The sequence below is a fragment of the Quercus lobata genome, chromosome 11 (genome assembly GCF_001633185.2).
Source record: "Quercus lobata isolate SW786 chromosome 11, ValleyOak3.0 Primary Assembly, whole genome shotgun sequence".
NCBI lineage: Eukaryota > Viridiplantae > Streptophyta > Magnoliopsida > Fagales > Fagaceae > Quercus > Quercus lobata.
The window spans coordinates 31,602,440-31,674,528 of record NC_044914.1 but is presented as its reverse complement, the minus strand read 5'-3'; the positions used below and the strand labels follow the sequence as shown (position 1 = coordinate 31,674,528).

The 72,089-nt window shown below is 35.2% G+C and overlaps 1 protein-coding gene across 1 annotated transcript; it reads left to right on the top strand.

Moving 5' to 3' along the window:
• Positions 1–35,342: 35,342 nt before the first annotated feature.
• On the top strand, positions 35,343–39,237 carry LOC115967239 (protein TRIGALACTOSYLDIACYLGLYCEROL 2, chloroplastic-like). Its single transcript, XM_031086298.1, has 5 exons — positions 35,343–35,861; positions 36,008–36,337; positions 38,290–38,405; positions 38,638–38,728; positions 38,850–39,237. The coding sequence occupies exons 1-5, from the start codon at positions 35,343–35,345 to the stop codon at positions 38,940–38,942; spliced, it is 1,149 nt and encodes a 382-aa protein (XP_030942158.1). The 3' UTR covers positions 38,943–39,237.
• Positions 39,238–72,089: the final 32,852 nt, after the last annotated feature.

The following is a 72,089-nucleotide window of genomic DNA, read 5'->3' as shown; positions in this document are numbered from 1 at the left end:
TTTGTATATACAATTTTACCTTTTTTAGAATGTAACTAGGAAATAAAGCAATGTAATTTATTTTTCTTAGATTGTACCTAGGACAAAAGGCATTGTAAATTTTTGTTACAAAATTCAATGTAAATTGTCATATACATTAATACAACAGAAGTATTTTTCATTAAAGGTTTTCTTGTTTTTCCTTTTAAATTAAATAAGTGGCGACTCCATGTAAAACCCTCGATCTAGGGGGGAACACATTTTACAGTCTTTTTACACCATGTCAACCTTTTGCTAAAGGTCCTAGATTCATGAACATGGTGATGACTTTTGTTTTGCATCCCCTCTTTCACTATAACTCCATCACAGAGCCTCGTGCTCAGTTTTGTTGTCTCTTCTTAAGCATATTACCATAGAATTCCCTTTTCATTTCATTCTGTCTATTATAGATGTTCATCTAGATTCGGCGACCCATGATAAGCTCATCTTTCCTTCTGCTATCACGAGGATTCTACGCCATTTTTCTATTCCTTTTCCTTCATCTGACCATTTTACCATCATGTGTGCCATAGATTACGCTACCGTTAAACGTAGCGAGGCCCAGCTTCGGTCGTGGCAGTCGGATTCAGCGGCTCCTTCCTCTCATTCCGCTCCATCCCGTTCGACTCCATCCACATAGGCTCCTCCTTCCTCTTTGAGCGATGTGTCTCTAGGAGATATCATGGCGCAGTTGCAGCGCATGGATGCTCGCCTCAATACACTCTCTACGGAGTTGTATCAGGTGAACGTTCATGTCGGTCGTATTGCACGACAATAGGCATCTATGGGTGGCTTTGCTCCTGAGGCTACTCCTTCACTGTCTTCTCCTATGGCTTCTGCTTTTGAGGATGAGGATGATGATGCTTCAAATGATGATGATGGAGATGCTAGCTCTCCGATGAGATGTCTACTTGACACTCTTACCCTTTGTCATTCGTGACAAAAAGGGGGAGTAGTTTTGGTATGAGAGTAGTCTATCTTAGGGGGAGAGTTAGTATAGGATCATTTTGTTAGGGGGAGTGTTGATACATTTTTGAGGAATGTAGTGAGGATAGTATGTATCTTTTCTTTTCTTTCTTTTTAGATACATGACTCTTGTACATGAGGTCTTGTGACCATTTCTAGACATACATTGTACTTATTTCTTTATTTATATTGATGTATGTTTTTCTTTCACCTACCCCTTCATGTGCTATTTCTTTTCGCTTTTTATACACATGTTTCTTATACTTGTATGCAATCTATTATTTCTGTTTCACACAAAGATGCGTTAATGAGTTTTGTTTAAAGTATTTCAGAAATATAGGTTGTCAAAGTCTACTTGCCATAAACTCTCTTCTTGCAAAGTTTTTCAAGAGTTTGTGTTAGGATAGATTTTATTGTATTCAACAAGTGAATATAAGTTGAGTGATTTATGACTTCTCTCATATGTTCATTTGTTTGTTGTGGTTTTGTCACGGATTGCCAAAGGGGGAGATTGTTAGGATATATGTGTTTCACATATTAAGAACATATGTTTTGATTTTATGTAATTGGCTTATCCTTTGACAAAACGCACTTTACTTGTATTTAAGTAGATTTAGGATGTTTTAAATACTTCAAGAAACCTTGTTTCAAGATCTAGTATTGAAACTTTCAAGTCTGTTCAAGAAAACAAGTTCAGAGTGCAAAATCATTAAAGATCGACAGCTAGTCGACAGCTGCATCTATCGAGCTTAAGGAAGCTGTTCTTCATTTGGTGTGCTCGACGCCTGCTCGACACCTGCTCGACACCTGCTATCTGTCGAGGTTTAAGATTTTCAGAATTTCAATCTGATTTTCTTGAGATCCGTGAATATGTCTTTGGACCTTCTTTTCTCCTAAACCTAGACATATAAAAGAATCAGTTTAAGGGTCGTCAAAGTGTTCACAAGTTGCACAAGCTTTGACCGAACTCTGTTCAAGCAAATTGTGATCAGAGACGAAATTCTTGCCCTACTTCATCTCTTTCTCTTGAAGAAGTTATTGTGTATGTGCACCGTAGGGTTTTGTGACCAAGCATCTTCTTGATCTTCATCGTGTGGATGAACTGAAAAACTTTGCAACCAACAACCTTCTTAGTTGGTGATTGAAGTCGCGTACTGGGATCCACGCAATTAGTTAGTCACGTACTAGGAGTCGTGCATCTGAAAGGGGAACTGTCACTACAGAACAAGTCCAATTGGGTATTGGGGTAAGGATTCAACTATAAGTTGGTAAGGTACTTGGATTCCTTTACTTGTAACCGCTTGTTATGATAATAGTGGAGTTTCGGGAGTGGTGACCTAAAAATCACCCAGTGGGGTTTTTGCCGTTAAGTTTTCCCCATTCGTAAACAAATCACCGTGTTATTTATTTTCCACTGCATAATTAGTTTATTGGTGATTTGTTTGTGCTACCACGCTTTGCATGATAAATTGATTAATTAATAACTTGGCTAATTAATTAATTAATTACTATCACAAGGGGTCATTCAGTTTGTGGCCTATCAGCGTAATTTCTAACCTTTGAACATCAGTAAAAATAAGGTAATCTATTTTGTGATTGGAAAATATGACACCCCAAATTGAGATGAATGAAAAATTAAAACACTAAACCAAATAAATAAATAAAGAGAGCCTCATCACACGAGCAAAGCATGTGTGATGATGCTAGTATGTATATATTATTTTGGACATGGCTAAGACACGGTTGTAACATGATCTCCCTATCTCTTTGTTTCTCGATTGTCCAACAACTTAGACATTCTCATCAGTGTTTAGATCAACCTCTAGTCACTTCGTCAGCACTGTTTTGTCGATTGATGCTATTAGCTTGATATTCCGTTTACCACCAATGCCTCTAGCGGAGTTGGAACATTAAAGTACATCATCTCTACTATTTTATCATCTATTATTTATTTGAATTCGAAAAAGAGGAAACCTATACAACGAGTTTACTATTGTAAAAGGGACATGACATAAGTAGATTTGGAAGTTCATACTTCCTAGCAATGTGAATGAATAAGAGAACAATAGCAATGTAATTTGAAAAGGGGATATGTAAGATAAACTGATTAAGAGTAGATAAGAAATTTGAACAATTAGGAGTTTAGGAGTTAACGATAATTAGATTGTTAAGACTTAAGAGTAGCAACATGTACTAAATTTAAGAGATGTTGAAAGTATTAATTTAGTAGTGGGAGTCATAATTCTTGGCAGATTTAAGTCGCTCCTTTGAATAATATATCTTCATTTAAAAAAATTTGATAATGTGGTGGTTTAGTGCTTGAGAACCCAAAAAAAAGGGAAAATAAATGTTAAACTTATGAGTCAACACATCGGTTTGCTTAGAATCAGCATAAAGTGAAGGGAAAAAAATGCTAAGAGTCAGTACTAATGGTTGGCTGGAGTTGACATCAAATCATATGTTAGGCTTGGAAATTTTTTAGGCTCAATTATTAGCAGGCTCCATCTATAAGGTCACAAGTTGAGCCATCTTCCTTTTTTGTGTCTATGCTCATTAGTATGTATAACTTGGGGCCTACATTTTGTGTCTATAGTAGACAGTAGTTAGGGGCCCGTTTAGTTAGAGATTTTTAGTATCGTTGTCTAAGTGTTGTGGAAATACATATGGATTAAAAAGTGTTGCGAAAATACGTGTTTCAATATTTAAATACTAAAAACTGTTATTTAAACACCCCCTACAAAACACCACCTAAATGCTAAATTAGAAAACTTGATTAAAGACAAGCTTTAAAATCAAATTTAGAATTAAAAGGTCAATAGTAACAAAAAGCAATTGAATTTCATAGCAAAACCCTAAAATACATGGAAGCATATTTGGATCCTTGAAAACGATATCATAAGGGAGGTCATTTAGGAAGACATTAGTTTGTTAGCACAAATCAATCCAATATAAGATATTTTCTCAACCAAAAAAAAAAAAAAATTCCAATATAAGATAATATCATTGTATGTTAAGGCTTTTAGATGACTTGACCTTCTAAAGCTTTAGCCTCACTCCTATTGCCCATTATTTATAACTTTGAATCTTGAATCCTAACAAATGAGCAAAGGACTTGATCTCTACATTGATCATATGATTTTGCGATTGAGATTTGAGATGCAACTAAAACAAACCATTATTTTAGAAGGTGTGAGAGTGCTTTTTCTTTAGCACATAGGCCCAAGGATCCTGGGCCAAATGATTATAGTTTGGTGGACTGGGCTTTGATTCACCGCAGCTAAATGGCTGTTTAAGAACCAAGTGGTGCACAGGGCATACTTCCTACAATACACATAAACTAGCAAACGAGAATATTTGTATTGAACAACAATCAAAACAGCAAAAGTAATGCAAAGCAAACAGTAAATGTACAAAGTAATGGTTAAGGTTCCTCAAATTAATAAGGAATGCTTCATTAAATTTTATTTATTATGATTACAGTGTGCTTACTAAGACGTGATACAAGGTTCAAGTAAGCTCTAAAATTACAGACTTAGATGGCTATTCAAGCGTTTAAGACTTGCAAAGTTTAAATCTTTTTGAATCCGAGTATATGCTATAGTGGCTGTTTCTAGGATACCGAGAGATGGTTTACTGATTTCTCTGAGTTTTTTTTCTCGACAGAGCTTTCTCAAATGATTCTTGTTCTCCTTTTTTTTTTTTCTTCACAATCCTTCCCTCCTATTTATAGCGTTATTTTTAGGGTCCTGGGGAACTATTGATTCCCTTGTTTTGCCCCCTGAGTACCAGAGTTCGTTTTGTGCCCATCGCCCAGAAGGTTGAGTTTTCCTTGTTTCTCATTTTTTTCTTCCTTTTGGTGCTGTTTTCTCAAAAGCCCATGGCTGACTATCTATTTCGGAGTGCACTAGTTTCTGATGTCATGTTCCTCATGGTTCAGCTTTTGGCCGTCCTTCCTCTTTATCTTTTTTCTCAAATGGACGAAATCCCACTCTGCCGGTTCGAAAGTCCTTTGCTGCTACTTTTTTTTTTATAGCCCTTCATTCTGATTCCCCGAGGTACCGTCCACTTGCGCTGTGAGAGGGCATTCCAGGTTTTCTTCTTTTTCTTGCTAGATCTTTGGTACCTAAGAAGGACGTATACATCCTTTGTTTCTTGTGTTCTTTTGACTTTTCCTTTGAGCTGTCTTAATCCTCTCTTGGCTATGTTACATGCCTCAGGGATCCCGAGCCTTTGGCAGCCTCTGAGGATCCTGACTCAGCTTTCTTTTTACGCTGGTAATTTTCCAATCTTCTAATCTGGGCTTCTTTTCTTTTTTCTTCTTTCTTTTCTCATAGGGTTCCGGGCTTGTCTTTTTCTTTATGGTTTTTGGGCTTCAAGCCTTTTGGGCTTACCATCTCTTTTCATTTTCCATGGCCCCTTGTGTTTATGGGCCTGGGTGCTATGATTTTTTGGACCTCAACAGAAGGTATGTCTTTCTAAGACAACAATATTTGGCCTTAATGTCTTTTCCACAAATCAATGTATGTTTTATAGATAAAAATTAGGTACAACACTTTAAATGCAGTACACAGTAGGTTCCTAAATTGAATTTAAATACTTGATTGTTTTGATTTTTTTTATTTTTGAAAAAAAATTAAACTATTTATGTTTTATTGGACAATGCAATCAAATATTTGAATTTAATTAGAGAATCTAACATACTGCACATAAAATCTTTTACTTAAATTTTACACTTTTTTTTAATCTATGCGTGTTACATAGAAATATAACAAATTAACTAAAGATAAAAGTTAACCCTCATATTCTATCCTATATCGTCCCAATGAAAACAAATTTTTTTTTTTTTTAATTTATACCTTCAATTTTTGTCTTTTTTTTTTTTTCAGCCTTTTGGGTTTTTGTTAGTGAGATTTTCTTATAAATAAAAACTGATACAAAATATGGTTACACTATTTTTATTTTAGTCAGTATAGTATAAACTAGGTTATCCTAGAGCTCCAAAAAGTATATACTATCATCTAGACAACGTGAGACAGTTAAGATTGAGATTTAGTTTTATCTTTTTTAGCAAAATAGATATCTATTTTAACTCCTAACTAAATGTTTGGTTTTACTTTTAGTCCGCAAGAAACAATTTATGGATGCGAATTGTCAACTTCTGTATAAACAAAAAAAAAGTGTTCCTAATGTTTGATGAGTTTCATAATATTTTGTGGTGCTTTATATTTGTGGTTCAAATTTTATCTTCCTTAAGTATTTTTTGTATAAAAGTGTTAACAAACAGACCCTAATACTAGAATAATTTAATGAGGCCCACTAAATTTATTTATTTATTTATTTTTTTTTTTGTGATTTGTGATTTGAAGTGTGGAAAATGAAAGAATGGGTATTGGTTGGGGTTAGTAGTTATTGTTTTGGGTTTGTTTTTATTGGAAGCTTTATTATGCTGATTTTGAGTTTGAGATTTAGACCCATTAATTTTTCTTTCAATTAAAATAAAAATCATATTGATAAAAAAAAAAAAAAAATTGGATTAAATGTTAAATTTTGGTAGGATTGATATAGATCAGAAGTCAATTTTCAAAGTTCATAAATTTAACAACAAAAATCGTGATTCAAAATTCAGAAATTTTTTAGTTGCTCCAAAAATATCTTTAGGAAAAAAAAGTTAAGTCTAGATATAAGCAAGATAAACTTAACAAATTAAAAGTCTAGAAATTGTTTATGGTAAAATTTTCACTTGGGGTAATCTGAATACCTTGATTGCTTGACAAGAGTGTTTGTGATCAACGGAAATGTGAGGTGTAAAAGTGAAAGCCTCTGTGAAAGCTGTGATTGTCTCGAGGTTGTGAATTAGCTAGCAATCTAGCATTTTTAGGCTGAAATTGTAATTCAATGTGTTCAAGAATGAGCAGAGTTTTATAGGAAAATTTTATAGATGTTTTAAATTTTTTTAGGCAGGCATATGTTGGTGGATACTTACAGATGTATGAACAAGGGTTGGCTTCCTAGGAAAGGGCATTGTCTTTCGTTGTTGGTCAATGGGGCTCTTCTTTTGTGTGGTGTGGTTACAAGCATGAGACAAAGAGGGAAGTGGCACATTGCATGTGTTTTCTCTTGTTGCCTTGTACTTTCTTTTTTTTTGACATATGTTGCCTTGTACTTTCTTTTCATCATCCTTTGACTGATCAATTCTATTTCCCTGTACTGTTTTGTTGGATAGATGTAGATAGGTGCTTGTAATGTAAAAAGAATCTTAATGAGTGACATAGAGAGGTTTTTCTTTCTTATTGTTGAGACTGATGCAAGCACTAAATGGCAAGATGGATTAAACGACAATCAAGACTAGAAGCAAATGACACACTACAAGTCTGATAGAACAGCATGTGTGAAAGAAAGAAGTAAAATCAGTTAGAAGCTCCAGTTGTGATGTTCTTATTAGTGTAGTCATAGTGGCAGTTATGCAGTTAGAATTTTTGTTAGAGTTGTTAGTTTTGGCGCCATTTGCTTCTCTGTTTGTACATGTATATATATTGACTAAGCTTGTAAATTAACTCACTTGATTTTACTGAATTGAATCAATTGAGAAATTTTCTTTTCATTCTCTAGAAACTTCCTTTCTTTACATGGTATCAGAGCAGATTGCTTCTGCTGAAGCTCTGTTTTCCCCTTTTCTGTTTTTCAATCCCTAGATTTTGGATTTCAGGTTTGCCATATGATGTTTTAGAAAATTTGAGTTACTCTCACCTTGGTCCTACCTTCCATTCCTTTGTAATGGCAATCACTACAACCCCATAAGAACCTGCTTCCTTTCATCAAGCAATTCAATTTTCTAAATGGAGGGATGCCATGGACAAGGAAATTACTGCCTTAGAACTTAATAATACTTGGACTTTGACACCATTACCTCCAGGCAAGTCACCTATAGGTTGCAAGTAGGTGTATAGAATTAAGTATCATGCAGATGGCACCATTGAGAGGTATAAGGCTCATTTAGTTGCCAAGGGTTTTACTCAAAAGCATGGCTTTGATTATTTTGAGAAATTTTCCCCTGTTGCTAAAGTTGTTTCAGTCAGAAGTGTTCTTTCTTTGGCTGCTATGAAAGGGTGGTTCTTGCATCAGATGGATGAAAATAATGCATTTCTCCATGGAGATTTGCTTGAGTATGTTTACATGTGTCTTCCACTAGGCTTTCACAGCAAGAGGGAGAATCTGGTTTGCAAGTTGAATAAAAGCCTTTATGGCCTTAAGTAGGCCTCTAGGCAATGGTTTGAGAAGTTTTCTACTACAATTCTGCAAATGGGATTTGTTCAGTCAAGATCTGATTACTCCTTGTTCACTCACACACAAGGTTCTTCTTTTACAGTACTCTTAGTTTATGTGGATGATATCTTGCTTAATGGAAACAATCCCACTTGTGTTGATAATTTGAAGAAGTTACTTGATGCTAAGTTTGGCTTGAAAGATCTTGGATCTTTAAGGTATTTTTTGGGACTTGAGGTGGCTAGAACTGATGCAGGAATCAGTTTAAACCAAAGAAAGTATGCCTTAGAGTTTTTAAAAGACACATGGTTCATTGGTTCTAAACCATTCAAGTTTCCTATGGAGCAAAACTTGAGGTTATCTAAATATGAAGGTAAACCTCTTGCAAACCCTGCACAATTCAGAAGGCTAATTGGAAGATTATTGTATTTGACCTTGACAAGACCTAACATCACCTATGCTATTCATAGGTTAAGTCAATTTGTATCACAGCCAAGGGAACCTCGCTTGCAACTAACAAGGCTCCTTAGTACATTAAAGGTTCACCAGGGAAAGGGATCTTCTTTCCTAGCAATTCAGATTTGCATATCAAATGTTTCTCTGATGCAGATTGGGCTGGATGCCCTGACACTAGGAGGTCACTAACAGGTTATGCAGTCTACTTGGGTGAATCCTTGATATTTTCTTGGAGGTCAAAGAAGCAAAGGGTGGTTTCAAGATCTTTAGCTGAAGCTAAGTACAGGGCAATGGCTAGTGTAGCTTGTGAAATTACTTGGGTCTTGCAGTTGCTTAAGGATTTGAAGATTGATCATCCTAGGCCAGCTATGCTATTCTGTGACAATCAAGCAGCATTGTACATAGTTGCTAATCCAGTCTTCCACGAGAGGACAAAGCATATTGAAGTAGATTGCCATTTGGTGAGAGACAAGATCATGGAAGGCATGATTAAAACTTTCCATATTGCAACAAATTCCCAAGTTGCAGACATATTCACTAGGGCATTGGGTTACTTATCCTTTGCAAGACTGTCAGAAAAGTTAGGCCTGAAGGATATTTTTGCACCAAGACAAATGAAGTCAACTTCCTCAGTTCAAGTCACAAAACTTAAGGTTCATGACTTGAAGGGGAGTGCTGAGACTGATGCAAGCACTAAACGGCAAGATGCATTAAACGACAATCAAGACCATAAGCAAAAGAAGCAAACGACACACTACAAGTCCGATAGATCAACACGTGTGAAAGAAAGAAGTAAAATTAGTTAGAAGCTCTAGCTATCATGTTCTTATTGGTGTAGTCATAGTGGCAGTTATGCAATTAGAATTTTTGTTAGAGCTGTTAGTTTTGGCGCCATTTGCTTCTCTGTTTGTACATGTATATATATTGACTAAGCTTGTAAATTAACTCACTTGATTTTACTGAATTGAATCAATTGAGAAGTTTTCTTTTCATTCTCTAGAAACTTCCTTTCTTTACACTTATATATAACTTCACTTCACACAAATGTATGGTAGAGTCTGCAGATGTAGGGATATCTGAAGTTAAGTTCAAGCACTATCTACTATATCTTTCAAGATATGTCTGCTAGATAGCATTAGCTTTTGTTCCTATTCTGAGGTGTAGACATTGTGAAGCATTCTAATAGGATGAACTTGTGGTTTTTTTATTTAGAAGACATCACCTATCTCTTATTGCTGTGATTTTTATTCTACAATTAAAATTTTCCTTATTTCAGTTGGATTCTAAATTTTGTATTTGAAATTGTTACACTCTTATCAAAATTTCCTTCTTAGGGCTTAGGGTGTTCTCTACACAGAGCCACAGAAGTCATAATTTTAGTCTCAAATTATCCTGAAGTTGAAAGGGAGCTTTGATTTTAAAATTTAAATTATATCTTGATCATGGTGATATTTACCAGTAGATCTTGCTCTAATGAATGCTTGAGAGGCGTACTTATCAACAACAACAAAAAATGCTTGAGAGGTGTAAGATATTGTACCATATCTTTTGTTATCCGATTATCTTTTTTTGATGCAATTCGAAGTGATTTACAATGTTCTTTAGTTGCCAACTCTCCAATTTCTTATTTGATTGCATTGTCATTTGTTTTGCTAAAGTGTTTCTGTTATCTATTCCATTAACCAGCCTAAGCAAATCCATGAGATCAAAGATTTCCTTCTCACTGCAAGAAGAAAAGATGCACACTCTGTGAAAATCAAGAAGGGCAAGGATGTTGTCAAGTTCAAGGTGTTAGGGTTTATGCCCTAAAATCCAATTTATTGGCATGTTGTAAATAATTAAATTATTTAATTATATGAGACTATTTGTAAATGAACTAATTGGACATTATCATAGTCCTTGAGATGTATTGTATGTGATTTATGTGATTTATTTACAGAAGATATAAATCACTAGTTCCTTTGTAAACTCAAAATGTAGTTCGTAGTCGGTAATGAAATTGGGCGTTTCATCTGCGAGAACTATAACACATCAACTAAGATGGCTTGTCCTGATCCCAAGTAGAGACTTCTAATTGATGTGTTGATGTGTCTTAAGTGTATAAGACATATTAAACTGGACCACTGTGAGATTAATTATTCAATTAACAACTGTCGCCTGAATAATTAATTTCATGACTTCTAATTTCATAGACTTTCAATCTTAAGAGGATAGTGAACCCGATCATGAAATCTAGGTTACTTTGATATATGAGTAGTGAGATCTAATTTAAGAGTCAAAACCTCAGTATATTGGGTAACCACACGTAGTATTGAGGGAACACATATTCTTAAGATGAAATCTATAATCTCTTTCATAGAGACACGAAATATTATCTTGAGATAAGTTTAATGGAACTGGTTATTTAAGGCCGACCACTTTAGTAAAAAGTTACTAAAGTTCATATTTTATTAAATTAAATTTCATAAATATGAAAAACTAAAAGATTAAACTGAGGACTCAAGGAATAAAATAGTTGTTTATAAAGTGACAGTTTAATTATGACTTTATTCACTATGGATATTTTATGGAATGGTCAAATGATATTATATTAGTCTTATGATATTATATTAGTCTTGAGATATTATTTATTAATAAGGTCTAGAGTGCAATTATATGTGCAATTATATTTCTATAGTAGTACTTGTTATATAATTAATGGTAATTTTGGGCTTGTCAAGAGTTGACAAATAAGTCTAAAATCCATTAGAACTAGAACATTATTAGTTCCTTTGGTCCCATTCCAAACCACACACTAAAGCTCAATTGGGCTAGCCCAAAAAGCTAACCAATTAGATAATCAGTTTTTATTTAATAAGAGTTATTAAATAAAGTAATTGTTAAGGTAGTTAATATTTATGTATGATTAAAAGAAGAGAAAACACTTTTTCTATGAAGAATCTTTTGAATACACTTTTCCAAAAAAAGAATCAACGTACTTAAAAATTGATTGAGAGACCATTCATCTTGGGTACTATGTGGAATTGGGATGAAGATTGAAGGTATTCTCAAGTCTTGTTTTTGAATTTTACTGCATCAAGGTATGCTTTCTCTTCTTTATTCTAGAATTCAAGGTTACATATTATCTTTCATGAATGAAGTAGATCCTTGTGTTGCTTTCGCTATGGGTTTTGTATGAGATGCAAAACCAGTTTTTCCAACAATTGGTATCAGAGCAAACTTCAATATCATGCTTGTATAACATGTGATTGGGTTTTAGAATTAAAGAAATTTGTTTTCTTGGTGTTTCAAAATTATGCAGAAAAATTTTGTTTAGATTTATTGTTCAATAAACCCTGTGTGCATTGATTAATATATGCGATATATTGTTTTGTTTGGTTCGAAGAGGCCACGTTTATATCTGTTTTCTTTTCAGTGTTGTGTGCTTCTGTTCAATGCTATATTTATTGAAACTGAAATAAGCCTTTTGTTTTATCATTATCAAGTTAGCGTTGGAATCGTAATAGTTCAATATAAATGCATTGTTTCACTTCTATGTTGGCGTTGGAATTTAAATGCCAGAACTTGACAAGTAATGAAACATGTTTGTGTGTTTTCTTTCTTAGATGGTAACATTGCTTATTTCCCTTTGTCAATTTTGTTTTGTTTTGTTTTTTTTTTTTTTTTTTTTTTTTTTTTTTTTTGATAATAAGACATGGTATCCATTATGTTTATTGACCATATTATGAACATGTGTTGTTTCCATTGAATCTGTATGTTATAATTGAAGTGCTTTATATGTTGCGGTTTATATGGAGATATACAGAGATAGAAATCCTTTAATGACATTTATTCCTAATGGGATTAGGATTTTATTTTCAAGGGTTTCTAGCATATTAGGGTTCTTGTTCTTGATCTTGAAACTCTTAATGTTTGATCTATAAATTTTCTTTTATAAAATCAAAAAGTGTTTTTGATGGAAAATAGTAAAAACATCAAAAACGGTTACTAGAAAATTTTGAAAAAAATTCAATTTTACGAGTCTCGATTGATTGAGATTTCCTTTCAATCGATCAAATAGGAATCGAGAATTGATTGAATCAAGCAGAGACTTTATGATGAATTTCTTCATTTTTCGATCAATCAAGAAAAAGGTTCGGCCGATCAAAGGTACTAAATTTTGAATTTTCACTTATTTTTGACTAAATGTTAAAACTTTAATAAAAGCAAGGTTATGTGTGATGAGATTACACATAATTATATATAAAGTGACTAATTTTTATAGTTCTTAAAAGTTAAGGACATTTATTAATCATTATCTAACTAAGAGGCCTAAGGAGATTAAAGATATTAGTTAAATAAAACTCTTAATCCTAAATTGTTTAGGACTTGTCTTTTATGAAACATTCTAATGAGATTGGAATTGTTATATGATTAAAAGTCCTTGATGTATTTTAATTAGAAGTTTTTAATGAGATTAAAGCTCTAATTAAAAGTTATATAGATTCTAATGAGATTAGAATCCTTTATCAAGTAAGTTAAGGATAGAGTTCTTTATAACTAATTTTTGATCCATTAGATTATAAGGAATCCTAAATAGTTTGGGACTTCCATTTTAGTTAGTGATTCTAATGAGATTAAAGTCTTTAACAAATGCAAGGTTATAAATTGTGATGAGATCACAATAGTCTAAAGAAAAACCCAAATAACAAGTGGGAGTGTTGGATTTAACCCTTTTGTTAAGTTTATTGTAATGTGAGTAGGTACCTTGTCTTGGCCTTGAGCCTTACATTCCATGCGAAGGGTATTTACTTCATAGATTACATGATGAAACTTCTTTGTGATAATGCGAATGTACATTATTGTGATGTGACTTAGTTAGATCACATTGAATTTAAACAATTAAACATATTTGATGTGTAGGGTTAAAATTGTGATAAGATCACAATGATTTCAAGACAATCCACTTGTTTTAAAATTTCTAGTGGGAGAGAGATTCAAGGATTAAGTCTCATGGCCTCCATTGCTGGTTTATAGTAGTGTGATTAGGCGTATATGTCTTGCTTCCTACGAAGAGTGTTTAATTCATGGTACTACAGGTTAAACTTCTTAATGATGGATGAAGTGTGTTTTTACATTGAGAATGACCATGCTACCATGGAGTTACTTGGTGACTCACATAGAGTCTAGGCAATAGTGTACACTAGACTAAGTGTAATGTTAACCTCCTAATGGAGCTTTGTCATTATTACTTAGAGGCTAAGGGAAGAGCAGCAAATTATTTTTGTTCTAAGAGTTACCATGATAGCATTAATAATGAGAATAGTTCTCATCTGATCATAGTGATTGGTATGACCTCGCTACCGAGGAATATTAATAGCTGGATTGGGTTGTCGTTGCACCTAATATAATATGTTTTTATGGGTTCCATATTATATGGTTATGAATGCCAAATATAATGTCCTTGTAATTATGTTCATAGTCTCAAATTAAAGTTGTCATAAATTTTTGTTCTCTAACTACTATTTTAATTGAATCACATTGACTAAGAAACAGTTTTGGACATTGTGCTTAAAGAAGCTGGAATACATAAATATGTTTCGATTCAGCATTGTCATAATTTCCTATACATGATGCATTTTTGGAAGATAGCTTATGATGTGTTCATAGTCTCGTTAAGACACTAAAATGTTACATTGGCTTCTATCTCAATTGTGCTACAACATATGAGTTGCAAAAGTTAGCACTAGGTTTAGACTTTATATTAAGTCTAAATGAGATGTTTGATAGGAATCATATATAGTGCTAAGAAAAGCTTAAGAAGTTCTAATTCTATATTATTTTATGAAAATATTTTCATCTTTAAATGAGTTGGAATTCTTGGATGTAGAGATTAATTGTTAATCTCATATGGATATGATCCACAAATCCTTGTTAGAATCATTTGATCAATTCTTATTGTTTTGAAAATAAATAAATAAATTTTATATTATCTGAGTTGATAAGTGAGTTCTATGCAACAAAAGACATTCTAAAAGCTAAGGCTAGGATCAATATGACTTAATTCAAATTCTAAGCCTTAACCGAAAGGTAAGGGTAAGAAGAAGAATAATAATACCTAATAATTGGGCAAGCTAGTTGTCCTAGGAGTTGCCAAAAGGAAATTAGACTCAAATGCACGGACAAAAGGAAAATGTTTCCTTTATGGTAAAGCTAAGCATTGTCCATAATTGTAATCTAAATGGAAATTTGCATTTTTTACTTTTAAAGAGAAAGTTTCCATACTTTAGTATTGTATGTTTTGGCACTTAAGTCTAAGTCTTATTAATCTAAATGATGTTCAAGACTGGTGAAAAATGGGCTTTTAAAACCATTATTTGTTATATTCCTAGTCTATGAATTCTATTTAAAGGATAATATGACCTAGAGCTCCTTTATTGTAAAGGAATATAGTTCCAATAACTTCTTTAAGTCAGTGCATACACAATAAGTTATTCTATTTACTTATTTCTTTTGGATATATAATCTAATTATTATTATTATACATTTTCTAAAATTAATTCCAAAAGTTTGTTCCTAGGACATTTGTTAAATTGTGGATTGGATGAAAAACCTAGTATATGATACTTTCACTTTTGGAGATGTCCAACGCTTGTGCTAGAAAGGAAGTTTAACAAATTGGAATCAAAAGGTAGAAAAGTGTATGTTTATGTTGGGTATTCAAAAGGAATTGTGGAAGATTATTTTAGTACTCATAAAGATTACCAGGTGTTTGTAATATTTGACTCTATATAGATTCTCTTATCCATTATATTTCATTTGGATGAAATATGACAATGGATATCAAGAAAGCTTCTCTTAGTAGCAATCTTGAGAAAGACATCTATATGATGTAGCTAGACTAATTCATAGCAAAGAACCAGTTGTATTTAGTATGCAAGATGCTTAAAATCCATTTATGGACTAAAGCAAGCATCTAGATCACAAAATATCATCTTCGATCAAGCAATCAAATTGTTTGATTTTGATCAAGTAGTTATACACCTTATCTATGTAAAAGCTATATAGAGTAATAAATCTCTTGATGTATGTCGCTGACATTCTAATCATTTAGAATGATGTATAAATATTGTCATCAATAAAAATTTTTGTTGTCGAGACCAATTTGATATGAAGTACTTGGGAGACTAGTCACATCCTAAAAGTTAAACTTCGATAAGATTCAAAAATTAGGATCTTAGGTATATCTCAAACTACTAAAATAGATTAGATTCTAGCCAAGTATAACGTGTGATACTGCAAGAAATGATTGTTTCCTTTTAAGTTTGAAGTTTCTTTGTAAAGGACTATAGTTCTAAGACATATAAAAAAGGAAAAGCATATGAAGACAATTCCTTACAATGTTAAAAGGAAGTCTCAATTATGCTATACTATATACTAGGCCAAATATCTATTTTATAGTGGGCTTAGTAAGCAAATATCAATTAAAATCCAAGATTATTTAACTTAGTGGGAGTAAAGCATATGCTCAAGTATCTTAGGAGAACGGGAGATTATATGCTCGTCCACCAAAGTGAGGGTTTGATAGTTACTGGTTACACCACTGACTTGTAGTTTGATTGTGATTCATGAAGTTTGACTTCAGGCTATGTGTTCACTCTAGGTGGTGAAGATACACATTAAGCGTAAGTATCATCTCATTAAAGAGATATAAGTACGTGGGATGTAGTAGTAGAAAAGATAATTTATGCAATAAATCTAGCTAAAAATTCTTTCCAGACCTTGCCTTACAGTGACTATGATTTACTCTAAAGGGAAATAAGTGTCAGATATATGTGCAAAACTGTCTTTGAGGGCAAGTGGCAGATTGTTAGGGTTTATGCCCTAAAATCCAATTTATTGGCATTTTGTAAATAATTAAATCGTTTAATTATATGAGACAATTTGTAAATAAACTAATTGGACATTATCATAATCCTTGAGATGCATTGTATGTGATTTAGTTACAAAAGATATAAATCACAAGTTCCTTGTAAACTCAAAATGTAGTTCGTAGTCAGTGATGAAATTAGGCATTTCCTCTTGTAAGGTTGAATTTTATCAACCATCTTGTTGGTTTTATTCCATGCCAAATTTGCTTGTATTTTAGCAATTAGTAACCCTGTATTTAGGTGGGAATCATAAAAGGGTAGTGAGTGAGAGAGTGTGAATAAATGCTCAAGATTGTGCAAGGATGCAGAGACTTGTGGCTAGGACTCACGTGTAACTCGCGACTGGCAAGTCGCCAATTGCAACACACAAGTGAAGCGTGCAGAGAAGATGAATAGTCATGACAGCTGGAGCACTACAAGACAAAAAGTCCAGCCTGGCCGTTCTGTTAACTCGCGGCTTGAACTCGTGACTCAGTCAAGTCACGAGGCTAAGCTGCCAGCCAGCTCTGTTTAGGAAAAACTGACTCTTCGCATTCCTTTCTCACCCCACTATATATAAACCTTTATACCCACGAAATATAGAGAGCTTCCAGAGAGAATTTTGAGAGAGAAACCCTAAAGAAAAACGAGATTGACTCATTCACAATCTTCACATAGAGACTCTTCAAATTCCTCTACTCTCTTCCTCTCCATTGTTGCATCCTTGAGAGTTGCATTACCAAAACCTTTTCTCACCATACTCATATCTGTGAGAAGGCCATTTGGTGCTTTAGGAAGCAGTTAAGAAGAGACCAATTTCATATTGGTTGATGCTATGGTTAAGTAGCGGAATCCGATAAGTTAAAGAAGAAATAGGTTCGGCGTAACCTTGTTGGAGTAGGAGCTTGGAGGGCTTAAGTGCACTGGGTAGATTTGGCTTAGAGGGTCTTGTACTGTTCATGTATCCCAACTACATTCTTTAGTAGATTATTTACCGCTTGGAGGGCGGCAGAGAGGTTTTATGCCGAGAGCTTCAGTTTCCTCTTCGATAACACATCGTGTGTTGTCCTTATGTTTGCATCTCTCTTTCCTTAATCTTTGCCATTTAATTTCTACTATAGATGTGATTTTATTTGGTTTAGATTGTTTATCAATTCTGTATTAAGTTTATGTTCACATTTCACACATTAATTTTTTGATATTAAGCTTGAATTGGTAATTTGTAAATTGGGGGTCTAAACATTCATAATATTTTATACACTAATTGAACATTCATTTGGTATCAGAGCGGGTGCACTAGATGTGGTTTAATTACCTAAGTGCGATCCTAGACCCCTTAGCTATGGATGAAGCCATGGAAAAGGCTATGCTGAATTGTGGTTTAGATGTTTGTGATAATGACTCTATGAGAATGTTTGAAGGGTGCCCTAACAAAGAACACCTAGAGTTATTAAAAACAAAGAAACATGCTAAGATGTTTGTTCACATGCCAAAATTTTTTGAAAATAAGAATCACATCTTACACAATAGTCTATGTGAATCTAATTCGTTGGTTAAGAAGTATAAAAGAAGAAATATAAGATTGTGTGATAAGGTTGATAATTTGAAAAAGAAAATTCAATCTAGCAAGAGCATGGAAAATGAAGATAAGTTTCTGTTTGAAGGTCAAGAGTGCTTGTCCCGTGCTTGTCCCATGCTTGCCTATTTGTGCACACCTCATTAAAGGTATTTAATTCATGTTTATGGTATCTTGATAGCGGCTGTTCTTAACATATGATAGGTGATAAATCACTGTTTTAGTCACTCAAAGAAAAGATTGGTGACTATGTAACATTTGGCGATGGGAGTCATGCTCAAGTTCTTGGCAAAGGGACTGTTAAGATACTTAGATTACCTCTATTGAAGGATGTCTTATACATTAAAGGGTTGAAGGCAAATCTTTTAAGCATCACTCAAATATGTGATGAGGATTTCCTTGTTCAATTCTCAAAGAAGTGGTGCATAATCATTGATGAAGAAGGGATTCAAGTCTTGAAAGGAAAGAGGACTACCGACAATTGCTACGGAGTGGTTCCTACGGCACCAATTTCCTATAGAATTGCTCGTGTTGACATGTTGGAACTTTGGAATCAAAGATTCAGACATGCAAACTTCAAACAAGTGGCTAAAGTCTCCAAATTTGAAGCTGTTGAGGGACTTCCAAAATTTGGAAAGGTGGAGAAGACTTTTTGTGGTGCATGCCAAATGGGGAAGCAAACAAAGGCAAGTCACCACAAGGTGAATGTGATCACCTCTTCACGATGCTTAGAGCTTCTACATGTTGATCTAATGGGGCCCGCAAGAACTGAAAGTCTAGGAGGAAAAAGGTACATTATGGTCATTGTTGATGATTTTCAAGATACACCTGGATTGAATTTCTTAGAGAAAAATCGGAAGCGTGTGAGAAATTGAAAATTCTTTGCAAGAGACTACAAAACGAGAAAGGGATTTCTATTGTCAAGATAAGGAGTGATCATGGCAAGGAGTTTGAGCATGCAAGATTTGAGTCGTTTTGTGAGAAGAATGGAATCAAAAAGGAATTTTTAGCTTCCAAAACTCCTCAACAAAATGGGGTGGTTGAGAGGAAGAATCGGGTGATTCAAGAAATGGCGAGAGTTATGCTACTCAACAAGCAAATTCCTCAAAAGTTTTGGGGAGAAGTTGTGAACACCTCATGTCACATTGGGAATAGAATATATTTTCTAGCTGGAACAAAGAAGACCGCATATGAAATTTGGAATGAAAAGAAGCCAAAAGTGAAGTACTTCCGAGTATTCGGAAGCAAGTGTTACATTCTCAATGATCGTGAGAACCTTGGGAAGTTTGATGCGAAAAGTAATGAAGGCATCTTCCTTGGGTATTCTACTAATAGCCGGGCATATAGAGTATTCAACAAGAGAACAAAGACGGTACTAAAGTCCATCAATGTGGAAGTTGATGATGCTATAACAAAGGTAGAGATGGTTGATGATGGAAAAGGGCCAAGCTCCAAAGAACTCACAACTGAGGGCGAAGCCCAAGATATTGAAGTTAAAAAAACCTACACCAGAAAAGGAATCAACTCCTGTGAACTCAAAAATGGAAACAAGATCAATGTCTAGGACATCAAGTCCTCTCACTCCTCCAGAAATTCATTCTCCCATCTCTCGGAATAATGAAGTGTTTACCTCAAAGAAGCCATCATCAAGAGTGATTAACCATCCAGGCAGTAACATCATTGGATCTTTAGATAAAGGTCTCTGTCTTAGAAAGGGAAACTACTCTGCACTCATGACCATTGCTCATGTTGAGTCTTTAGAGGACTTGAATTTGCTTGTGCAAGAGCTTGGGGAGCATAGTGATGAAGAATCAATGGGATTTGTTGAAGAATCAGATGCTGAAGAAAATGAAAGCATAGCCAATCTTCAAGAGAACTACAACTCACTCCTTGAGAAGTCGAGAGAGTATGCAAGGGTGGCCATGGCAGCCGTGAAGAAGATGAAGAAGGTTGAGGAGGACTATAAAAGTCTTCTAGTGCGTTATAAGGAGGCCAAGTGTGAGATAGAGACACTGAATGGTGAGCTGACTGAAGCTTACACAAAGGTCAAATTTCTTGAGCTTGAAGTCGTTTAAGCAAATGCCAAAATAGAGAGGGTCTACACTAAGAAGCTTGATGAAGTCTTTTCCCAACAAAAATCGTTCTCTGATGGAACTGAATTGGGATATACTGGAGAAAGTAGTTTAGCTGTGAATATCTCCAAAGAAGTGAAGTTTGTGAAAGCCAAAGAACTGGTTGTAGTTGCCCCTACTATGGAAAAGGCAAAGGTTGAAAAGAAGAAGATTGTGACTGACCAAAGGGTGTTGAATAAGCCTCGGAACCAATCTATGGTCAGGTTTGAAGCCAGAGGGACAACTCTTCCAAGATCACAAAGAGGTCTTAGAATGAACCATGTTTGCCATCACTGTGGACTTCAAGGACACACCCGACCTAATTGTCATAAGCTTAGAGCATTGAAGAATGCAATTGATCAAAGGTCAAGAGGACCAAGAAATGATAAGAGGACTTGGGTTGTTGAGTCATCAAGAGGTCGAAATGGTGATCTAGAATGAGGGATGTGATGAGGATGATTGATGCATTCACCACCTGTTTGGCAAGCTTTAACAAAAGGTTTGGAAACCAAAACACTCGTACCCAATCCTCTAGGGATATCACCCCCAACGCACGTGCCGTGTGGGTGAAGAAGGGTACTCATGCATAAGCATTACAACATGTCCATGCATTAATACTTCCTATGCTTTGTGATTATGCTTGGTGGTTTGCTTATTGATTATGTGAATTGAAAATTGTTTGTTTGTTTTGTGCATTCTTTCATTTAAAATGTTTTTACATTGTTGCTTTTGATCAATCTTTTCCTTCTTGTGTGTCGAAAATCCAAAAACCACATAAAAAGTAGAAAATCCAAAAAGTTTGATCCACACTGTTGAGTTTTATCTCAAAGCATGTTTTACCTTGTACCTTTGTACCAATGGTTTTGTGCATCTACGAGCATAGCTTGTTTTCTATGCACTCATATCATTGTGGGAAAAATCTTGAAATCTATGTGACTATTGTAAATAGATCTTCAACCTTGTCATGAATGATTAGTGAATGGTTCTGTTGATCTTGAGACATGCATAGACTTGTGCCTATATATCTTCCTATTCTTTATTTTATTGTTTTTGCTAAAAGAACTCACCAAATGTAAATCTCAAAATGAAAAGAGATAATGAGCTGCAAAAGCCTGTCACACATATTAATATTTGACTAGGAAAAAGGGAAAGCGACCTAAAATAAAGTATATGATGCCCAAAAGGCCAAAGGCTAACTCATCAAATTGAAATATCAAAAATTTTAGGCATCAATCTCACAATGAGATGTATTGTTTCAAAAAGATTAAATGATATGTTGAATGTGGAGCCAAATGAAAAGCTTCAAAGAATTGTACTCAAATATATGTGGGAGGTCATATATGCATATTTCTATAATTGAGATGGGTCACATTATCTAGTGCTAGTTGGTATGCCTTGATTGAATTGATCATTGAAGTTTCACATTAGACTAAGGACTATCTCATTCTTGATATCCACATACAACACACATGTCTATGTTCAATAAATGTCATATTCATTCGTGTGATTGTACTTGTTTAAATGTGTTTTCACATGCTCAATCTTTATTGATCAATCACAAAAAGATTTTTGAGTGTTTTAGTTGTTTTTAAAAAAAAAAAATTTATCAAAATTTCAAAAACAGTGTTGCCCTGTTCTAACGACTCAGCCGCGGGTAGGACTAGTCGCATGCCCCCAGTCCGAGCCCATACAGAGATTTTTCGCAACTCACTGGCGACTCAGTGGCAGGTAAATGTTTTAGTCGTGAAAAAGAATTAGAATATTTTTCAAAAATCTGGGTTTTCATGCTTTTCGCGACTCAGGTTGGCGACTTGTTCGCGGGTGGAAGGTCCAGTCGCGAGGGGTACACAGAGATTTTCGCAGCTCAAATCGCGACTCTCTCACGAGTGGAACTTCCAATTGCGAAAAACACTTAGAAAAATTTTCAAGAATCTTGTTTTCAAAGTGTTTCGCTGCTTACCCTGGCGACTAGCTGGCTACTTGATTTAGTCACGAAAATCGCGTGTTTTGCATATTGAGGGTTATTTTCAAGGTCGTTTTCGAACACTTTTCATTTTTCCCTCATGCATCATTTTCACTGTTCATACCTTCATCTCTTGCCTTCTTTTCTCATTGCCCCTTTGTCTATTCATGTCAAAAAGGAGGAGAGTATACTATTTCTTGTGCACATTTGTTGGGGGAGAAATTCTATTTCTTGTGCACATTTGTAGGGGGAGAAATTTATCATACTTGTCCTTTTATTACTTGCTATACCTTGAGAGTCTAATGTGTTTTGTGCAAGCGTTTCAGGTTACAAGTATATATGTTCCAAGTGCATCACAACTTCTCATCATTTTGAAGGGGGGAAACTTTAAGTACTTTTAGTTTATATTGTTTAAGTTTATATTCAGTATTTTGTGTTTTATACCCATGTTGCTTTTGTAAGCTTTTAGGGTTTGTTTCCATGTGTTTTGTAGGCTTTTATGGTTTATACCATGCTTATGCAGCCTTTATGTTTTGTTGCCTAGTACTTCTAGCTAAATGTTATGCATTTTCTTTAAGTACTCTCACTCTTGTGCCCTAGTAGGATCTTGTTCCTAGATGCATATACAATCTGTATTGTGCATTGGTTAAGTGTTGGACATGTAAGTAATTTGCATTGAGCTTGTTAGCTTGTATGTTTGGATGTTCATTCCAAGTATGAACGAGCATTATGGTTACTATTTTATAGTGATTGCTTGTATGGTCAAGCCATGGTTTATTACTTAATTCCATTTTTCTTGATCGTATTATTTTTGCCTCATATGCATTACAAGTTTTTCTACATACAATAATCATATTGTGTTATTGTGTTTTAGGAGATTCTTGTTCATATGATTCAAGAGCTACACAGATTCTAGAGTTAGGTATAAGTGAGTTTTGTTCAACTATTCTCAACTCACATGTTAAGTCTAGAGTTTTTTTTAGGGTGTTGTCACGGAATAGCCAAAGGGGGAGATTGTAAGGTTGAATTTTATCAACCATCTTGTTGGCTTTATTCCGTGCCAAATTTGCTTGTATTTTAGCAATTAGTAACCCTGTATTTAGGTGGGAATCATATAAGGGTAATGAGTGAGAGAGTGTGAAGAAATGCACAAGATTGTGCAAGGATGTAGAGACGCGCGGCTGACTCGCGACTGGCAAGTCGCCAACTGCAGCACACAAGTAAAGCGTGCAAAGAAGATGAACAGTCACGACAGCTGGAGCACTACAGGACAAAAAGTCGAGCCTGGCCATTCTGTTAACTCGCGGCTTGAACTCATGACTCAGTCAAGTCACAAGGCCAAGCTGCCAGCCAGCTCTGTTTGGGAAAAACTGACTCTTCACATTCCTTTCTCACCCCACTATATATAAACCCTTATACCCACGAAATATAGAGAGTTTCCAGAGAGAATTTTGAGAGAGAAACCCTACAGAAAAATGAGATTGACTCATCCACAATCTTCACATAAAGACTCTTCAAATTCCTCTACTCTCTTCCTCTCCATTGTTACATTGTTGAGAGGTACATTATCAAAACCTTTTCTCACCATACCCATATATGTGAGAAGGCCATTTGGTGCTTTAGGAAGCAGTTAAGAAGGGACCAATTTCATATTGGTTAATACTATGGTCAAGTAGCGGAATCCGGTAAGCTAAAGAAGAAATAGGTTTGGCGTAACCTCGTTGGAGTAGGAGCTTGGAGGGCTTAGGTACACTGGGTAGATTAGGCTTGGAGGGTCTTCTGTTGTTCATGTATCCCAACTACATTCTTTAGTGGATTATTTACCGCTTGAAGGGCAGCAGAGAGGTTTTATGCCAAGAGCTTTGGTTTCCTCTTCGATAACACATCGTGTGTTGTTCTTGTGTTTGCATCTCTCTTTCCTTAATATTTGCCATTTAATTTCTGCTGTAGATGTGATTTTATTTGGTTTAAATTGTTTATCAATTCTGTATTAAGCTTATGTTCATATTCCGCAAATTAATTGTTTAATATTAAGCTTGAATTGGTAATTTGTAAATTGGGGGTCTAAATGTTCATAGTGTTTTATACACTAATTGAACATTCACCTCTGTAAGCACTAATTGAACATTCACCTCTGTAAGGACTATAACACATCAACTAAGATGGTTTGTCTTGATCATGGAAGTGGAGACTTCTAGTTGATGTGTTAATGTGTCTTAAGTGTGTAAGACATATTGAACTGGACCGCTGTAAGATTAATTATTCAATTAACAACTATCACTTAAATAATTAATCTTATGACTTCTAATTTTGTAGACTCTCAATCCTAAGAGGATAGTGAACCCGATCATGAAATATAGGTTACTTTGATATATCAGGAGTGAGATCTAATTTAACGATCAAAACCTCAGTATGTTGGATAACCACACATAGTATTGAGGGAATACATATTCTTAAGATGGAATCCATAATCTCTTTCATAGAGTCACAAAATATCCCCTTGAAATAAGTTTAATGAGACTAGTTATTCAGGGTCGACCACTTTAGTAAAGAATTACTAAAGTTCATATTTTATGAAATTAGATTTCGTAAATATGAATAACTAAAAGATGAAACTGGGGACTCAAGGAATAAAATAGTTGTTTACAAATTGACAGTTTAATTATGACTTTGTTTACTATGGATATTTCATGGAAGGGTTAAATGATAATATATTAGAGTCTTGGGATATAATTTATTAATAAGGCCTAGAGTGCAATTATATTTCTATAGTGGTACTTGTTATATAATTAATGGTAATTTTGGATTTGTCAAGAGTTGACAGATAAGTCTAAAGCCCATTGGAGCTAGAGTCTTATTAGTTCCTTTGGTCTCATCCCAAGCCACACACTAAAGCCCAATTCCCAAAAGGCTAACCCAATTAGATAATCAGTTTTTATTTAATAAGAGTTATTAAATAAAGTAACTGTTAAGACAGTTAATATATACGTATGATTAAAAGAAGAGAAAACGCTTTTTTCTCTGAAGAATCTTTTGAATACACTTTTCCAAAAAGGAAAATCAATGTACTTAAGAACTGATTAAGAGACCACTTATCTTGGGCACCATGTGGAATTGGGATAAAGATTGAAAGTATTCTCAAGTCTTTTTTTTTTATTAATTTTATTGCATCAATGTAGGCTTTCTCTTCTTTATTCTAGAATTTAGGATTATATGTTATCTCTCATGAATGAAGTAAATCCCTGTGTTGCTTTTGTTGTGGGTTTTGTATGAGAAGCAAAACCAACTTTTTCAACACAAGGTCCGTTGCTTTAAGTACCTGTACACACTTTGTGTGTTTGACTCAAAGAAGGCTGAAAAGTTAAAGCAATCTCTCCCTCCCGATCAGTATGAAAAAATTACTTTTTATTAAGATAGACCAATCCAGAACTGGTCTGTGATTAATGGGCATGATGGGTGCATTTGGTGTCTTATTTTGGTTTCTTATCTTTCATCTTTGGGTACTGGATTATTCCTATTAACAATTAGCTGATTTTTCCTGGGCTTTCTTGTTTGCAGGTTTGAGCGTGCAAGACCCGTGAAAATGGGACCTGGACCAAGCATGTCAAATGGTTACTAGAAAGAATGAAATTTTGCCTTAATTGATGCCTTTTATTGAATTCCATACAAGCTTCGAAGATACATCAATGGTGGAATGAAAACTCAGAGAGAGAGAGAAAAGAATGATGTGAAACTTGTATATTGAATTTATTAAATAAGTTTACAATGCTCTGTTCTTTATATAGTGAGAACAGAGACGGGAAAGTTGAGCTGAAACAAAAAAGTAACTGCCTAACCAATCCAAACTGTACACGTGGAATAAGAGGTAACAAACTCATTAACCTGTATATACAAAACGACAATTGTTTATGGCTATCTAAACTAAGCTACTATAGTTTAGCTCTATATTTACAAAACTACAATGCTCTGTATTACAAACACTGATATCTACATCCTATAACAAACTCAATACTCCCCCTCAAGATGAACCACAAATGTTGATTAGGTTCATCTTGGATAGAAGGAAGTAGAATTGCTTGTATCCAAGGGCTTTGGTGAATAAGTCAGCGATCTGGTGTCTAGTAGGCAAATGGAAAGTCTTAATCACCCCATCTTGAATCTTACTTTGAATATAGTGACAGTTAACCACTATGTGCTTTGTACATTCGTGAAATACTGGATTTGCAGCAATATAGAGAGCTGCCTTGCTATCATAGTACAAAGAGGCTGGATGATTGTGATCTAAACCAAAGGTTCTAAGTAATGCCAACAACCAGACAAGCTCACTGACTTAGTTTGTGCATTGAGTAACAAATGTCAGGTCTGGTTAGAGTCAGATAAAGCAATTTGCCTATAATTCTTCTATACAAAGATGGATTTGGTGCAGCCTCTCCCATTGAACTCCTAAATTTGGCTGATTGATCCATAGGCACATTAGCAGGCTTACTTGCTAGTAGACCTGTATCAGATAGCAGCTCTAAAACAAACTTCCTTTGACACAAACTAATACCTTTCTCAGTCCTAGCAACCTCAAGGCCTATGAAATACTTCAAAGTACCAAGATCCTTGAGTTTGAACTTGGCATCTAGGAAAACCTTGAAAGTATTGACTGCCTCCACATTATTGCTAGCTATCAAAATGTCATCTACATAGACTAGCAAGATGAGAATTGAACCCTTGCTGACCTTAGTGAAGACAGAGTAATCTAATTTAGATTGAATAAAACCATGATCAAGGAGAGTGGATGAGAGCTTAGCAAACCACTGTCTACTGGCCTGTTTCAATCCATAAAGGGATTTAGTGAGTTTGCACACCTCCCCTTTGCTGCCAAATCTAGGAGGAGGGACCATATACACTTCCTCAATCAATTCCCCATGTAAGAAGGCATTGTTGACATCTAATTGGGACATATGCCAACCATACCCAACAGCCATAGCCAAAAGGGTCCTAACAGTCACAAATTTCACCACAAGAGAGAAGGCCTCATAGTAATCAACTCCCTCAGTTTGAGTAAAACCTTTAGCAACCAATCTAGCCTTGCACCTCTCGATGGAGCCATCAACTTTAAGCTTGATTTTGTATACCCACTTGCACCTAATAGGCACTTTACCAGGAGGCAATTTGGCCATGACCCAAGTCTTGTTAGCCTGAAGTGCATCAATCTCAGCCTTCATGGCAGCTTGCCACAATGGATTTGGTAAAGCTTCAGCATAGGAAGTGGGTTCCTTGGCAATAGACAAGGCAATCGAGAAGACTCTATATGCATTAGACAACTTAGAATTAGAAAGAGTTGAGGAAAGTGGATAAAGGATACCTAGACTGTCAATGGAGATTGAATCATGAGAAGGTAGAGAAGTGGAAGCCAAGTTGCAGTGATGATTAGGAATGAGAGTGGAAGCTAAACTACAGTGATAGTCATGAAGATATGAAGGAGTTTTATGAGTCCTAATGGACTTTCTAACAAAAGGTAAGTCAGGTTGAACAATAGGTAAGTCAGGTTGAACAATAGGTAAGTCAGGTTGAATGGGAGGTTCATGCTGATGAGGAATAATAGGATGAGAAGAATCCAAATCAGGGTGAACAAGATCTGGAAATTCATCAAGAGGTACAGCAGTATCAAAAAAACTAAAAGGAAGAGAAAATTCAGCAGAAATAGAAGCAATAGAATCTGGTAATTGTGACTGAGATGGAAAGATATTGTGAGAAATGGAAGGAGAACTAGGAATGGGTTTCGATTGCCAGTTTTTAAAGGGAAAAACAGTCTCTTTGAAGATAACATCTCTTGACAGAAACATAGTTCTAGTGGACAAATCATACAACTTATACCCTTTAGTACCAAAAGGATAACCAAGAAATATGCATGCCTTTGCTCTAGGATCAAATTTTGATCTATTCCTAGTTAAAGTAGAGGCATAGCATAGGCAACCAAAAGATTTAAGGTGCTGATATGAAAGGCAATGACCTAAAAGTTTCTGGTATGGAGTAAGATTGCCTAGAAGAGGATTAGGAAGCCTGTTGATGAGATATGTGGCTGTAAGAACACAATCTCCCCAGAATTTTAAAGGTAAGTTGGCATGAAATCTCAAAGCTCTTGCAACATTCAATAGATGCTGGTGTTTTCTTTCAACAACAGCATTTTGCTGTGGAGTTTCAACACAGGACAGTTGATGTAAAACACCTTTGGAAGCATAAAATGAAGAAAGAGCAAATTATCACTCCGAATGACCTTAATGGACACTTTGAACTGATTAAGAATCATTTGAAAGAAGGTTTGAATTAGAGAAGAAGCATCAGATTTGTACCTCATTAAATAAACCCAAGTGCATCTACTATGGTCATCAACCAAAGTAAGAAAGTATTTTGAGCCATTTAAGGAAGGAGTAGAATAGGGTCCCCAAATATTAGCATGGATTAAATCAAAACAAGCTAAGGAAACACTTGTGGATTTAGAAAAAGGTAATTTGTGCTGTTTAGCTAAAAGGCAGATATGGCAATCAAAGGAATTGTTATTATTACAAGAAGTCAGATCAGGGTACAATAGATTTCAACAAAGCTAGTCTTTGTGAAGAGGGATGACCCAATCTATAATGCCACAATCTAACAACATCATTTGAAGTAGCAACAATAGGAGAAGAATCAAGATTATAGGCATTGACACTTTTATTACAAAGGAAAGATGGTAATTTGGATAGAACCTCTGAAACAGAAGACGGTAAGGTGATGGAATCAATGCACTGCAAGGTATACAGCCCTCCATGTCTCTTACCCAACCCAATCATCTTCCAATGCGGTAAGTCCTAGAGAAAACAGTAATAAGAAAGGAAGATGCAACAACATGAAGGGTTTTAGGTTAGTTTGCTTATGGAAATAAGATTGAAAGAAAAAGTAGGAATGCAAAGAACATTTTCTAGAATCAATGTGGCTGAGATTTTAACAGTTCCAACATGAGTCACCTTAACCATTTCACCATTAGGGAGTCTAACTGAAATATGAACAGATGAAGTGACAGAAGTGAAGAAATGAATGAAATGTACCATGTGGTCTGTTACACCACTATCAAGAATCCAGTCATATGAACTAATATGAGAGGTATTTACACTGGAAGAAAAGACTGAATGCTCAAGAGAAGGGGAAAAACAAATACCTGATAAGGTTTGGGCTTGAACATCCATTGAAGGCTGAGTAATGATGGTGGCAACTTGATGAGCATTTGCCAAATATGCCTCTGGTGGTGCTTGGGTGCCAAAGTGACATTAAGAGTTCAACAATCCAATCAATTGCTGATATTGAGCCTTGGTGAGAGCAACCGGTTCACTGATATGATCTTCAGCAGCAACAACATTGTTTGCAAAAGGTTGACCACCTTTGTTTTTGAACTTATACCCAGGAGGATATTCTTGCAACTTGTAGCACTTGTCAACAACATGCCCCATGGCTCCACAATGAGTGCATTGTGGCTTGCCATTCTTGGACTTAACAAAGGTCTTGGTGTTACCAGGTTTAGACCCAAAAGCTGCCAAAGCTGCTGATGTATCAGCCAAGGCCTTCTTCCCAGCGCCTACTTTTCTCTGCTTCTCATCTTGCAATAGAAGAGAGAACACTTTGCTTAAGGGAGGCACAGGCTCCATAATCAAAATTTGGCTCCTGACAGCTGCATATGTCTCATTCAGCCCCATCAAGAAAGACATGGTACATTCCTCAACTTGATGACCACATGTACATGTCCTATAATTGGAAAAATCATCCCAAAGGCCTTTAAATTTGGCATAGTACGCATTGATGGTTAAATCCTCTTGAGTCAAAGAACTAATTTCCTTTCTCAAGTCAAAAATTGTAGGTCCATTTCCTTGCCCAAACCTATTTTGCAGATTAATCCATACTTGACTGCAACTCCTTGGAAACAGAATTAAACAGCCAAGCTAGGACTGTGCTATTGCATTTTTTCCATGCTGTGTAATATGGGTGATCAACAGATTGAGGCTTAGGGATAGAGCCATCAATGAAGCCCAATTTGGTTTTGGCATCCAAAGAAATAAGGATCGCCCTACTCCAGGTGTTATAGTTTTCTTCAGTGAGGTGTTGAACCACCAAAGAAACTCTTGGATTATCACCACTGGATAGAAAATAGGGGCTAGATGTGTTTTCCCAAGGTTGGACAGTAGTAGCAGTAGCACTAAAGGTACTCTTAGTCATACTTATCAAAGAGAAATGATGAAGATTCAAGGTCTCAAGCAACTAAACCAAGAATTGAAAAGAAAAATCAAGAATTGATTTTCTTGAGAACTCTCCAAGAAACAAGAATTGGATTCTATGTGACAATCAAGATGTAATTCACAATCTTGATGAGATCACAACAGAAAACAGTAAATTGGGAATGGAATAACCCTAGGATCGAAAGAAAAAAAGATTGAAGATTTCAATTTCAATTATCAACAAAAGAACAAAAAACAAGGTTTCAACACACTAAAGAATTTAAAACCTCGAAGATGATGAACTTAATGCAAGAATCAACAGAAATACAACAAGTAAATTTCTAGTTGATCTGAAAGAAGCACTAAGAAATCAAGGAAGAACGTAATTGAACTAGGAAATTTCAGAATACCATACTTGAATAATCTCTAACCTAGTTCAGCTCTAATACCATATTGAATTCCATACAAGCTTCAAAGATACATCAATGGTGGAATGAAAACTCAGAGAGAGAGAAAAGAATGATGTGAAACTTGTATATTGAATTTATTAAATAAGTTTACAATGCTCTGTTCTTTATATAGTGAGAACAGAGACAGGAAAGTTGAGCTGAAATAGAAAAGTAACTGCCTAACCAATCCAAACTGTACACGTGGAATAAGAGGTAACAAACTCATTAACCTGTATATACAAAACGGCAATCGTTTATGGCTATCTAAACTAAGCTACTGTAGTTTAGCTCTATATTTACAAAACTACAATGCTCTGTAATACAAACACCGATATCTACATCCTAGAACAAACTCAATACCTTTTCAAGTAGTTGAAGTACTTATTTTCTAGTTTGTGCCTAGTCATCCATTAATTGCTAGATGGATATGACCCCTAAAAAGCATTTGAAATTCTGAACTCGGGAATTTTGCATTATTGCAGTTTCCTTTAGACTTTTGTTTATTTTTTCTGTTTGTTCAATTTATGGATAGTTGAGCTTGATGCACATCAGGCTAACAAGACTTGGGTCATGGCCAAACGGCCTCCTGGTAAAGTGCCTATTGGGTGCAAATGGGTATACAAAATCAAAAAGAAATATACAAGGGACTTCATAATAAATTTTGGCGGCATTAGTTACGGATCCTTAACCTTCTTTAAAATCAATTTGTTACTTTCTTAATTAATATGTCATTTTAACTGCTCTTGCTTCTAGTGTTAATATGGTCTTTCTCCAACTGTTTTTAGCCCTTCAAGTTAAATCAATGCACTCTTTCTTACTGGGCATTTCTTATGCACATAACCAAATAATTTGAAACCACTTTTATCATCAATTGAATTTCTTCATTTCCAATATTATCTTCTTCTTTTCTTTTCTTTTTTTAATTATCTTTTTTTGTGTATTTTCACTTTTCATCTTATAGTTCTCATTTTATTCATTTTATGAATATGTTACTTTTTATCAGCTCATTTAATAACATAGTGCATAATCAATATATATATAAATATATATATATATATATATATATAAGCAAAGATCTCATTCGGTAAAGTATGAGGTTCTGTTAAGTGGCATATTCTATGCAAAGAGAATTGAAATATTCTCAAGTGCCACATTAAAGATAAGAACAAATTAAATATAGAATTTTTGTTTCATTTGGTTTAATGTTTCAAGACTTTTCTAATTAACAAATAAATATTCTTTGTATTTATTTGGTTCAATGTTTCAAGACTTTTCTAATTAACAAATAAATATTCATTGTATCCTTTAATTCAATGTTTCAAGACTTTTCATTCCTCACACATACACACAAAACTCTTTGCATTTTAATTCATCATTTTCACCTTTTGCACTTCTACCCCTTTATATATACCTACCCATAATCCTTCATACCATCCCTTGTCAAATACACACAGACAAAAAAAATTATGTCATTTACCTTCAATCTTTCGACGACACCTAACTAGCTCTAACATTGTTGTTTCATTTAATCCTAACCCATATGAGTTGGCTACAACCAAGAAAAGGGGGCTTGCATTTTATATTGAATAATAGCGGCAATTACGATTTTGATGTTAAGGTCAGATGTTGTGGATTTATGAGTTTTGTAAATGATGTGATTGACTGTGGGTGTCTTGGATATGTATTTTGTTTTAAAATTAAGTAGAAAAAGAAAGACACATTCTATATCAACTTTTATTCTATAATATTCCTCCAATTTTTTTTATATATATTTAATTTCTCATTACTTCAATTAAATAATTATAATGGATACATGTATTCAATTTTTAATTGTTGCTTTTTATGATCAAGGGTTTGGCTTACCTCCAGTACTTTTTTTAATTGAACATTTATTTTTGTTTTAAATAACAATGACAAGTAGTAGTAGGTTCTAATCTACACATTTTATTTAGTTAATGGGTGATGTGGCAGTTTCTCATTAAAACAGAAAGAGATTCCATTTAAAAAAGTCCTGGAGGTAAGCCAAACCCTATGATAAACTCATTTCTAATAAAGTTCTATAACAAATATGCTAAAATACATATATAACATTTTCCAAAATCATCTTATATAAAATATTACAAAATTATCTGTGTATCGCACGGGTAAACTTACTAGTTGATCTTAAATCTTAGGGCAGCCTAGAGTCTCTAGACAATAGAAACATCAAAAAACCAAGGGCGGCTCCACTTGGAGCCCAAGGGGTTCAAATGAACCCCCTGAATTGAACCCAAAATAAAATTTATTATTTTATTTTTACTATTTGGACACTTAAAATAAAAATTTGAACACCCTAACCTTAAGCCCAACTGAAATAAACTTAAATATAATCATCTTAACAATATCTTGGCCTTTTTAAACACAAAGAAAAATCTCAATAACAAATCAATTTGATCTAAAATCTAAGAAAATTTTAATAACCCAACAACAAAAGTAGAATTTGCTAATCTTAAATCTTAGAAAAAGCTCATTTAGATCTTAAGAAATTTTAAATTAATCAATCAAAAGAGAAATTAGTGGATGAATAATTGCTTGACTATGTACATTGAAACATATGTAGCTAATAGAATTGATAATAAAGATATCGTGCAATAATTTTAAAATACGAAAAACCGTAGAAGACAATTGTAAAACTTTATATATTAAAGATTTTTTTTTTTTGTGATGTCAATATATTTAATTTATCTTTTAAAAAAAATTATATAATTTATGTTTCTTATTGAACCCCCTAGAAAATAATTCTAAAACCATCACTGCAAAAAACATAAAACAGGAAAGATAAAAATAGGAGACAAAAGGAACCACCACTCAACCTCCTTGCTAGCATTTTTCTAGTAGTAAAATCCACCAACTCTGGCAAAACATAACATTTGTCATTTGTGTGCATTAATGTAACTTTATGCCTTTTGTTAATGCTTAATGGTCAATTAAAAGGAAAAATATTACTTCCACGACAAAAAAAAAAAAAAAAACCAATTTTTATCCATTAATAATAGCCTATAATAAATTATCGCTTAATATTTGTTATGAAAATATTGTGAATATATCATTTTTCGATTGGAAATTGTGAAAAAAAAATGGCAAATTCATATAAAATAGACAATCAATCACAATTTGTCATATAAGATAGTTGTGAAAATAATAATGAAATTGTTCGTGGTCCTAAAATAACAAGTTAAAAATTAGTAAAAACATAAGTGTTGAAAATTTATTTGTTAAAGAGTTAATTAAAATATAATTATACTTAAAAAAAAAAAGTAAGAATATAAAAGATGTAAATAAACAAATAAATTGAAAAAAGTCTTTACAAAAGAAAAACCTACATAAGAGAAAAGACCATTGTTCATAAAATATTGGATATTATTAATTGCTTGACAAGGACAAGATATGTTTCCAAACGAATTTTCAAACAATTACTCATTTGCTGGATAGGAACAAGATTTGTTTCCAAATTGTACCTTTGATGGATCAGATTGTGTTTTGAAAAAATATTGGAACCCATGCATTTTACCAAACCTTTTTTTTTTTTGGGGGGGACCAAACCACTTTATAAAGTCTTATAAAACCGTTTCCACACACAAAAAAAAAAAAAAAAAAAAGTCTTATATATAGTTTGTACTTACTTTATAGTAGTTTAATACAAAGTACAACTACGTATGTTAGAATCGAAACCTCACTGTGATTAGCTTTCACCTCACTGTGATTAGCTTTCCCATGTCGGAAAATCCTGCGTACTGTGACACAATTCTGAGATACCTTGAGTCCTAGCCAAGGAAAAAATGTCAGAATATATAGATTTGACGTCCTACTTTTAGGTTTTCATTAGACTGCTAATATTTTTTTATATTTTGTTATGCATGCTTTTCATTTTCACTACATTTCTCTGTTTGGTTTCTGAGAAAATATAGGGATGGAAGTGAAGAGAAAGTAAGTGGGACACGACAGAAGGCAAGCCTAAATCAAACTCTGTTAGAATACGAGTGCTTCTCTTAGTTTAGGTGTGCTTTTCTTATATCTTTCTTTTCCTTTTGAAAAGAAAACCAATTATTGAATAGAAGTCATTTATTTAGTTATTCTTGTTAAACAAATTGCTTTTTTTTTTTTTTTGGTGTGCGTAAAGATAATAAGAATTTAGATCATAAGACTTGGAACTTTTTTTTATAATTTTTTTTATCAGTTTCATAGTAACTAAAGGGAGTGTAAAATCCATCAAATTGAAGTATATATATATATATATATATATATATCAGCTTTAGACTTGTAAAACCCACATTTCCTATTGTTCCTGATAGACCATAGTTGCAAATTTCAAACTTTAGTGCTCTCGTCATTGTTTATAGGGGTATTGATGCAAAAATTTCTCAGCTGGGGTTGAGTAAAGATGGTTGGAAATCCTATGGCCCATGTCTCAGGATGCCCAAAAGTGCTATACTCACCAATTCTTACTTTACCGAGTAGTTCTTCAAATTGCTTGCCTCAGTTGCCATTGAGATCACAGAGGAAACCAGCCCGGATAAGAGCTCCATCCGCTGATACAGGACATAGTCACCCACCCTCTAATGTGAAAACTCAGAACCCATTTTCTTTGGTTTTGGATGTTTCTCAAACTATATGGAGGCAAACATTGCGGCCATTGAATGATTTTGGGTTTAGTCGGAAGAGCATTTGGGAAGGTGGGGTTGGGTTGTTTCTAGTGTCTGGTACTGTTCTCATAGCTCTTAGTTTGTCTTGGTTGAGGGGGTATCAAATACGGCATAAATTCCAGAAGTATCAGGCTGTGTTCGAGTTTGCTCAAGCTTGTGGTATTAGCATCGGAACACCAGTGAGGATTAGAGGGGTGAATGTTGGCAATGTCATCCGCATTAATCCTTCATTGAAAAGTATTGAAGCAGTTGTTGAGGTGAGTTTGACACCATAATCTTGTTACGGATGCTTAATTTTGTTCATGTTTCCCTCTCAACAATGAAATTCTTGAATGTGATCGAGATTTTGTTGATTTTACTTGGTGTATGTATTTTACTTTAATGTATCGCCTTCTCTTTGTAGGTTGATGACGATAAAACAGTCATACCTCGAAATTCACTTATAGAGGTGAACCAATCGGGTCTTCTCATGGAAACTTTAATTGAAATTACACCTCGCAATCCAATTCCAACACCTTCAGTAGGGCCACTTGACCCAAAATGTTCTGAAGAAGGTCTAATTGTATGTGATCGCCAAAAGATAAAGGGAAATCAAGGAGTAAGTTTGGATGCATTGGTGGGGATATTCACCCGTTTGGGACGTGAAGTGGAGGACATTGGTATTGCCAACCACTATTCACTGGCTAAACGAGTTTTATCTGCTATTGAAGAAGCAAGGCCATTGCTCTCAAAGGTAGGATGTGCATCTCTTGGTTTATATGTTTAAATGAAAATAGTTATTGACTGCTTTGTGGAACTAGATAACGGTATTACTGTTGCAAATGCCAAGCAAGTTTATGGAAAAATGAAGAATTTGTTAGTAAAGGTATAGAATGTAGTAGCTACAAACTTTCCCATTAAGCTACCCTATTTGATTTATTAAGATAGGTCGAGTGTCTATGTGCGAGAAATTGTTGAGGCATCTGTTTACAAGGGAAAAGTGCAGACCAAATGAATGTGCCTAATCTAAAGAATTTAACAGAGCAGTGCCCTTTAGCATAGGAATCCGATTACATCCTTAAACATATCTAAAGAGATGTGGCAGTGGGGCAGTCCTTAAAAGATTATGGATGAAGCTTTTTGATATATGAAAAGTGGATTTATTGCAAAGCTTAAAAGAGTTCAATTCTTAAATTGAATATATGTGGAGTGGAGTGAGAGTAGCTTTAGAAATTGCCATATAAACATCAAATCAGTTGAATATTCATGGAGATAGAAGTGAGCATTATACAAACTGAAAATCTAGTGTATAAGTTACATAGTTAAGGAAGTTACACCTCGAGTTTGCAGTATTGGCCCTTAAAAACTTGATTTCTTTAAGAACTTTCCTGTTGTCCAATTATTTTCTCAATTTAAGACAATCCTCGAGGAATTCACCCATTTATATTCTTGTAGTCCTCTTCAAGATCAAATTTTCAAAATTGTTTAGGAAGGTTATTGTCATCAGGGAATTGGCAAAGTGTGTAAATGAGATAAACATCCTAGTCTGCCATCTGCGTCTAAGTTTGACAAGTCCACTAGCAAGAATTATCTTCTTGAGCATTGTGTGTTACACTGTTAAAGAAATTAGGTGTAAGACGTATTGTGAGTGGGAACTTCTGACATCTTTGGCTTTGGCTTTAAGAGAACATTTAATGCCTTCATTGTTCTACAGTTATGCTATTTACGGGAAGCATTTAGACATTTTCCACAGTTAGTTATTGGGGTAAAAGTAATTAAATCAGATGGGAAAGAGTCATTTAAAAAGTTGCCTAATGGGGCTGTGATCCTTCAGGGAATCTCACTTGGAGAAATGTCAGTGTTATGTCAAAGAAGTTAGTAGATCTTTCACAACTCTAGATATATTGACACACTTTAGACACGTTTCCAGCATATCTTCTCTTGCATTTAAGCTTACCTGATCCTTGCATATTGAGTTATATTATCTGTAACTGTTGCTGTGTCTATTTGTTTATCATAGAGAACCACATCATGGCAAGTAAGATAACTGTGTTTCATTATTCATGTTAAAACTAAAATGGTGAACTGTTCTAGTTTACCCTAGCTTTTTTTAGGGACATGGTAGCAGTGCCTGATGTATTGCGCTAAGATTCATGACAAGTTGGCAACTTCAACAATATTTAGAAAATTCATTATGCAGGAGAAATTGGAATTTGTGTGCCTATGTTATGTCCATGTGCATGCATCTATATAACTAAGAAAGATCCATTTGTGTAATCAGCATTAATGTATTATTGTGCACTGTATTTAGTTTTATAACTTGTTTGGATGGAGGAGGAGTAAAGGGGAGTAGAGTAGAGGGAGGGAGAGTAGGCTAAATTACCTTATTTTGATATTTTTAAGGGAGGAGGGAGAGGGGTTTGGAAGGATTCTAACTACTTCTAACCCCTCATTTTTAATTTCCCCAAATTAGAGAGATTTGGAGGGAGAGTAGAGCATAGAAATACTTGACCAAATGACTTACCAAATTTACCCTTACCATATTAACAAAATTACAAACTATGAAAAGACTAATTTTTCCTTTCCCCCTTAATTTTAAAAACATCCAAACAAAATGGAGGATAATCATTCCCCTTTACTCTCCTCCCCTCTACTCCCCTCTCCCTCCAAACTTCTAAACATAGCATTAATGTAGCTATGTCTCAGATCAAAGCCCTGGCTGAAGATGTTCAACCTTTGCTGGCTGAAGTTCGTGATAGTGGTTTGCTACAGGACGCTGACAAATTAACCAGAAGCCTTAGAGAATCCTGTGAGGAATTGAGGTGAATTGTCCAGCCTTTATTTTATGTATAAATTTGGAAATAAATATTCATTGAGAGGTATTGACATCTTGTATCACATGGTTACCGTTTTAGTAGATTCCAACTAATTTCCAACACTTTATCCCCGGAAAAGGATCCTTGCCGTTTGCCATGGAAAGAGATCCTAATCCCTTTCGCTTTTCCCTATCCCGAAAAGGAAACCGTTTTAATATTTTTATTTTTATTTGTGCAGAAGGGTACATTCATCTATCATGACCCCTGAGAACACTTTACTGATTCAGGATTCTATTCGAACTTTGCTTTTTACCTTGAAGAACATTGAGGTGAGATCCTAAATTGACAAACTGCCTAAAATCTTTGCTCGTTATAAGTCGTGAGCTGTGTTTATTTATTTATTAATTTTTCCCCTTACATTTCCATTTCTCGGTCCAACCACCATTGCAGAATGTATGCTCTGATATTCAGGGATTTACGGGTGATGAGGCTACAAAACAGAATTTGAAAGCACTTGTCAGGTCCCTTAGCAGGCTAATGTGAAGACAAATGAAAGTTGGAAATAGGGAAGCATATTATGACAGTTAATTAGATGGTTAAAAATGGTGCTCTTCTTCCATTGTCATTTTAGGGAGAAACTGAAGTTTGTCCTTTTTGGGATTTTCTTTTGGTTGCACTTGCATAGAAAGGCTTTGATGCTAAAGGTAAAAGTTGCGTACTTTTATCTGGTTTAAATGTGAATTCTAGTCAAAGTATGCATTCTCAGCATTTAGCTTGGAGGTTCCGTCCGTTTATTGCAAAGGGTTGTATACTTGTATTGCAACATCAAACATTATGATCATGGATAAATTTCTCATATCGGGTTGTCTCCTACCCTTTAATTTTTAAAATTTGAGTTTGCAGATGCAGCTAAGGAAATAGAATGCCTAGATTAGCTCGTGACATTTGGAATTTGTAACTGATGCTTTACAATCTAATGGGACTGAATTACATTCCCTTTTATTAAGTTCTTTGTTTCTTCACTTGTCATTTTACCCTAGTTGTCTAGTAACTTATAAGTTATAACTAGACAACAGTTGTTGCTATTCAGCCAATATTTTTCTATATGCCTAGCAATTTGAGACTTGATTTCCATGATTATGCCAAAGACTCCTTGTTATAATTGGGTGGTGATTGTCTTGTCCCTACTGGTATATTTGAAGAACACATCTCCAGTACAAGGACATGTAGCAGCTTCTAGAGCATGTATTTGCACTGCCTTGATCTTCTCACTTACATGGAAATGCCATTTTCGTTGCACGGTAGGACATGCAAGTTTATTGGCCCCAAGAATAGTCCAATATGAACAATCTGATGTATGTGCTATCCATATAGAAAGGCCGTGCAGCCAACCCCTTGCAAGATACACTTGCTTCACGCTTGGCAATGCCATCCTCACCCTGCAACTCCCATCAAGTTAAGACAAAGCAACACCATGGTGGTCCTAAGAAGTTGAACATTAACTGTCCATTTAGCAAAGATTATTTTTGTCAACTTATTTTACTATTTAGCTTATTTTTGCTATTATTTATAGATCTCACTGTACTTTTTGGTATTATTCATGAATTTCATTGTACTATTTTAGTTAACTTTTACCTTTATCTACAGTACTTTCAGGAAGGATCAAGTTTTCTCTGTTGAGAAAGAGTCGGTCCCTTCCTTGTGAAGGCCAATCAGTCCTTGTTAGTCACCATTTGGTAGCTACAGGTTAGTGGGTTTTGTTTCTTATGGGGGCTTGGGAAATACACACCTCTCATTGGTATCATGGACGAGATTACTGCGGGGTGGCACCAGTTGTCTCTTTAGGGACCGAAGGAGGAAAAGTTTGACCTTCGATCTGACATGGGTTCTAAGGACTTCATTTTGGCTGCAAAATTTCACACAAAAAGGGTTCTCAACGTTGAAGCCGTAGCTCAGAACTTCTCTCAACTATGGCGAACTAGGAATGGTTTTAAGATTAAGGATCAGGACAACCATGTAGTTCTTTTCATTTTCGAAAACAAGTTTGATTGCGATAGAATCTTCTCTTCTCAGCCCTGGAGCTTCAATAAGTTCCTGGTGGTTTTTCAGAGATACGATAATAAGATCCACATTTGAGATTTGGATTTTGCGAGAGTCCCTTTCTGGGTGCAAGTTTACGATATTCCGATCAACTTCATGAACAAAATAGTGGCTAAAGGATTATGTTTTGGTATTGGTGAAGTATGTCCCCCTGATTTTTCAGTCATGGAAGGAGGTGACCATGTGCGTGTCCGTGTTATTCTTGACACTTCAAAACCTCTTTGCCGTGGACATCAAATCTCTCTGGATGGAGGAAATATGGGCTGGGTTTCTTTTAAGTATGAAAGGTTGCCTACTATATGTTTTTGGGGTGGTTGTTTATCCCAAGGGGAGAGGGACTGTGAGCAATGGATTACCAGTGAAGGTTCGCTCACTGTGGAAGATCGAAAGTATGAGGCGTGGCTACGAGCCCCTTTATCAAACCATATCAAGAAATCAACCATAGTGGTCCCGGGTTTCTATCAACAAAAGAAAGATTCAAAGGCTTCATGGGCAGAGGGGAGTAAACCAGCTTCAAATCCTCATCAACCTTCCTTGCTGGTGAGTGGAACTTCGACAACAACATCGGAAAAGGTAACCCCGTTTTTTGTGCTTCCAACTTTATTTAATTCTGCTGCATATCCTAGTGTCAAGGATTTGGAAGATCTTCCACTGGCTTTTGAGGGTCAGCTTAATGCAAACAGAAACTTTTCGCACATTGTATTTGAATTTGATGCAGTACAGGGAAAAGGTGATGTGATGGAAGATGGGATTGGAAACTTGGGTTTGTTACCAAGGGAGGGTTCTGCCTTTTCAGAAAAGCTTAGGGGCGAGGGTAGTAAAGTAATAGGGATATCAGTTTTTGAGGGTCAGCTAAATAAAATGGAAATCATTCCCACACTTAAGGTGAACCTGATGCAATTCAGGAAAAAGGTGACCCGATGGGAGATGGGAATGAAAATTTGGAGTTGTCACCAAGGAAGGGGCTGGCTATCTCAAAAAAGCTAAGGGTTGAGGGTAGTAAAGTATTTAGGCCTACTCAGTCATTAGTCACGTGTGAGTCTCCATCCATTAATGCCAGGTTAGTTAGACTCCCATTGGCTGATCTCTCCAATACCTTAGACTCTCCCATGTGCACCCAAATACCACTTAAACCCTCATGGACACGTATCAACCGTAGCTTCTTTGAATCTGATGAAAAATTAAAGATAGCTGTGGGAAAAAAAAGGGTCTAACCGCCCAAAAAAAAAAAATCAGCAAAGTGCTACAAAAAAACTAAGTTGGTTTCTCAGACTGAAAAAGAAAATGTAGTCATATTGGTGGAGGTTGGTGCCCAGCCCAGCCAAGAATTATGAATCTCATCTATTGGAACTGTTAGGGGCTTGGGAACCAGCAGACAAGTCAGGAGCTTTGAGAGCTGGTCCGAGCACAAGATCCCTCGGTCGTGTTTTTAGCCGGAACATGGCTGGAAGAAGCAAGGCTAGTTACTATTCGTGATTCTCTTCAGTTCGGGCACTATTTCGGCGTTTCAAGGATTACTTGTGGGGGTGGTCTAGCCATCTTTTGGAAGCTGGGTTTTAAGTTAGAAGTGGAATCCTCTTCTCAGAATCATATAGATGTTGTGATAAATAAAGGTAATGATAATGCTTGGTGCTTTACAAGAATTTATGGAGCTCCGGAAATACATTTGCGTTTTGAAACTTGGGAATTGATTCGTGGGCTACATAGACAGTGTCCTCTGCCATGGCTATGCAGAGGCGATTTTAATGAAATTTTGAAATCACATGAAAAGAGTGGTGGTTGACTCAGACCTTATGGTCAGATAGAACAGTTTCGTGAAGTGTTGGATGAATGCAATTTATTAGATCTTGGCTTTTCGGGAAACAAATTCACTTGGTCTAGGACTTATCCGAATGGAGGGATGGTTTGGGAGAGGCTAGATAGGGCATTGGGCTCGGTGGATTGGTATGATTTGTTTCCGACAACTTGTGTTCAGACCTTGATTTGTGTGTCTTCGAATCATAACCCTATTTGCATTCATCTCAAAGGAATTAAAGCCAAGTCTTTGAGACCCTAGCGCTTTGAACAGATGTGGCTTGAGGATTTTGGGGTGTAGGGATTGTGGTCTGGACATGGGATAGAAATGTTTTGGGCTCTCCTATGGAAGTAGTGGTCTCAAAGGTGGAGGCTTATCAAAAGAGTCTCATTCACTAGATTAGGAATTCTTTCTACCATGTGAAAAGGGAGATTATTGAAAAAAAGAAGTTGCTGAAAGTGGCTGAATGTGAGGCAGCCAAGGGGAGACAAGTGAATCGGTTCCTCAAGATTAAATTGGAAATTGTCGATCTTCTCCGTTTAGATGAAAAAATGTGGCAACAGCATAGCAAGGAGCATTGGATGATTTCCGGAGATCGCAACTCTAAATACTTTCATACTAGAGCTTTGCAACGTTTCTGTCGGAATAGAATTGTGGAGCATCGAAATCCAGAGGGTGTTTTGGTCACGGGCGAAAGAGATCTCTCGGCAATGGTTTGGGATTACTATAAAAATCTATTCCTCTCCTCAAGGCCGACAGAAGTGGATGAAGTGGTTTCGTCCATTAAAACAGTCGTGACTGATGATATGAATAATTGTCTAATCAGCCCCTTTTCTCAGGGGGAGATTGAATGTGCTCTGAATCAAATGGCCTCCCTTAAGGCTCCTGGCCCTGATGGAATGCCTCCCATTTTTTTCCAGAAATTTTGGAGTGTTATCGATGACGATGTGGCCCACGCAATGCTGTCTTGCTTAAATTCTGGTAGTCTGATTCCAGGTTTGAACCATACTTTTATTTCCCTTATTCCTAAAGTTAAAAATCTTGAGTATATTACTGAACTCCGACCCATTGCACTCTATAATATCTTATATAAGTTGGTATCAAAAGTGCTAGCAAACAGGTTGAAAAAAGTTCTACCACATATCATTTTTGAATCTTAGAGTGCCTTTCAATCTGATAAGGCAATCTCAGACAATATTTTGGTGGCCTTTGAAACTCTCCACCATATGAAGCAAACGAAAGGGGGTAAAGTGGGACACTTAGCTCTGAAATTGGACATTAGCAAAGCTTATGATAGGTTGGAGTGGGTATTTCTTAAGAAGGTGATGGAGAGAATGGGTTTTCATAGTAGGTGGGTTGGTTGGATTATGGAGTGTGTTTAATCAATGACTTACTCAGTGTTGATGAATGTTGAGCCTACGGAAACCATTATCCCAACTAGGGGCATTAGGCAAGGGGACCCTCTCTGCTCCTACCTTTTCCTCCTTTGCTCAGAAGGTTTTAATGGTCTCCTTGAACAGGTGGTGGCAGCAAAGTCTCTTGAGGGCTTCTCTCTATGCAAATACGGGCCAAAAATTTCCCATCTTTTGTTTGCCGACGATAGTCCCCTTTTTTGTCGTGCTAAAGTGGATGATGTTTCAAAAATTATTGAGATTCTTGGGAAGTATGAGCATGCTTCGGGGCAGAAATTAAATGCAAATAAAACCACTATCTTCTTTGGTGGTAATGTGACTGATGCGGCAAAGTTGCAAGTGCAAAGTCTCTTTGGTGTTCCAGAAATTAAGGAGTAAGAGAAATACTTGGGGTTGTTGATGGTCGTGGGAAGACGTAAAAAAGAAAGTTTCAATTATATTAAAGATCGTGTTTGGGGTAAATTACAGGGGTGCAAGGAAAAACTTTTATCCTAAGCCGGGAAAGAGGTTTTGTTAAAAGCCATTGTTCAAGCCATCCCAACCTTCGCTATGAGTTGCTTTCACCTCCCAGCTGGTCTTTGTCAAGATATTAAGGCGCTTGCTTGAAGGTTTTGGTGGGGTCAATGGGGGGATCATCGGAAAATACATTGGAAGAAGTGGGAGGTGCTTTGCAAACCTAAGGAAGAGGGAGGGATGGGTTTCAAAGACTTGTGCAAGTTCAATAAGGCCTTGCTCAAAAAACAAGTGGGGAGGTTGATCCACAATGAGCAGTCCCTATTTTATAAGGTGTTCAAAGCTAAGTATTTCCCTCATGGGTCCATTTTTTATGCTACTGTATCGTTCGGTTCGTTTGCATGGCAAAGCATTTTGATATCTAGACATTTAATTGAAGTGGATGCTAGATGGAGAGTAGGTGATGGCCAACATGTTAGAATATTCACAGATAGATGGTTACCTAATGGAGGGGGATTTTTACTCTATTCCTCGGGTGAGCTTCATTCGGAGGCTACTGTTTCCAAGCTTATCAACCGGACTTTGGGGTGGTGGAACGTTCAGTTGATTGATCGTTGTTTTCATCCCCCGAATGCAGCTCGGATAAAAGCTCTCCCTCTCTGCTCGACTCCTCAACTCGATGTGTTGATTTGGCCTCTTGAAAAATCTGGTAAGTATTCTATTAAATCCAGATTTCGTCTGCTGTGTGAGGGTCAGGATTCTGCTGAAACTTTGCTTCAAGCTAGTAATGAAGAGAGAGGTTTCTGGAAAAAGCTTAGGAAAATTCAGGTCCCCGAAAAAATTAAACACTTCCTTTGGTGGGCTTGTACGAACTCCCTAACTACAAAAGAAAATTTGGTGAAACAAAAAATTTTGCCGGATGTGATCTGTTCTCGCTATTCAGGTGCCCATGAAGATACACTTCATTCTCTTTGGAGTTGCGACGGTCTCAAGGAGGTTTGGATGAAGGATTTCGGCTGGATTTTTAGGTTTGGGGTGCTTTTTTCTTCCATTAAGGAGCTGGTTAAGCTAGTTTTCACCAGGTCTGATTCGATTCCTCTATTTGCTATCACTGCATGGTCAATGTGGTTTCACAGAAATAAGATCTAGGTGGGTGAGAATGCTAGGCCATTGGGTCAGTTAGTGAGCTTTGCACGTGACTATGTGCATGATTTTAAGTCCCTAATAAACAACTCCTCCACGGTCCGTGTTTCAGCTCCTAAGATTTGGAGTCCTCCTAACCGTTACACATGGAAAATCAATTTTGACGGAGCTATGTATTGTGAATCTGCTGAAGCTGGGGTTGGGGCGGTTGTTCAAAACTCCTTTGGTGAGGTAAAGGCTGCTATGACAGAGAAGATTAGGAAGCCACCTACTGTGGAAGCCTTGGAGCTGCTGGCTGCCAGACGTGCCACCCTTTTCTCAGAAGAACTCGGCCTCGAGAAGGTAGTTTTTGAAGGAGATTCAGAGCAAGTTATGAAGTCCCTTCAATGGGGTGGCTGGGATTTTGCTTCGAGTGGGCATCTCATTCGTGATATCCTTAGTATTGTAAACTCCTTTGTGAGTACCTCTTTCTCTCATGTCTGTAGGCAGGGCAATACTATTGTTTATGCTCTAGCTCAGAGAGCTAGACATTATTCCTCTATTTCAGTTTGGTTGGACTCCTATCCAATGGACATTACTTCTTTTGTATTAGCTGATTTTCAGCCTTGATTTATTGAAGTTTCTGGTCTCTTTCTCAAAAAAAAAATCTACAGTACTTTTAGCAAAAAGGTTTCAGTTTTAGCAAAATAAGCGGATTCCAAACATACCCTAAATGAAAACACTAAAAGTTAGCTAAAATAGTATAGTGAGACTCATAAAAAGTACAGTGAGACCTATGAATAGTATCAAAAATAAGCTGAATAGTAAAATAAGTTGGCAAAAATAATTCATGCCAAACGCACACTATGGTCTGTTTGGATACAGCTTATTTTACTGAAAACTGAAAATTTATTGTTGAAAATATTGTAACAAAATATTTTTTAAAAGGAAAAAACATTGTTCACGTGTTTTTCAGGGTGTTGGCTGGTCCATGAACAATGCCATGAGACCAGCCATAAAAAACACAAACATAGAAGCATCTCTACGCAAATGCACACTATGTGTGTGTTTGGCAAAAATTATTTTTGCCAACTTATTTTACTATTCAGCTTATTTTTGCTATTATTCATAGACTCTACTGTACTTTTTGGTACTAGAGGAAACCAGGAGATTCTTGGTCTATGCTCCTAAAGTTGCCAACTGGGAAGATTCTTGGTCTATGCTCCGCCACCACAGTACAATTTATCGTGGGTGTGCATCGGTGATTTCAATGAAATTGTGAAGGTCGAAGAGAAATTGGGAGGAGCAATTTGATCCGAAAAACAAATGCAGGATTTCAAAGATTGTCAAGATTTCTATGGGCTTAAGGATTTGGATTACACAGGGTTACCCTTTACCTAGTGTAACATGAGGTTTAATGGCTCTCTAGTTTGGGTTCGATTAGATAGAGCTCTGGCCACAGCTAATTGGATCCTAAAATTCCCCTCTATCCGTCTCCATCATCTACAAGGTTTGTCTTCTAATCATAAGCCTTTGTGGTTAGCTTCTGATGATGTCAATACTCGGTTTTACAGACCCTAAAAACCTTTTCAGTTTGAAGCCATGTGGCTCAAAGATGATCGTTGTGAGGAGGTTGTTCACTCGACCTGAGATATTTGCCTAGAAGGGGATGTCATGGGTAAAGTGTTAAGGAAGGTTTTTGATTGCCAAACTCAGTTAAAGCTTTTGGATAAGAAAACGTTTGTTAATATTCGTATTGCTTTAGCCCGAAAACGAAAGGAACTTCTACAGGCAAAAAGTGACTCTATGGCTGAGAGGGGTGGGCATGCTCGGATCAAAGCTTTCACTGATGAGGTTCACAAACTGATGGAGGGAGGAATGTATGTGGCACCAGCATTTAAGAACTGATTGGTTGAAATTTAGAGATTAGAACACTAAGTATTTCCACTGCCGAGCAATAGAGAGGAATAAAAGAAATTTCATTACAAGTCTAGAGAATGAGCAGGGGATTTGGGTGGAAGGGGAAGACCAGATTGGGAACCTGGTCACAAGATACTACTCTTCTTTATTTACCATGGCAAATCCTACCAACTTTGCACCTGTTCTAAATGGGGTAAAACAGAGGGTGTCAGCAGAGATGAATGACGAGTTGCTTAAGTCGTTTATGGAGGATGAGGTGAAGCACGCTCTGAAGCAAATGGATGCGAACACAATCCTAAGATCGGATGGCTTACCACCACTTTTCTATAAACAGTTCTGGGGAAAAATTGGTAAGGAAGTATCAGAAGCAGTCTTGGCAATCCTAAATTCAAGTACAATCCCAACTAATCTTAACCATACTTTCATTACCCTGATTCCTAAAATTCAGTGTCCTAGAAAAGTTTCGGATTTCAAACCAATTAGCTTGAGTAATGTCTTGTATAAGTTGATAGCTAAAGTCTTGGCAAATCGCTTGAAACATCTTCTGCCTAAGCTAATTTCGGAGACTCAGAGTGCCTTCCTATCAGAGCGACTCATTATAGATAATGTCCTTATAGCCCATGAGACGCTGCTTTACCTGAAAGAAAAGAGAACGGGTAAAATGGGTTACATGGCATTGAAGCTTGATATGCGGAAGGTTTATGACCGAGTTGAATGGGTTTATTTGGAGATGATTATGGAAAAGATGAGTTTTAGTCCAAGGTGGATTAATCTAATTGCTGCTTGTATTCGCACTGTTACTTGTTCAGTTATGCTTAATGGCCAACTATATGGTTGGATTACTCCAACCCGAGGGCTGCGCGAGGGTGATCCATTATCGCCTTATCTTTTCTTATTGGTGACGGAGGGTTTACATGCTCTTTTTGAACAAGCCGAGGGGATTGGAGACATTAGGGGAGTATCTTTGTGCCTTGCTGGTCCAAGGATAACCCACCTCTTCTTTGCTGACGAGAGTGTGGTATTTTGTAGAGCTACAATTTTTGAGTGTGTGAAGATCCAATCAATAATGTATCAATATGAGAAAGCTTCAGGTCAGTCCATCAATAGAGGAAAGACTAACATTTTCTTTAGCTCTAACACTCTATCTCGAACTAAAGAGGTTATTTCTAACTTCTTGGATGTCCCTGTTACTCAAAGATACGAGCATTACTTAGGTCTACCCTCCTTGGTTGGACGTGCAAAAAAGAAGTCGTTTAGTATCATCAAGGAGAGAATTTGGAAGAAATTGAAGGGATGGAAGAAAAAACTCTTATCTCAAACAGATCGTGAAATTCTTGTGAAGGCAATTATCCAAGATATTCCCACTTACACCATGTCATGCTTTAAGTTGCCTAAAGGTCTCATCAATGAGATTGAGACGCTTATTAGGAAGTTTTGGTGGGGATATCACAGTGAGCAAAGGAAAATTCATTGGGTTAGTTGGGAAAAAATGTGCCAGCCAAAGAGTGAGGGGGGTATGGGCTTCAAAGATTTAAGCAAGTTTAATGACTTGCTTCTAGCCAAGCAAATTTGGCGACTGGATAAAAATAAGGATTCCTTGTTCCATAAAGTATTTAAGGCAAAAATTTTCCCAAACTATTCTATCATGGAATGTGAATGTTTGAACAAAGGGTCTTATGCTTGGAAAAGTATCATTCAAGCAAAGCATGTTATTGATCTGGGAAGGATTTGGAGAGTTGGGAATGGTGAATCGATTCAGATCCGAGGTGATAAGTGGCTTCCCCAAGTTTCGGGCTCTAGAGTTTTTTCCTCAGTTTCAAGTATGGCTTTGAATTCAAGGGTCTGTGAACTTATAGACCTTGAAACACATTCATGGAAATCTAGTTTGATTGATCAAAGGTTCCTACCTTACGAAGCAAAGAGGATTAAAGGCATTCCTCTGAGTATGTATGATATTCAAGATCAGCAAGTGTGGCAGCCTTCTACTCACGGTGAGTACACAACCCGATCAGGTTACCAACTTTTAGCTCAAAAAGAGAGGAACTTGTTACCAAGTACCTCCTCGGGGGGAGGCAGTAGGCACCTCTGGAAGAGTATATGGGATCTGCAAGTGCCTCATAAGGTGAGACACCTAATTTGGAGAGCAGTCAATGAAGCTTTACCAACCCTTCACAATCTGATGCGCTAAAATGTGGTTAATTCAGCTTACTATCCAATGTGTAAGTTTGATGGCAAAGATCTAATTCATGCTCTATGAAGTTGCAGAAGGTTGCTGGTAGTATGGGAAACTGATGAAGAAATCATGAAATCACCAAACAAAAATTTACTTCGTTCGCTGATCTTTGGGCTGCCTTGCTCTTGAAGAAGGATAGGATGGATGCTGAATTGTTGGCTGTGATTTTTTGGTTAGTTTGGAATAGGAGAAATGCTGCACGAACGGGGGAATTTGTCCTTGATTACCATCAGATTTGGGCTAGAGCGGTTTCATACATATTGGAGTTCAATTCTGCCAAGGTGTGTGAAAGAGAGGCAGAAGCTGAAGGCATTACCACTGTTAGATGGAGGCCTTCTAGCCCCAACTATTACAAAATTAATTTTGATGAAGCAATCTTTTCTGAGGTGGAAGCAGTGGGATTAGTGATTATTATTCGAGACTCCTTTCGTAGAGTGATAGGTTCTTTGGCTGAGCGTGTTCCTCTCCCCACTTTAGTAGCTATGGTGGAAGCTCTTGCCTACAAAAGGGCTTTGTTGTTTGCTAAGGAGCTATGCATTTTCGATGCAGTGGTTGAAGGAGATGTCGAGCTCATCATAAAGGCACTACAGGGCAGGGAGGTACATCATCCAAATTATGGTCATGTTATTCAGGATAGCCTTGCCTTAGCTACTGAGTTTCGTTTTTGTAAGTTTGAACATGTTAGGCATTTAGGCAACTCGGTTGCCCATTTTCTTGCTAGGTGGTCTAAGTCTAGTAATGAGTTACAAATTTGGATTAAGTCCATCCTTGATGATTTAGCCCCCCTTGTAATGAGGGATGCTTTGTAATTCCTTTTCTTGCTTTAATTTGGTCGTGCGGCCTGGATTCTCAAAAAAAAGCCATACGTTTTTTGCTATATTAAACGGGTTAGAGAAAAGGACTACATTAGTTGAGAAAATTTACACGATTCCTATGCAACTTGAAGGAACATCTCAACCTTTCTAACTCCACAGAAATTACCCAAAATGCCCTTGTGAGAGACCGCGCCCTCGGCCCATTTTATAGGTGTTAGGCCAAATCCATGTGAATGGGTGGAGTTGTGTTATTGCCTCTCAAAATGGAGATTTGACTAGTTATATTTTCCCCTTTTGATTAAGGGTTTTACAATGGAGTCTCCACTTATTTAATTATTGGAATAAATAAGAAAACCAAAATTGAAAAATTCCTCATTTTATTAATTTTCAATTGAATTTACATTGATCATAGGAAATTACAAGGCTTTGGTCCTAGATACAATCTAAGATAAAGTACATGGCCTTGTCTCCTAGTTACAATCTAAAAATTGAAAATTACAAGGATAAACATTGGTCTATCAACCCTTGATCTAAGTTCGGAGGCTATGTTATAAGGTGGGAAGGTGTTAGGCACCCACCTTACCCAATGAAACCAGTCTTTTAGACTATGGTGGCCAACATTCATATCACATCATCCAATATGTTATCAATCAATTTTCACGTTGAATTTAAAGTGTGTGCATGTGATAAACCCTAATTCAATTTATTAAGCATTTCATTTGGATTGAAAAATTAATTCTAGTGAATGTGTGTAGATTGTGATATCCTAGATTCAATGATTTGAAAGAATTATGAAACAAACATGTTTTTCATATATCTTACTCAATTCTAATTGGAATTGTCTCATTATTATGCTTAAATTGAAGCCTCGGATGTCTAGTTTCTAGGAAAATTAACCTCATTCACAGATTCAAAATATTGTGAGAGATATCAACAAAATGGTGAGCAGAGGTCATTTGTTAAAAAACAATTTCAGCACAATTAGCATTAATAGGTCCCAAATTAGTTTCCAATTAACATTAATAGGATCCAATCATTCCCATTTTAGACCTAATTAGTTCCAAATTTACCCTAATTAAAAGATAATTGCACAAATTACTCATTGAATGATTAATGTTTAACTATCTAGTTAATTAGGTGTGTGCAACCCTACCATAAAATGTAGTCCTAACCAATCAAATTATAACACATCATTGATCTCAAATTGATTATACTTATAACCAATTGAAATCAATTGTTCATAATCACATATAATCGGACTCAATTTGTGATAGTGCATCTCAGCCATTAAAACTTGATTTGATGATAACTTTCAATCTGACGGTCCGATTAGGGCTTATAACCAGTCGATTTGATCATTACAACATCAAAATCATTTTGGTGAAATGAGATTAAAGATCTAATGACCAGAATCAAGATGCATATTTCCAAGGCAAAATTACCCTTTTACCCTCCAAGTGAGGTTAATTGCGGGTTGCAAAATGAGGTGTCAACAGAATGCCCCTCATTGACAAAGCTTGAAGAGCAAATGTCAATGTATGAAAAAGACACCTAACTTTGCAATCAGTATTTAACTGTGGTGAATGTATGATGCATGTAGATAAGAATGCAGACCGTCATGTAGTGGATCAAAATGTGGACCGAATCTCAAGGGAGATTGCCTACGTACCTCTTGGTGAGAGGATCAGGTCCAAACATAGTTCATACATGCAACCCTTTTTTTTCAAAGAAAAAAAAAATGAGTACAAGACATGCTTACCAGTGGTCATGGCAAAATGAGGATTTCAGTCATGATCTTGAATTTTGGACATGCTTCCCAAAGATCCGATGGATTTGAAGTTTTGGACGTGATTCCCAAAGGTTCGATGGAATTGAAGTTTAGACATGCTTCCCAAAGGTTCGATGGATTTGAATTTGGACGTACCTCCCAGAGGTCCATTGAAATTGAATTTTGGACGTGCTACCCAGAGGTCCGATGGATTTATGAACAGTGATATTTGAGCCAATGTGTATGGGTCCTTTACCCTAGTTCCTGCAAAATAAATATTTTCAATTAGTAATAGAGTTATTCATTGAAAGAAATTTGACATACCAAGCCAATGCCCCTAGTTTGGGACATCTTGCATGTTTTGATGAATGCTAAGTGTGGATAGCTAACTTGCTGTTACGACCATTGGAGAATATGGAAGGAGATCACAATCTGCCATTTGTTTTGGAGATCTTTCATTTGAAGCTATGCTCAAGAGATTTATCCTTTGAAGCTTTGACTCTGGAGATTTTTCCATTGAAATTTTCAAAATTTTTAATGAAGATTTGTTCATTAGAGATTTTTCCTATGAAGATTTATTCATTGGAGATTTTTCCTTGAAAATTTGAGATTTTTTTTTTTTTTTTTGAAGAGTTATCTTGAAGATTTATCCTTTAAACATTTGAAATTTAAAAAAAAAAAAAAAGAAAAAAAGATTTATTCATGGAGATTTTTCCTTTGAAATATGGAGATTTTTCCTTGAAGATTCATTCTGGAGATTTTCCCATTGCAATTTTGAAAAACTTTAATGAAGATTTGTTCATAGGAGATTTTTCCTTGAAAAATAGTTTTGGAGATTTTTCCTTTGATGATTTGAAAATTTTTAATGAAGATTTTTTCATTGGAGATTTTTCCTTGAGATTTTTCCTTTTGAAGATTTGTTCATGGAGATTTTTCCTTGAAGATTTATTCTGGAGATTTTTCCATTGGATTTTTTAAATTTTTTAAGAAGATTTGTTCATGGAGATTTTTCCTTTGGAATATGGTTTTGGAGATCTTTCCTTTGAAAAATGGAGATTTTTCCTTGAAGATTTATTATGGAGATTTTTCCATTGAATTTTTGAGGGAAAAAAAAATTTAAGAAGATTTGTTCATGGAGATTTTTCCTTTGGAATATGGTTTTAGAGATTTTTTTCTTTTGAAGATTTGTTCGTGGAGATTTTTCCTTGAAGATTTATTCTAGAGATTGAACTTTTGAAAAAAATTTAATGAAGATTTGTCCTTGAAGATTTATTCTTAGAGATTTTTCCATTGAATTTTTGGAAATTTTTATTGAAGATTTGTTCATTGGAGATTTATGGTTTGGGAGATTTTTCCTTTGAAAAATGGAGAATTTTCCTTTTGAAAATGGAGATTTTTTTTTATGATCACAAAGTGAAGAAGATGAAGATGGAGATGAAGATTTATTCATGAGGCAAGAATGATGATGATTATAAAAAATAAAATAATAAAATAAAACAAAATAAAAACCTAGACTTTGAATGAGAATAACTTTGGCTGGAAGTTGATGCGAATTGTTGCATAAGTCCTTGCTTAATTCTTGTAAAAAGATCATTTCAATTTGCAATGAATTTTTTCATTGAAATGAATTGGAAGTACTTACCCAATGCCCCTAGTTTGGGGCATATTCCATGCTTAGATTGAAGTTGAGTTCATTTGATGTTGTGACCATTGGGGAACATGAAAGAAGATCATGGTTCGCCATCATTGGTTCCTGCAATGGCTTTCTTTCTCTAGCTTGTTAGAAACCAATTATCATGAAAACATTTTTGGCCAATGCCCCTAGTGTGGATGTGCTTGCAAAAAAAAAAATGGATTGATGCCTCAAAAGAAAACATGCTTTCATGCGAGAAGGACATATCTGCACACAATATAAATAGGCCAATGCCCCAAGTTTGATCATGCTTAATGCAAAACAAATGAGCTTAGCCTAACATGTACCCAAACAATTTTGTCACATTGTTTTGAATTTGTTTCCTAAGGTTGCTTGGGTTATTAGGACCACGCCTTTGAAAGGCTGCCTACATACCTCTCTCATAGAGGATCAAGTCAAGTCGTAGCTCAAGAAACTGGATTTTGGAAAAGAATAATTTTTTTTTTTTTTTTTTTTGAAATGAGATTTCACTTCTCCTTTTTTTTTTTTTTTTTGAACAAGATGTGATCCTTTGAACAACCATTTTGGAAAATCATAGTGTTTAAGAACCAAACAAATCTCTTTGATTATGAAGGATCAAGATCATTAAACTCATGTAATCAAAATTTGCTTTTTTCTTTTGAACATTGTCAGATTAATTCTCCAAAGGCAATCAAGAAATGAAATGTGATAATATTTAGGAATCACATTATTGGGTGCAAACAAGGAGAGTGCTCCAAGTTTGAAAGTTCTTTTGAGTCATTTGAGGATTTGAGAATTTGAAATTTTTTGGCTTCGGCCATATCATCTAGTGGGGTTTGACAATTTTAAGCATTATTCATTTTTAATTCAAGAGAAAATAATATTAGAGTTTAAGATGTGCCTACAACTAGAAAAACTTCAAGGAGGTCTTTACTCATGGGTTGTAATGTAGACCAGGTTTGGGTTATGAAATGAAAGATATAAAAGACTCAAATTCCCTATGATATTCCCCTAAGTATGCATTACTCAAAAATCAAGTATTGGAGGGTTTTCCCATTTCTTCTTTGTCATCTTCTCACTAGTCTTCATCGGTCACTTGTATCAACATTTTTTTTTTTAATTTTTTTTTTATGTTCATTCATCTTGAATCCTACCTCTAGACTTTCATCTTGTAAAATTCTTCTCTTTTTTAGGTTGCATCTTCAAGTTTCCAACTTGATGGGATTTACCCATTTTTTCTTTTCTTTGGCCCTAATTTTTGCCTAGGCCGCCCTTTCAAGTTCTCAACCTAGCGGGCTTTCTTTTCTTTTCTTTTCTTCTTCTTTTTTTTTTTTTTTGTCTCTTATCTCTTGATTGAATGAACTTTTGGGGATCTTTTGCCTTCCTTGTTTTTCTCAGCTTAAGTCATTTTGATGCACTCTTTAGAGATCTTTCCTGCCTCGATGTGCTTGCACATTTCTATACTTGATGAATCTTTTCCTTTTTTTGATGAACTCTCTTTTAGATGAATCTTGTATTCCTCTTGGCATGATGAATTTTAGGATCTTCAAACTTGATGCACATTTTTTTTTCACATTGATGGAATTTCATTTCTCTTTCCTTGATTGAGTGAAACCTCATTTTTCTTTGATGATCTCTTATCTTTAGCTTAATGAATTCTCCACTTTTCTTTCACGTCTTCTAGGAGAGCTTTATCAATTAGCTTCAAAGTTGCAAGGTTGAGTCCTCCTCAACATGAGATTTAAGTATGCATAACTTGATTTTTCCCAACCCAAGTTTAGATTTTAGTGGGTTCATGCAAAAAAAGGCTAAATTTTTGAAGGCTCAAATGGGCTAGCAATGGATAATGAACATTTTAGGTAATATGGAATAATCTTGTTTAACCAAAGATGGCCTCCTATCCCTAGTAATGCTTGCTTGTAGACACAGTGACTCGAACTCTTTTAATAAATTCATCTTAAAAGAAAAAGTATGAATGCTCTAATGTTGTGAAACAAAAGACTTTCAAGATTTGGATTGAATGCATGAGCTTTTTGAATTTTCTGCTAGATAGATTTGCTTTGATTGCTTTTTAAGACCATTTCTTCTTATATTCTAAGTCAAGAAGCAAAGTCTTTACATGGATTAAATGAAATTAATCATTCCTTGGTACAAGTTGATTGCTCAAGCCTTTAAATATCAAGATTTAGAAAATGTTTTGTCCAAGGGATCCTCATGTACTCTTTTTTAATCTTGAAATCCTTGAAAGAAAAAATTGGGCCTTTTCTGAAAAAGTCACTAGAAGTTCAATGCCCCTAGTCCAAAGATTTTTTTTTTTTTTCTCTTTTTTTTTTTGGGGGGGCGGGGGGGGAAGATTTGGAAATCTTGATTTTCTTTTTCTTTGGTTTATTTTATTTTGGTAATGAACAAAATGAGACAAAAAACAAGCATGAAAATGCACCAATCATGAAATTTATTGACCAAAAAAAAATTCTACTCAACAATTTGTGGAATTGAACTTAGCCAAAGTTTGATCTACCAGTGGATCATGGAGTGATAACTTTTTCATCAATTAGATTTTGAATGGCATGTCTCAGGTTGATGCACTTGTTTGTTTGATGGCCAGGTTCTTAATGATATTTTTAGAACTCGTATGGCTTGTACCTTTTTGGCAGCGGGCTTGGACGAGGGCCAGGGTTAAGTGGGTTGAGATATCCCTCAATTTTGAGCCTTTCAAACAATTGGCTTATGGGTATGTGGAGTTCACTAAACTTCCTTCGAGGCCTAGGATTAGCAATCGATAATGCTTGAGAATCTACAACATTGACTGCTTCCTCATTGGTGGTGTGGGCTACCGCTTTCTTAGAAGAGTAGCTTTCCCCATTCTTTAATATGCCGTTATTCACAACATCTTCCACTTGAGTACCAGCTACGATCAAGGCTTTGAAGTTGGGAAAGTATTGTGCAAAGAGATGCTTATGGTATATGGGCAACAAATTCTTCACAACCATTTGGATTTGCTCTTCTTCGTTGGGCCTATTTGTCATTTAGGCTGCCTTTGACCTCCATCTTGTGATAAAGGTTAAGAAAGATTCCTTGGGCTTTTGCTTAGTGGTCTCCAAATCACGCCTAGTAATGTCTACTTCCATATTGTATTTGTATTGCTTGTAGAACTCATTGGCAATGTCCTCCCAAGTAGGGATTTGAGAGTCTTCAAGATTTAAAAACCAACAGAGAGCAGCCCCAATAAGTGTGTTTTGGAACATTTGGGCCAAAAGTTCTTCAGTAGCTCCCAAGGGTTGGAGGGCCCTTATGTACATCTTTAAATGGGCTTTGGGGCAGCCTATTCCATCAAACTTGTCCAAGCTTGGCATCTTGAATTTGGGTGGAGCTCTTACTTGTGGGAAGAGAGAAAGAGAATGGAAGTTCATGGCATCTTCCTTAGACCAAAACTTTTGAAATAGTTGTTCCATTTAATCCAAGCGCTCCTTCAACTTTTTCTCAATTTCAGTCAATTGTGGGCCTTAAACTTCATCATTTTGGAAAGTGGAAGTATCTTTTCCTTTGAGCTCTTGACTCAAAGTGTTGAACTCTCCATGAAGTTTGGCTTGGCTCGCCACCAAAGTATTGAACAATTCATGGAAGTTGGTCATGGGCTCATTCGATGGATTCTCTTCAACCATGGCTACAAGAAATGAGTTTGGGTTGGCAAATGAATTTGGCAATGAGCTTGGTTGACTTGAGCTGGAACTTTAAAGGCCTACACCTTCATTTGATTGGGCTTGCACTTGGAAAACTTCGTGCACACATGTTATATTATCTCTAGAAAAACAAATTGGGCCTCCATGGCGAGGAGGCTTCAATCACAAGCATTTTGGCTTAGGTTCATTCATAGCATACACGGTTCAAACAATTATGATAGGCTTAAGCGTTGGACTTAGACTCATCATGGTTCAAACAACAACCAAACACATGCATAACGAAATGCAATTTACATGGACCAACCTAAAGGTAGGTTCTATGGGTCATTACAACATAGGTAGAAGGTAGGTTAAAGGTCCCCACAAGCTAGGACATTGTACCTCCCAACTTGTGACGCCAGGAGCGCCGTGTTGGTCCAAACGGTACAGTTTGTCCCTATGAACCACCATAGCATAACCATGATGATCATTGTCGCAGTGGGTGGTAGGTTCACCGCTAGGTATGTAAGTCTCAGGAAGACCACAATCCACGGCTAATACTACCGGGCTTCCGGACTAGCACACAAATAAAATAAATTTTATTCAAGCAAATGATGCATGACATGTAATATAATGACATATTAGACATATTATATACAAAAAGTAATAAACAAACAATGATATGGTTGGCCACCATAACCTAATTGAAGCTTAGCCCTCAATATCCCTAGTGGAGTCGCCACTATGAGAGACCGCGCCCCCGGCCCGTTTTTATGGAGTGTTGAGCCAAACCCATGTGAATGGGTGGAGTCGTGTTATTGCCTCTCAAAATGGAGGTTCGACTAGTTATATTTTCCCCTTTTGATTAAGGGTTTTACAATGGAGTCACCACTTATTTTATTATTGGAATAAATAAGAAAACCAAAATTGAAAAAATCCTCATTTTATTAATTTTCAATCGAATTTACATTGATCATAGGAAATTACATGGCTTTGGTCCTAGATACAATTTAAGATAAAGTACACGGCTTTGTTTCCTAGTTACAATCTAAAATTGAAAATTATAAGGATAAACATTGGTCTATCAACACTTGATCTAAATTCGGAGGCTATGTTATAAGGTGGAAAGGTGTTAGGCACCCATCTTACCCGGTGAAACCAGTCTTCTAGACTATGGTGGCCAACATTCATATCACATCATCCAATATATTATCAATCAATTTGCATATTGAATTTAAAGTGTGTGCATGTGATAAACCCTAATTCAATTTATTAAGCATTTAATTTGGATTGAAAAATAAATTTTAGTGAATGTCTGTGGATTATGATATCCTAGATTCAATGATTTGAAAGAATTATGAAACAAGCATGTTTTTCATATTTTTGATGTGGATTTAAGATTAAAACTTGTATTATGCATGAACATGCATCAACAACAACCTAGATCATGTGAAGAACACATAAGAACATTTAAACATACTCAAGAGAATTTAAATAGTTACTATCATGCTTTAATCCTAAATTCTCATCATGGCAACACAAAAAACAAGTTAGGGAAATGGATCATACCTTTATGCAAGATCCATATGGTGGAGGAGGAGACTTTTGGTAGAGATCCTAAGGGTGGAGGAAAAGAAGAGTTAAGAGAGGAAGAGTAAGTCTCACTCAATACCTTGAGTCTCAAGAAGACCAAAATATGAAAAGACTACTCAACTTCACTAGAACTCAAGATAGGGGAAGAGAGAGGGTTTTTTCGTCTTGGAATGAAGGAGGGGGGTTTATATAGTAGTGGTAGAAGAAATATAAATGGGAGGTCATTTAATGAAGGTTGACAAAGAATCATGAATCTAAACCTCATTTTAGCCTTTGGAGAAATCTAGTACATTAAATGTGGAGATTGGTGAGAGTGAGGAGCAAGTAAAGTTCGGTTTTCCCGTAGCTACTGTAACAGCCTGTAAAGTCAACTTCAAAAAATCATATCTTACTCAATTCTGATTGTAATTTTCTCATTCTTGTGCTTAAATTGAAGCCCCGGATGTCTAGTTTATGGGAAAATTAACCTCATTCACAGATTCAAAATATTCTGAGAGATATCAGTGAAATGGTGAGTAGAAGTCATTTGTTAGAAAACAATTTTAGGACAATTAGTATTAATAGGTCCCAAATTAGTTTCCAATTAACATTAATAGGCTCCAATCACTCTCATTTCAAAACTAATTAGTTCCAAATTTACCCTAATTAAAAAATAATTGCATAAATTACTCATTGAATGATTAATGTTTAACTATCTAGTTAATTAGGTGTGTGCAACCCTACCATAAAATGTAGCCCTAACCAATCAAATTATGACACATCATTGATCTCAAATTGATTATACTTATAACCAATTGAAATCAGTTGTTCATAATCACATATAGTCAAACTCAATTTGTGATAGTGCATCTCAGCCATTAAAACTTGATTTGATGATAACTTTCAATCTGACGGTCCGATTAGGGCTTATGACCAATCAATTTGATCGTTACAACATCAAGATCATTTGGATGAAATGAGATTACGGATCTAATGACCAAAATCAAGATGCATATTTCCAAGGCAAAATTACCCTTTTACCCTCCAGGTGAGATTAAATGCGGGTTGCAAAATGAGGTGTCAACAGCCCCACAAACTGTGTTCCTTAATGACCAAACATTAACGACATCCTCTAAAATGGCACATTGTAGCATTTGTATAAAAACCTTGTAATTTCATGCCTTGTTCTTTATAATAGTAATTAATTGAAAGAAACAAGTTTGATATACTACTCTTAACCTTTTGTGATGTACATCAACATACAAAGAGACATATAACTTGAGCTTGGCTACTGCTAGACATTGCCACAAAGCTTATTAGGGCAAGGCAACCAATTCAAAGAATACCATACATACATAGGGAAAATTTTTGCAAACCTAAATTCTCAGTTTGCAAGTGACTTGCAATGTGCCCACTATAATCATTCGATGGATCCATATGAGATTAAAAAAGCCCTTTCATAGATGTTTTTACCTTTGGTCATGTACAAAGATGGCTTGCATATTAAAAAGTCCAACTCATGCACTGGTCATGTGACAACCATATATCAATAATCTTTTACAGTTTCCTATTTAGTGTTGGATTTAAATGAGTAGTACAATGAATCTTCAGTCAGTTCAAACTCCAACCTTCCTATGCACCAAGAGGTAAACCTCAAATTCTACAATGTGAAACTTCCACTGCCTAATGATGAACCCTCAACCCCTAGCTTGACAATCTTGCAAGCTTAATTATTAGACTATGCGAAATGGTAGAGCCTCACCAAATTTCAGAATGTAGGTTGTCTCATAAGAAGGCCGCAGTTGCATAATCACTCGAGCATCAAAATAGGCATCGCAGGAGAAACACCAAACTGACAGATCACTGTTTCCAAAAGTAAACAGAACATGACCAAGATAGCTTTGTAAAACATTGTGGAGAAAATTAAAGAAAAAAATTTGAAGAAAATAATGCTAATTGTAATATGTATACCTGTAGCTGAGTGACAGGCAATGATTTGACTGTTGAAAATGCTGTAGCATATGCTTGTTCACAAAACGACTACAGAGCACGTCCTTACAGCATAAACATAACCAGTTCTCATTTGGGTGTTGGCACCTTTCATATGTCAATGCTTCGACAGATTAGATAATGTGATATACAATTCAACAGCCAAGCTTTGCTTAAGGTAATTAAATTATCATTGGCATACATAGCAAAATATAAAATCTAAATGTTTCTATAATTGAGGGCTTTTTAAGGACTAAGGTAGACTACAGAGGTGAGACATGAGTCATTACCCATAAATTACTCGAAAGATTAAACAATATTTAGAAAGACAATAGTGAATATTCTAGTTTGAGCTTGTATCTAGTTTTAGTTTCATTATGTCAAGGTCACACATTTACTAAAGCAAGTATGCAATAAATTGTTAACAGAATACGAACCTTACTTAGATTCAACTATATAGTTCAAATCTATTGAGGACAATTTTTTCACACCACATGACTTCATTTCATTGGCAACTCGTACCACATCAACATTATCATGGATTTTGGGAAAACCTTTCTTAAAGCCCAAAAGAGCCCATATTTACACAAAAGGTGTCAAAGTCCATGGTTCAAGCTCATAGCACATCATCTCATTTTTGGCTCATGATCCAAGCTCATAAGTCTCATTGGGGGAATTTCGGGAGTCGTGGTTTGGAGGGCCAAGAAGTATGTTCAGTAAAACTCTAGTGGTTCAAAGTTGATAAAGGAAAGCATGTTGATTGACATGTCTTTCCCAATTCCCTGAACTCTGACGAGTTAGTGTGCAATAGGTAACATTTGGTAAGCCTCTCATATCACATAACACTTAAAATAATAAAACTCATCATGCTCTTTACATAAAAATTAATGATCATCATATAATATAAGTTTAAAAATGTAATTATAGTATTTCATATAAATTATATTATTATCATCTAAATCAATTCCAAGCACATGGCTAAATATATATTAATATCTCATATTTAGCATTAAATGCTCTCCTTACTCTCCAAGATTTGGTTAAAATACAAAAAGACCATAATTACATCTCTAATACTTCATCAAATATCAACCAACTAGTCTATTACTTACCAAAATTATATGTGAACTAAACATGTAATTTTCCAAAAAATGAAACTTAGCCAAAAATACCAACAGCGGCTCCAGCAGGAGCTGCAAACAGCTCCAGCAAAAGCTAAAAACAGCTTCTGCATAAACAGATTCTACACAAACAGTTCTAGCAAAAGCTGCAAATAGCTTCTGCAGAAAATGCAAACAGCTCCAGCAGAAGCTGCAAACAGCTTTTGTAAAAACTGCAACAGCTCCAGCAAAAGCTACAATAGCTCCAACAAAAGCTACAAACAGCTTCTACACAAACAGCTCCAGCAGAAGCTGCAAATAGCTTTTGCAGAAATAGCTTCTGTATAAACTGCAAACAACTCTAGTGGAAGCTGCAAACAGCTTCTGCAGAAACTGCAACAGCTCTAGCAGAAGCTACAGTAGCTCTAGTAGGTTGACACGTGTCCTAAAATGATATCACTTGCTCATTAATGCCTAATCCCAACAGTTTGCTGTCATACCCAAAGAAATAGAAGGATCTCATAAAGAGTATTTTGCCATTTTTAGCCAAACCATGAATTTAATGCCAAATATTTTCCTCCAAGCAAACATTTCATTCAGATAACATCATTTGACAACTGTAAACAGCTGTAACAACAGCATTAAATCTCTAACTTTCTTCTTTTGTCTAAAAAACAAAATCCCACTAATGAAACCACTTACTTTGTCAAAGACTTTTCCTTATTTGCTGAATTTCCCTTCAACTAATTCTAGTCTAGTTACATACTTGGCTCTATATAAAGAGGACCAAGCTACACACTAAAGGGGGGATCCATCCCTTTCTCATCCTCAATATTCTGAAACTTCATTTACCTTGCTGCACATATCTCTAAACTTCTCCATACTTCTCCATCTCCCCTACAAAGATATCTTTTCTTAGATAACACTATTACATTGCACCTATGACACCACACCATTACACACTATCCATCTCTCCCATACTTTAATATTCTGAAACTTCATCATTTTGCTGCCCAAAAACACATCTCCATCTTATTCTTTATTTCTCATACAAAATCTCTCTTCTTAGAAAGCAACATAACCCATGAGATAACACAAAAAACCACTCCAGCAGCAGCTATAATCTCACGTATTTACTATATTTAACCTTCATATTATCTATCTCATACTTCCATATATTTTACAAACACATTCCTCACAAAATACCCATACATACTTCTTATATATCTTTAAACTCCATGTCTCACAAAGTATACATATACAAGATCCATGTTCAACAGAGTATCTACATATAATTCCTATACATATTACAAACACCATATCTCACAAAATATATATTTCTTACCATCTCCACATATCTTAAAACATATCAAACACTCTTCCAAGAACTTATTATTAAAAGTCCTTTCTCATGGAAGACATATATTTATAATGCTAAAAACCCTTCTCATGAAAGGCAAAAACTTATAATACTAAAAGTCATTCTCATGGAAGGCAGCATTACTCATATTTGACTAAAAACTAAAAGAGCATTACATGGGGAAAGTCATTTAAGTGCATAATGAAAGGGGATAGACTCAACCAACCTATGCACACGACTGTACAAACTCTCTCTCCCTCCAACTGCACCCATTTTCCCCTTCAATCATGAAGTCACCATCGAAGGATTCATAATATCATATTGTACCGCTGGACTTGTTTTATCACTCTGCTGAAACGTCATAAGTCCACTATTGTTCTACGTTTAGAGCTACAAACTATCAAGATAAATTAAAATCTTTCTATATTCAAGATTACATTATTAAGTACATGTTAATTCATTGTTATTGCACAGCTGGATGAAAGTTACTTTAATATTATCTCACAATTTAATAAACATGATCTCACTAATACTTCATCAATGAACATACATATTAATAAATCGATAGATAAGTCAATACTTTCTCCATCTTTGAAGTTACATTATTAAGTATATGTTAACTCACTATTATTTTACTGCTGGATGCAAGTTACTTTAATATCATCTCACTATTTAATAAACATAATCTCACTAATACTTCATTAATGAACATACATTTTAATAAATCGATCTACCACCGTTGCACATATATTATTTGGACATGAACCACCCTTGGACACAGATTTGTTAGGAAACGAACTACCATTGGACATATATTATTTGGACATGGACCATTGCTAGACACACCTTATTATGTTGAACATAAACCATGAACCGCAGTTGGATATGGACTATTGGACTCATCCCATTATTGGACATTTGATACCTAATTAATTATTTTCTAATATTGGACATCACTTAATATACATAATAACAACATATCAACTCACTATTTAATCAAAGCTATCATGCTAAGCATATTATTTATTTATTTTAACCATTATCATGATTCTAAGACTTTGGGTTTCATCTATTTTGTAAGCTTAAAAATACACCGGAAGCCATTGATCTATGTGGCCCAATGTCAAGTTCCGGGTTAAACTCCCTAAAACAAATCCGGGCTTAACAAAGTCACGATTCCAGTAGGAGACATGTGGCTACGCGCAAAAAACCGCCCCCGACAAAATCAAACCTAGCTTTTGTAGAAAAATAAGGGGCCTTAACTTTTACTTTTAGTACCAAATGGATCTGTGTTCTTCCTTTCATCTCAAAAATTTGTGTAAATTGTAAAATTTTCTAAGATTTACAGGTAAAGGAGTATAGAACTAGACAACTCCACTTCTTAACAATGTTTTTTACTTTTTTAGAAAGCCAAAGGTAAAATATATAACCATGCTCTCATGTAGTTTAATACAATACTATTGACACTATATAGGTTTCTATATTACAAATCTCACCACAAGATAACATGATATGCAATTGTTCTAATCAAATACTTGAACCTACAGACTCACTCAACCACATCACTCTACAATGGGGTTACAATTTGTGTTCTTCTATTTGAATACTTTGACTACATGAGTCGACATGAACACAATCTATTTAGCAATCATGTCAAAACCCTAGAACATTAACATAGCCTGTTTAGTAAGTAGGTAGACAACACATGATTCATGTAACACTTAATAAACATGTAGTATTGTGTTGACAAAGACAACATATTTAGCGCATTTAATAAACAAGTTGTGTTGTATTGAGTCTATTGGCATAGACCTAACTCATTCCAACCCATTTATATATGAATATATGACTCAAAAATTGACATGATTGACATTTATGTATTTATACGCACATAAATTACAATAATTTTAATTAAAAAAATTCTATACCTTGTCTCTTCATGTTGATTGCATGTCAAGCAAGTCAGCACAAAATTAACCCATTTATTAATTATGTCACGACCCATTTACACTAACTAGCAAAAAATCATATGGTGTACACAGTTTGTGTCAAGCATTGCTATCCTTAATCAACTAATCATAACCCATGTGGCTCCAATTATTTTTCATGCAAGTAATTTTAGTCTAGTGAATGATTTCAATTGTTGAAATGGATGGAAGTAGTTGATCATAACAATTCTAAAACAAAATGGGTGTGATTATAATTTTTTTTTAAATAAATAACAATGAATGTTTTGTGAAAAATAGATTTGATAAAAGTAGAGTAAAGTAGAGCAGAGTTGGAGTATGAGAAAAAGAAGTAAACCTGTAGCAAGGATTATCGGGTCTGGGAATGTGAGCGAGGCCAAACGATAGAGAAGGCAGATGAAGATGGTCACAGCTTGTTCGAGCTTCAACCCAACCCAATTCTACTCCGTCTATTGATAGCAACTCTTCTTCTTCTTCTTCTTCTTCTTCTTCTTCTTGCTAAAGTTGCACTTGAATTTCGTGGTCCTGACTCAAGATTATTCAGAAACCCATTTAACAAAACATACAAAGAAGAAGAAGAATTGTTGGTTTGATTACCTATGGTTGTGGAGTAGAGGAAGATGATGAACCAGCTTCTTGATTCTCCATTCAGAGAGACAGACAGAGGAACCATATTGTTAACTTTCAATAATCACATGGAAGCTGAATCGTCAGGTAATACGACGACGCTTCGATTATTCAACTTTGGGAGTGCTAAGAGGCCCTCTTAGCACAAGCTTTCTTGCTTCCCCCTTTCTTTTTTAATATAATTTGATATTACTACATTTTTCAACCACAAAAATACTTAGGGGTGTGATGAGTGTTATGCATTCTGAGTGAAATAATTTTTTCATCACATCCCTAGGTATTTTTGTGATTATAAAATATAGTAATTACAAATTATAATGGATGCAAATTATTAACCTTTACCAAAAAATAAAATAAAATAAAAAAGCCTCTGAGCACACGTGTGAGTGCTTGCTCAAAGGCTAGTTTTCTTAATTAACTTGAATCGATGAACTTTTTTGGTGCATTACTAAAATTAATATGTACCTTTAAGTCTTTAGCCCATGCATCTTGACACAATTCATTATCAATATTTACTTTGCATAGTTGTGCTGGACAAATATCAATATTTTATTGATAAAATTTTATATTCAATACAATTTCATTAATCAAAGTGTTACAAAATACTATCACGTCTCTTAACTTAGCTATTGAAATAGATCCTATCATGCATAATGTTGATATTTTTTCAAAAAATAATTCACTTGGAATATTACTTTAAAAATTAAAATTGCTAGTTTTCAAATAAGTTACTTTTCCTTAATCAATCTATTCCTTAATGCAAATATTATTTTAGGAAATGATTTTGTTCCAAATCGTTTTGGAAGAATTTTTTTCAAACTTAATATGTGGCAATTGAAAAAATTATCAATGTATAATTTCAGTTATATGAATAATTTAATGAATTGTATGATTTATTTAAATAATATATATGAATAGCCTTTTCACTTATTTATGTACTTTTTGTGAGTCTTACATTATTTTTTGTCTCAACTTTATTTCATTTAATATAATTTTCAATTTTTTTTTTTTTGTAAGTAAGTCAGTTTTTAACTTCCTAACTCTCTCAAAAAAAAAAAAAAAACTATTCACTTGAAGACTTATCCTATGCAATTGTGCATTACCACCCAAATCCAAGTTTTCAACAATAACACCAGTAGAAAAAAGAACATGCAGTGTTGTAGATCGGCCCATGATGTGGTGGATGACAACCCCAACATTATTAATAGACTCAAAACACAACTACTCCATTATTGCATTGTCACAAAACATCAAAGCATATGCTTTAGTTGTAGTTCCTCCATAGTCCATGCTCCCTTCGTGTCTCTCTCTTCTCACTTTTTGCTGCAGTCCTCCCTTCATCCCTATTGCCGCATCAATATTGCTAGACTGGAACACATCTCCAACCTTAACTCACGGGTGAAAAAAAGAAGACAGAATGTGTGAGATCAAAAACCAAATCAAAATAGAACATGATAGATGTGAAGACTTATTTAAAGCAAGATTAAATTTTGAAAATGTTTTTAATTTGAAACAATAAACCTAAAACTTTAAGGAGATTTGATAGTTGAGGTCCCAACACAATTTGCAAGGCAAAAATCTTAACCAAGAAATTCATCCACAAAAGAATAAAATAAAAATGAGTAAATAACAACATAATGCATTAGCGGTGAACCTAAAATTAGGCATATGACGTTCAAAACAACATTAATGATTAAACACCATAAAATCACATTAAACCTCTTGGATTCAAGACTTCCAACTTATAGATATAGAATTATGAACAATGGAGGATTTGATATTGTTAATTTACGTTGAGTGTGTGTGAATAAATAAGGATAAGTAAATAACAACATAATGCATTAGCGGTGAACCTAAAATCAGGCATATGACTTTCAAAACAACATTAATGATTAAACACCATAAAATCACATTAAACCTCTTGGATTCAAGACTTCCAACTTATAGAGATAGAATTATGAACAATGGAGGATTTGATATTGTTAATTTACGTTGAGTGTGTGTGAATAAATAAGGATAAGTATAAGAAGTTAAGAGCAGTTAGTTTTTTTTTAAAAAAAAAAAGGAAGTCAAAAGCAGTTTAAATTGTAATCAAACATGTATATATCTATTTAGTTTTTTTTGGATAAACGTGAGGATTTTAAAAAAAAAAAATTGATAGGAAGATAAACTTGAGGATTTTTTTTTTAAAGGGATTGTTTATTTATTTATTTATTAAGTTGTTTTGAAGAAGTGGTTTAGTAGGAGAGTAATCTTATCTTGTAGGAAATGTTTTAGGTGAGAGTTAGAGATGTATTTTTACAGTGTTATCCTCAAGTTTTGTCTCTTACTTTTAAGGATATGGATAGAAGTTATAGTAATGGTTTTATAGTAGGAGTCTTTTTTTTTCCAAAATAAGGAAGAAGAGATTTGGAAAAAAAAAAGTGAGATTAGATTAGAGTATGGAAACTGATTTTTTTTTTTTTTAAAAGGACAAAAGAAATAGATAAATCTTAACAAAGGAAAAAAAGGGGAAAAAAAGTAAAAACTTGGGTGAGTTTTCTAGTGATTGGAGGAATATGAGAGAGTTGAGTTTGAAAACCAACAGAATAGTGAGGATGAGTCAATCTTGTTTTTCTCTAGGGTTTCTTTCTCAAAATTCTCTTTGGAAACTCTCTACATTTCGTGAGTATGAGGGTATTTTAGTAGTGTGTATAAGGAATGCGAAAAGTCAATTTTCATCAAACAGGGTATTCTGGTGACTCAACCTCACGACTGGAATGAGTTGCGAGTCTGAGTCGCGAGCTAACTACCTGGCCGGACTGGAAGTTTTATCCTGTAGTGCTCTAGCTGTCGTGACCCTTCAGCTCCCCTACATGCTTCACACGTGTGCTATTCTGGCGACTTGCCAGTCACGAGCCAGTTGCAAGATCCAATCATGAAACTACTTTGAATTGCACACATCTTGAGTTTTCTTCACACTCTCTCACTCACTACCCTTACATAAATCCCACCTAAATACAGGGTATCTAATTGCTAAATTACAAGAAAATTTGGTACGAAATAAAGCCTACACATGATTGAATAAATTCAATCTTACAATCTCCCCTTTTGGCTATTCCATGACAAAAACCTAAAACAGACTCTAGACTTAACATGTGAGTTGGGAACAGTTGCCAAAACTCACTCATACCTAACTCTAGAAACTGTGAAGCTCTTGAGCTATATGAATAAGTTTTTCATGAAAACAATAATACAAGACGATCATTGTAAGCAAAAATCTTGAAATGCATATAGAGCAAGCATAATGCGATGAAGTAGTAAAGAATATAGCAATAAAGCATGACTTGACCAAACAAGAACAATCATTATAAATAGTGATCACAATGATCAATCACAGAAGGAATGAACATCTGGACATGCAAGCTAATAAGCTCAATGCAAAGTATCATTTGTATGTCCAACACTCAACCAATACAAAAACCCAAAGTAGTTGCATCAAGGATATAAAATCCAACAAAGGCACAAAGAGTGATGTACTAAAGAAAATGCATAACATTAACTAAAAGAACTAAGCTATAAACCAAGGGTACATATATAAAGTACTGAATATGAACTGAATGATTCAAACCAATGTACTTAAAGCTTTAAACAAAAGCAATGTAAATATCCAAGAGTTATAAAAACTATAAACAAATAAGATGTGATGAACTTGGAACATATATACCTGTAACCTAAAATACTTGCATAAAACACATTAAACCCTCAAGGTAAAGTAAGTAATAAAAGGACAAGTATAATGTAACAAGTAAATTGCAATCAAGTAAACATGATGTGAAACATGTAAGCAACAAGATCATACACCAAAACAGTCATATAGAAATTACTACAATGATCACATAGCAAAACAAATGATCATTCGAACATGCAATCAATGAAGCACAATAGCATAAGGAAGTATGCATGTCTAACACACAAACACAATACAATGAGAATAACAAAGCATAGATATTAAACATAACTCAAAGTACCATAAAGCAAACAAGAAAACAAACATAAAGAAACACAAACAAAACAAAGTTTTCTTATAAATAGAATGTCTTCTCCCCCTTGGTATATGCATCTCCCCTATGGAACATCTCTCCCCCTACAAATGTGCACAAAAAAATAGAATTTCTCCCCCTAAGAATGTGTACAGAAGTCATATAGAAATGACAAAACTCTCCGGTATATTACTCTAAAGTATACTCTCCCCATTTTTGACACGAATAGACAAAGGGTTCAAGGAGAAAAGAGGGCAAAAGATGAAGGTATGAACAAGGAGAATGATGCATGCGAGGTGCAAGATGAATGAGAAATGAAGCTCAAACAAAAGACAAAACAAAATGCTACAAAGTATAAGGTAAATATGGCATGCTAGGATGAAGAAACAAGGTATAAATCAATGCATGACAAGGGTAGTAAAGGTGTGTGTAAGAGGTGGCTATATGTAATACATGACCAAAGCATTGAAAATGCACATGTGGGGCAATGTGTGTTAAATACACAACTAATGAACCAAATATGATTCTAGTGAGGAAACATGAGAAACCCCAAAATTTGGTACTCATCGGAGTCTAAACAAGTGAGAAAATGCCTAAGAGGCATTTTATCAAACACCAAGCGTGCACACTATGAACAACAATGTGAAACAATGCATGAACATCATGAAATTCACCCTTAATACATGTTCTTTTTGCCACAATCGGCCAACATTCAAAGCAAATCATCAAAAGAAACCAATCCCATACAAAAATTTGCCAAAAAATAAGTTTTCCCAACCCCTATGATGAAAATCCCAACTAAGAGCACAAAACTCTCCAAAACATAATCTAAGGATCCAAAACAATGAAAAGAGTTTAAAATTACCTTAGAGATGGTGATGAAATGAAAAACCATTCAAATTGATTGGGTTTTTATGTAAAAATATTGAAAGAGGGGTTTAAGAGAGGATGAGAGAGGTTTAAAACAAGTTTCCCGCAAAAAACACTTTAAAAAGCTGTTTCTGGGCATTTCACGACTGGCGAGTCGCAAGATGAGTCTCGAAAATTTTCGCGAGTTGCAAGTGAGTCGCGAAAACTTTTGGATGAACTGGCGACTAGGGTTTTACGACTGGGTAAATTGCCAAAACGAGTAGCCAAAACTCGCTACTCGCGAGAGTAGCCAAAACGAGTAGCCAAAAATTCTGACACCTGTTATTCAACACAAAACATGTTTAAACAATGAAAAACAAAGTAAGCATTAAACATGAAAACAAGAAATGATAAAAATCACTTCCAAATACATATAAAATTATCAAAAATCTTTTTTGATTGATCCATATATAGTTGAGACACATACATCACATTTAAACAAGTACAATCGAACAAATGAATAAGGCATTTATTGAACATTAGGCATGTGTGTTGTGTGTGTGTGTATCAAATGTGAAATAGTCCTTAGTCTAGAGTGAAGTTTTAATGATCAATTCAATCAAGTCATACACAACTAGTACTAAGTCAAGTAGTCTATCTCAATTATAGAAATGAACATATATAACCTCCCACAAGAAAATGATTACATATCTTTGAAGCTTTTCATTTGGCTTTTTTATAGTTCACAACATTTGATCATTTTAATCTATACATCTCTTTTTGAAATTGATGCCTGAAATTTTTGATATTTCAATTTGATGAATAAGGTTTTGGCTTTTGTAGCTCATTATCTCTTTTCGAGATTTAACATTGGTTGAGCTCTTTAAGCAAAAATATAAAAAAGTGGGAAATATATTGGCACAAGTCTACACATGTATCAAAACCAACATGACTATTGACTAATCATTCATGACAAGCTTGAAGATCGATTTACAACAATCACACATAGATGTCAAGATTTTTCCCACAAAGATAGATGTGCATACAAAACAAGCTAAACACATAAATGCATAAAGCCATTTGTACGAAGGTGTTAGGCCAAACTCACATGAGACATATGCTCAAACATATACGATCAAACTTTTTGAATTTTTCACTTTTTATGTGTTTATGGATTTTTTACTCACATAAAACTAAAACATAAAAGTAAGATAAAAAATCAAAAGCAATGCATACAAAGAAATGCAAGATGCACAATATGCATGAAGATATG

What these genes read in the sequence shown, in the direction of transcription:
- LOC115967239 (XM_031086298.1), top strand. Translation starts at nt 35,343, where the DNA reads ATGGTTGGAAATCCTATGGCCCATGTCTCAGGATGCCCAAAAGTGCTA. An exon ending in GTATTGAAGCAGTTGTTGAG is followed by an intron (nt 35,862 to 36,007) that starts GTGAGTTTGACA and finishes TTCTCTTTGTAG; the next exon opens with GTTGATGACGATAAAACAGT. An exon ending in GAATCCTGTGAGGAATTGAG is followed by an intron (nt 38,406 to 38,637) that starts GTGAATTGTCCA and finishes TTATTTGTGCAG; the next exon opens with AAGGGTACATTCATCTATCA.